The 71,871-nt window shown below is 40.4% G+C and overlaps 4 protein-coding genes across 7 annotated transcripts; 3 read left to right on the top strand and 1 right to left on the bottom strand.

The window, feature by feature from the left end:
- Positions 1–19,238: 19,238 nt before the first annotated feature.
- LOC103182617 lies at positions 19,239–29,493 on the top strand. The gene is made up of 5 exons (XM_007899691.2): positions 19,239–19,456; positions 22,411–22,776; positions 26,283–26,446; positions 27,402–27,442; positions 28,477–29,493. The coding sequence occupies exons 1-5, from the start codon at positions 19,393–19,395 to the stop codon at positions 28,523–28,525; spliced, it is 684 nt and encodes a 227-aa protein (XP_007897882.2). The 5' UTR covers positions 19,239–19,392; the 3' UTR covers positions 28,526–29,493.
- Positions 29,494–37,911: 8,418 nt separating this feature from the next.
- On the bottom strand, positions 37,912–39,627 carry LOC103182662 (receptor-transporting protein 3). The gene is made up of 2 exons (XM_007899751.2): positions 39,310–39,627; positions 37,912–38,619 (listed from the first exon to the last, which is right to left on the bottom strand). Exons 1-2 carry the CDS (start codon positions 39,456–39,458, stop codon positions 38,286–38,288), a joined length of 483 nt encoding a protein of 160 aa, XP_007897942.1. The 5' UTR covers positions 39,459–39,627; the 3' UTR covers positions 37,912–38,285.
- Positions 39,628–42,462: 2,835 nt separating this feature from the next.
- On the top strand, positions 42,463–49,596 carry mul1a (mitochondrial E3 ubiquitin protein ligase 1a). 4 transcript variants are annotated; one of them, XM_007899886.2, is made up of 5 exons: positions 42,463–42,503; positions 43,535–43,697; positions 44,043–44,130; positions 46,309–46,429; positions 47,812–49,596. In XM_007899886.2, the coding sequence occupies exons 2-5, from the start codon at positions 43,581–43,583 to the stop codon at positions 48,548–48,550; spliced, it is 1,065 nt and encodes a 354-aa protein (XP_007898077.2). In that variant the 5' UTR covers positions 42,463–42,503; positions 43,535–43,580; the 3' UTR covers positions 48,551–49,596. The 4 variants fall into 4 exon arrangements, with proteins under 4 accessions (XP_007898077.2, XP_007898155.2, XP_007898010.2 ...); XM_007899964.2 differs by lacking the exon at positions 42,463–42,503 and adding an exon at positions 42,573–42,592; XM_007899819.2 differs by lacking the exon at positions 42,463–42,503 and adding an exon at positions 42,608–42,753.
- Positions 49,597–58,300: 8,704 nt separating this feature from the next.
- On the top strand, positions 58,301–60,784 carry LOC103182846 (calcium/calmodulin-dependent protein kinase II inhibitor 2-like). Its single transcript, XM_042339296.1, has 2 exons — positions 58,301–58,674; positions 60,250–60,784. Exons 1-2 carry the CDS (start codon positions 58,506–58,508, stop codon positions 60,318–60,320), a joined length of 240 nt encoding a protein of 79 aa, XP_042195230.1. The 5' UTR covers positions 58,301–58,505; the 3' UTR covers positions 60,321–60,784.
- The last annotated feature ends 11,087 nt before the right edge of the window (positions 60,785–71,871 follow it).

Raw genomic sequence — 71,871 nt, forward strand, 5'->3', positions numbered from 1 at the left:
ACTTCTCTCCAGCATTTAACTGCAGTCAACAGTAAAACTAATGCAAAGTTATACGCTGAATTATTTTTAAAATACGCTAAGGTCGTAGAACTGTTTGTTTCCGTTGGATGTGAAACTGCAAGTATTTTATTGCACTGACGTCTTGAGTGCAATAAAATACATAGCATCTAAATGTGCTTATAAGTGTCAGCTTGGCTCAGTTGATAGCACGTTTGCTTCTGAATAAGAAAGCTTGGGGATTCAAGTCCCACGTCGGGATTTCAAACTCACAATCTAGGCTGACATTCCATTGCACTTTATTATCGAGAAATGCCGTCCTTCAGATGAGTCATTAAACTGAGGACCTGTCTGCCTGTTCAGGTGGTCATTAAAGAACCCATGACATGAGTTGAAAAGTGAAGGGAGTTTCTCCTGGCCACGAAATATCAAATTAAATTGAACAATTTTCTCATAACTGTTTTTAGGTCATTGCTGTGTGTAAATTGGATGCAGTGTTCACCTACAAAATACACAGTCTCTAGATTTAACAGAAAATCCTGTTAAGCACTTTGAGACGTCTTCCTAACATAGAACCATAGAAATTTACAGCACCGAAGAAGACCTTTCTGCCTATCATGTTTGCACTGATCCTTTTAAAAAGCAGTCCTTTCAGTCCCATTTACCCATTTTTCCACAGTATCCCTTTTGTTTATTCCTTTTTAAGTGTCTATCTAGTTCTATTTTGAAAGCTAATATTGACGCCACCTCAATCATAACTCCCGGAAGGGCATTCTATATCCTAACAACTCGGTGTAAAAAAAATTCTCCTGACTTCCTGATTTACTTACTATCTTAAATTCAGACACTCTACAGTCACTGAAAGCAGGCACTCGAATATAATAATAATACTTACATTTGGTACAGCACTTTATGATGTCCTTGGCCAGGACACCTGGAGAGAGGAACATCCTTCTCCTTTCGACTATATCAAATGCAACGATTATTATTATTGCATATATTGTTTCCACATTCTAAATAAAATATTGAATTTCTTTAATTGAGAAAATTGGCTGAAGGGTTAAAGACCACCAAACAATATATTACCAGGTTGAAAAAAAGAAGATAAATCAAGAACGTAGTTGGGGTCATTGGTTAGGTGACATCAAGACTGCGTTTTAAGAGAGTCTTTCCTTACTTAGAGAGTATTTATAAATCCTTCAGCAAAAGAGCTATTGCCAAACTGTAATTCAGTGACCTTCAGAATGGCAACAGGTCCAGGGAGTCTCTGGTCTCTGTTAGCCGACTGATTTTGCAAGTTCCCATCTCTCGCAAGGACCCTAAAGCAAGCAGCGAATTGATTACTCAGTGGCAAGTGCAGTTGAGTTATTGTAATGTTAGTTCTCAACATGGAAACTAAATACCGGGATAGAATACTCAAAAGTAAAAGAATCAACTCAACGCGTAGCTCTTTGACTGTGCTTTCAGTCATCTTTTCTCTCCCCTCCCCTTCAGCTCCTACCTCCAGCTCGGGTGTCAAGCACTTTGAGACGTCCTCCCAATGTGAAAGATGCTACATGAATTTAAATCGTATTGCATTGTAATGCTGCTCATCCGGTCATTCATTTTCTCCCCATTCTCACTGTCCTATTACTGTATTTTTAATATAGCCTTTAATCTAACGCTTACTTCAATTGATATTTCTATTCCATAACATTCTATCACTTTTGACTTCCTCTTGGTTCCCACCCTCCACTTTATTTTGGCAAAAAATGGGTTTGGGCTGAAAGTTGATTCAGCCATTTCAAACCCAGAGAAGTACTGTGATGGATGTGGAAGCAATCTTTAACATTTTTTCGTATAATGTTTGGTTTCAGAAGCTGAAATGCTGAGCTCTGTTTTTTTAACAGTTTTTACAGATTCTCAGCCTAATGTGCTCACTAACATACTGAGTAGATTTTCTCTGGACGCCTACACCACATGCTGCTTTATCACCTTCAGCGATGGTTTTCATAACTGTACGGTTTGTGGGGGATTTTTTGCCCGCAGCATGCTCATGAATAGGCCAATTGAAGAGACAGGAAACCAAGCTCAGTGGGAGAATAGCATGCACAGCTTACACTTTTAACATGGTAGCGTGTTGCTTACATGGTACCAAACACCAAAGTGTCCAAAACCCAGCACTGCTCCATGTCTGGGCACTATCCTCCACCTGTGGAGTCCTGTAGGGTATTCGTGGAGTCCTCTAGCGGATTGGTTAGAGCACTCGCCTCGTAAGCGAGAGGACCTGATTTTGATTACTGGACAGGGTTAAAACGTTAGGCTAGTTACCTTACTCCACACGCCTCTGTTTACCTAACAGCAAGTAGGAACCCGGATTTGAGTCGATTGGCGGATTGCTTTTCCAGGGGTAATAAATCCCTTAAAAAAACATTTTTTAGAATTTGGTCACTCAATCCATGACTGTTTGCGGGACACTGCTTTGCACAATTGGCTGCCGCTTTTCACCCAAAGAATATACTTCCATATATTCAATGTTAATTCACTTTACAGTATATTCTGTGAAGTGCTTTGAGACATATCGAAGACGTAATAAGGATGCAAGGATTTTTATTACCTTTCTAAAACTCTGGAACAAGATACAAGAAAAAGGTTACTATTCAATGGTGAGGACCTTTTTGCTTCCAGCCTCCTTCCACTTTCTTCTCTCCACTGCCCTACACCCCCCCCCACCATCACAACCTTCCACTGAACTTTCCCTTTGCTCCCCAAGCTTCAAATGCCCTCCGCTCTGCTCTTTTCCCCCTTTCACAAACGCTGCGCCACACATCCAACTCCAGTTTGTTCTATCCGTACCACAAAACTATGCAGATCCTTCCCTCAACAGGTCAAAATGATTGTGATCCATTTATCAGGCTGATAGTTTGTTGGTTAAGATCAAAGAACTCTCAGGAGATAAGGTTTAGTGTGACCTCTGCGACAAATTAATAATTGATGAATTGAATAGCGGAATTATCATTGAATCTGTAGTCTGGTTCACATGGAGCTGTTTCATTCGTGCTGAATTATGTTCATGAGCTCGACAAGATATTCAGTCTGACAGGATATGATACTGAAACCAGGATTGGAATACTAAAACCAGAAAAACTGTAGTTATAAAACAAAGACCTATTTTCAAAGAGGAAGTCTTTGTGCTGCTCGTATCTAGTTTTGCTCTAGAATATCAGCTTGGCTGGAAAGAAGTAAAAGGAGATTTTGTATACTACATGTAAAAAAGAAATGGTTCTCATGTCAGTCTGATTCAGTGGGTAACTCTCTTCCTTTGAGTCAGGTTGCAGGATCAAACTGTACTTTGGGCCTTTGATCTTATCGTCTCGACTCCTGTGCAGTGCTGAGGGAGTTGTTAGAGGTGCCAAGGTCCCGTCTGTCTGACATTAAAGATCCTATGGTACTATTCGAAAAGAGAAAGGGTTTTCTTCTGCTGTGTCAGACAATAATCCTCTTGGCAAATTAGATTGACTTCATGAGTGGTTATGGGACACTGCTTTGTGCAAATTGGCTGTTGCGTTCGCCTAGAAATACATGGTCATTACAGGCTACAGTAAAATCCTGTGAAGTGCTTTGAGATGTTGAGTAAAGTAAACCTGCTTCCAAAGTGGAAAGCAATATAAAAAAAACAGCAGTTCGTAATACGATCTACTAAGACATTATTACTAAAACCCCTGAAATTTGGACAATTGGTCACAGTATGAAAGGTTGTCAAATACAAACAGCATACCTTAAATAATCAACTATTTAGGGCATAAACAATAATGTTGATGCAAATTGGATAGATTAAACTGGTAAAAATAGCGAGACAGTGGTCAATGCCAGCAGGAGGGAGGCAGGTGAAAATGACAGGTGAATGGAAGCCAGCACCAGGCTGAGGCCAGCTTGTGGCACCTGGAGATTGAAGAAAGGAGTAATTTGCATGGAGTAAAAAAAACATTATTCAACCGCACTGACCTAGCCTCTCTCTTCATTCATCGGGCACCAGAGTCTTCATGTCCTCTCCCCACCATCATTAGTCAGCATTCAGCCTATTTGTCCCACTCTTCCTCAGAGAGCTTTTGACTCGAACCCTCCCTCTTTCAAGACCTACCTCTTTGACTGTGTTTTTGATTATCTCCCCAGCCCCCTCAGCTCCGCTCCCACTCCCAGGATTGTTAAGGGCTTTGGGACTTTCTTTCAACATGAAAGGCACTATATACATTTGTGTTTTTATTGTATTGAGTAAGTGTTAGCCTCTTAAAGGTTAATGTTAATCTCTTAAAGATGGCATGAACTTACAAACGCATGAAGAAAAATGGGCAAAAGTGAGCAAATGCCCACAGTTTCAGTTCAAGATCTGGTAAAACAGGGCATAATAAAGCCCTATTTGCCATTGTAAAGAATCCAGCAGCATATTTTATTAGACAGTAAATGAAACAAACAGTATGAACAGGAAATCAATCAAACATAAGAACATAAGAAATGCCAGACAAAAAAAGATCAAGGTCCATCTAGCTGCCTATTCCAGAGAGGATCGATTTCAAGATTCTCACCCTTGTATGCAAGACCCTGCACTCTTCTGCATCCCCCTACCTCTCTGACCTCCTCTCTCCTCAAAACAGTACCCGTTGCCTTCGTTCCTCCGGATCTGGCCTCCTCCTCGTCCCCCAAGTCCTCCGCTCCACCCTCGGCGGCCGTGCCTTCAGCCACTACGCCCCGAGGCTCTGGAACTGCCTTCCTCACTCCCTTCGTCTTGCTCCCTCCCTTCCCATTTGCAGGTCTCTGCAGAAGACATTTCTTTTCGACCGTGCCTTTGGTCATTTTCCTCCCCCTCCCCCTGGCTCGGGCCCGGGATCCGTGAGTGTAAAGCGCTCTGAGACGCCTTCTGGCATGGAGGGCACTATATAAATCCAAGTTGTTGTTGTTATTGTTGCCTTCCACCTTCCTGGCGGTCGCATGTACATATGTCCCAAACTACCTATGTACCACATCCATAATGTTATTTCCGAAAAGAAAGCTACCTAATCTGTTTGAAAGAATCAACACTTCCTGTTCAACCTTCTCCCTACGGAGTCTGTTCTACACATTCACTATTCGCTCACTGAAATAGTGTTTGCGTAGATTCGTTCTGAATTTACCCTAAATTTTACCTGAATTTACTAAATATTTTCTCGCGTAAATGTTTTGGCAACCATAGCTATTAAATGATCAAATGCAATTCTAATATTTTATCTCCTGATTAAACACCTGAGGCTCCAAATGATTAAGCAGAAATGAAGAGGAATTAGTTTTATTTGGAAATCAGTTTCCCCAGTTCTTTAAACAAACATTTTTTTATGTTCTTAGTCAGGCCTTTTGCAAGTTTCATCATCAAGTTTGCCAATAATAACACCTTTTACCATGTACAACTATAATAATATTGTAATATATTTTCAGCCCAGACTAGAAACAGTCAGCAGCTCAAACAGTGGCCTTAAAATTACACATTCTCTGATCTATTGCAAACCGCTGTATTTTATGGCTTCTCTACTTGACTAGTACTTTAACACACAAAACTAGATTTAAACGCCGGCCTTATATATTCTGCCACATAGCAGATAGATTATTGGCCTATTAGTCACTTAACACAGAGCACCACATCTTTCCCTGTAGACATTTACACAGAAATATACTCACCACAAGTCTCTGGCATGGAAGCATTGGAGTGTAGACCTCAGGATTCTCAAACTGATTAGAGCCTTTATCTTTTTAACAGCGAAGATGCTAATTAAGAAGAAAATAACATTGAGAAACTGATTAGCATCTCTACTTGGGAAGAAGATATCTGCCAGAGTAGATCTTGTGACTGACATTTTACGATGAAAAATAGGTGTAGTTATTTGCAGGAATAGACACTTAGAGGCCCATTTAAAACTAAATGACTTTCTCCATTATGGATTTTCCACTTATGACTAGTGACAGAGGGCAGTTCATTTTTCTTCTCTCCCCTCTCACTCTCCATAATGAATTAATCCACAGTTCAACTGAAGATAAATGCAGGTAATGATAATAATAATAATCCTTGCATTTGATATAGCGCCTTTTCGCATCTTTGAGGCGTCTCAAAGAGTTTCACAGAATACTGTAGTGTAGTGACTGCATATTTTTGTGGGCAAAGGTAGCACACAGGATGAAAGGCTGTGCTTGTTTTTACAAAGTATATTGCACAGATCTACATTGGAAAAGGGTGTCGGCCTGATTCAGTTCACAATGCTCTTGCCTCTGAGTCAGAAGCTTGTGGTCTGAAGCTCCACGTTAGGAGTTTAACCTCATAGATCAAGCTGAACCTCCAAAGCAGCGATGGTGGAGTGCTGCACTTTGCATTGTGCTGCATTGATTGAATCCTTAAGCCACGGTCTTGTCTGCCTTTTCAGTTGGATTTATTTGAAAAGAGAAGGCAGTTTCTCCTGTTGTCCTGGCGAACAATCCTCCAGATAAATTTGCTCATGCACTTTATGGCAGTTTGTGAGACATTACTTTATGCAAATTGGCTTCTATGTTTGCCTACAAATACACAGTCACTGCACTTTACAGTAAAATTCTGGGAAGCGTTTCGATGACGTGATTACATGTTATGCCAAATGCAAAGTTTATTATTATTGATCTATCCACAAACTCTGAGATTGAGAAAGAAGGAGATTGATTGATATCTTGAGTTACTTAAAGTCATATAAATCATATGTCTTTAAGAAACCTAAGATTATCACTGTCAGAGCAGGGGGAGTGAGTAGTATTGGAAATTCATCTCAAATATGCTCGGCCTCCACGTGAAGAAACAGAAACGCAAAAGGTGAAATTAAATATGGGGACTGGGAACGGTGGCACAACATTTCAGTACTGCCCGTTTACCTCTGGTGCCTGGGTTTGTATTGAGTCCAGCTTTGTGGTCTTTAATTAATCTGTATGTTAGATATGAGATGATTGTTTTCATACATAGTCTTCTCTTCAGTTAGAGTGTGATAAACATGTACCGCGCGGCTCCCTGATATAGACGCGCACACACAGATACACACACATAGCAAGGTGCTTCCCCAGAGACACCAGGGATTGGGTTTACCAGCACGCCTCCGCTTCACACACTGAACGTAACCACCTTGTCCATACAGCGTATGGAACATAAAAGAATCACAATGATTGCTCCACGATTGAGTAAGGGCTAATTGAATTAACTCTGAAAAGCGGAGGAGTGCTGGCAAACATTAGCTCTGAGTTTCGCTGGGGAAACACCCTGCTCTCTGATCTTTTTCTTTGACATTTCAATCAAATTATTACGACAAAGGACAAAAAGCCTATTTGTTTGAAGTGGTTATCGTGGAACCCAGTGACAAGTCTTTACCAATTCGAATAGTTGCTGAATCCATGAAATGTACTTGTAGTGCCGTTCCCAGGAAGGAAGATTACAATTTATTTTCGCTCATTCAATGAATCCCATGTGCTTATTAATATCTCGTTGTAAGTTATTTTCATCTCATTTGATTAGAAATTGATAGAGTTCCTCGAATGGTGAAGTCATTGCTGGTGTAAAATAGACTAGGAAAGTACCTGATTTGATCTTGAATTAGCTGCTCACCTCGGGAAGCAATGGGGATAAGATCGGGCTTGGCTGTGAGATACAGTAAATTCCTAATAACTTGACCCTTGCTTAACTTGTCACTACCACTTAAGTTATCGTACTATCAATATCCCGGCACATTTATTTATGCATATGCCTAACTCGCCACTCCTGATAACTCGTCACTGAGCCCTTTGACGCTGGAGTGACGGGTTATCAGGAGTTTACTCCTCCCTGCTTGTTATCTAAAAAAAAACCAATAAACAGAAAGAAATAGACAAAATGTAATATTAGGATCTGGGAATGTACATAGCAATATTTAGAGCATCTCAACCAGACACTGGAGAGTGGGTGTCTTTGCCCAACCACCAAGGTGAATTCCTTGTGATCATTTTGAAACCTTAACGTTATTAGAGTCAGTGGTTACATTACAATATATAATTATATTGCAATGTCAGTAAAACAGAGTTTGATTAAAGTTGCAACTGATTTAAAAGTTGCCATCCCAAACAGTTGCCCACAAAATATACAGTCAATTCAAAATATACAGTCAATTCACCTGACAAAATGTTCTGTGATGTTCTTCAAGAAATCTCAACAATGTGATAAGGTGCTATATCAAATTCAAGGATTATTATCATTATCTTCAGCTTTCATACCATGGCAATGTAATAGAAGTTCTCTGACATGATGGTAAATCAGCTCAGTAAATTGTCCTGATTTGCAGCCACTAACCCAGGTCAGGGAACAATCAGGTTTTGAAGCTTTACACTGCTGTTGCTTGCTACAGGTTTAGTTTTTAATTTAGGAAATTAAAACATTTAAAGTGCATAAATATGTAAAGCAGTGGTGGCCAACTTGTGGCTCGCAGGCCATCAAAAAGTGCCCCCCCTCCCCTGAACATTTGCACGCATCTAGGTAAGACCATGTTCGATTGGTTGTGTGTTTTCAGTTTTTTTCTTGATTGAATATTTTTTGATTTGTGCCATAAATCAAGAAATATTCAATCAAGAAAATTGATTTTGTCAGACAACCATAAAGGTTGGCCACCACTGATGTAGAGGATTGATCAGGAGAATTCACCTATAGGGTAATCTCTAGTTTTTTTATTTACTGTTTCCATGTTGAGATGTATTTTTTTTCCAAATGATGTCCTCTCGTGACTTTTGCAGAGACAGGTGCCAGCCATTTTCCAGCACTGGAATTCTTCATGTGTCAGTTGAAACAGGTTATTTGATCGTACGAGGGAGTACTACAGTCAAGCACAATGCTGTCTTCACTCGACCTCCATACACGTGCACTTTCGAGCAAAGGTCACTTGATAGATTAGCTGATTTTTGCCCTTTCTAGCACAAAGGTTGCTAAAGTCGTTTTTCTTTAAAAAAATATTTCTCTTTTGTGCGCAGAGACAGTGGAGCCCTCGCAGCAACCTCTATTTCCACCCCCGCTGAGAGCAACTAAATTAGGAAAGACCAGGGAACAGACCTGTTTCTCTTCCCACTCTGCATGGCTGAATAACACACCACGTTATAATAATAATAATAATAATCCTTGCATTTGATATAGCGCTTTTCACATCTTCTAGACGTCCCAAAGCGCTTCACAGAATATACTGTGAAATGAATTGACTGTATATTTGTGGGCGAACGCGGCAGCCAATCGCGCACAGCAGTGTCCCACAAACAGTCATGGATTGAAAATGACCAATTTATTATTGTTTTGTTTTTTTGGAGGGATTATTATTAGGCTCTGTGTGGAGTAACGAAACTTGCCCAAGGTTTCACCCTGACCTGGAATTGAACTCAGGTCTCTCACTTGCAAAGCGAGTGCTCTAACCACTGAGCTACAGGACTCCACGTTGCATTTACCCAACAAATAACTTTAAATCGCAATAATGAGCAAATTAATCTCTTCCTGCTCTGCTTGGTAATTTATTTCAATTGGAAATCCACGAGGGTTAACAAGTAATACTCATTTCTCTGGACAGCTCTATGTAACTGCATATACCCCGAGGTCCATTTCCTTTAGCCTTCTTAATCTAATGTTCAATCTTTCAGTTGTTTATTGATCATTCCTGACATCAAAGCATTTACAACATCTATGGTCTGACTAAAGCATTGGAAAAATGAGGTGATTTGTGTCGATAAATCCAACAGATAATTTACGTCACCAATGTTCCACTTCAACAATAAAATGAATCACCTATTTTTTGTGAATTTGGATGAACGAGGAATATTCCTCCCTGTTCCTCTTTATGCTCCAGAACAGATAGACAGGGCCTCAGTTGAATATATGGGAAGGATATTCTCTTTGATCAAAATATGAAACGTGACAAAATTGCCCCTGATATGCATTTAGTAAAGGTACTCAGTATCTTCACCACATCATCAAATGTCTGTCATTAATTGTCTGGGTTACCTCTGTTATATAATTTTCTAATTATCAAAGTAAGGCTTATTTTTATTTATATCTCCCTTATAGTTCAGAATCCCTGCAAACTAGACTCCTGAATATTTAAGGGAAAAGAGACAGATAAAGTCAATTTGGACTCATCAGATTCATTTGTCCTGTAAAAGTGCAGACAGAGCCTGTGGACAGATCCAGTTTCCTTCCCTCCTTTTACAACGACGACAACAAGATTTAATTTATAGAGCGCCTTTCACGTCAGGAGGATGTCCCAAGGCTCTGGACAGTTGGGTCAGGACCCGAGCAGGGGGGAAATGGTCAGGGTGAGGGGAGGGAAGGGAGGGGAGGGAGGAAGGAGGGGGTAGAGAGTCGAGAGGGGAGCTGAAGGCACGGTTGAAGAGAAAGGTCTTGAGACCAGCCTTGAAGGAGGAAAGGGAGGAGGCGGCGAAGGCACTGGAGGATGGAGTTCCAGAGCCTCGGGGCTGAGAGGCTGAAGGCCCGGCCACCGATGGTAGGGCGGTTAGGGCGGGGGATGTGGAGCAGACCGGAGCCAGAGGAACGGAGGGTACGGGCAGGTAAGTAGGGGGATAGTAGGTCGGAGAGGTAGGAGGGATTCATTACTGGTAGATTCAAGATTTAGCGTGAGTCAACCCCAGAGCACATAATAATAATAATCCTTGCATTTGATATAGCGCTTTTCACGTCGGGAGGACGTCCCAAAGCGCTTCACAGAACACACTGTAAAGTGAATTGACTGTATATTTGTGGGCGAACGCGGCAGCCAATTGCACACAGCAATGTCCCACAAACAGTCGTAGATTGAAAATGACCAATTTATTATTGTTTTTGGTTTTGGAGGGATTATTATTAGGCGTGTGGAGTCAGGAAACTTGCCCAAGGTTTCGCCCTGCCTGGAATTGAACTCAGGTCTCTCGCTTGCAAAGTGAGTGCTCTAACCACTGAGCTACAGGACTCCACATATATTGTATAAGCAACAACCAGATCATCAAAAAAACATTATGCCATGACTTCCGAGACTGAATTTGAAAGCAAACAAGAAAGACAGGCTAAAAATAGCCCTTTTCTCGTCAAACACTTGAGTTTGCAAATAAAAGCACCAATTGTTTAAATGTCACATACCTTAAATGGAAGTTCACAAATACCACAAAATTAACAGATTCTGTAAGATATTTTATTTACACAACCGAGCCAGGCATGCAAGTGTCTCAGGAAACATTTTATCATTATGACAGTCTCACAATCTGTTCAACTTCACAGGTTTAAACTTCAGCTTACCATCCATACATTCAACCGTGGTGATGAAAATAATGAAAATAATAATCCTTACTTTTGATATGCATCTTATTAAATATCAAAATGTCTCAAAGTGCTTCACATGCTTTCTCTGTAAGGTGTCATGACTGTGTACTTGTTGGCGAATTTCATATAGTAATGTCCCACAAACAGCGATGAAGTGTATGATGAATTTTATTTGGCCAGGACATTGGGATAAACTCCCTTCTCTTTGTTTTTCAAATAGAGAGATGGCACCTTTAACAACAACAACAAAATTACATTTGTACAGTGCCTTTCACATCAGGAAGATGTCCCAAGGTGATGGACAGTCTGTATTTTGGATCCGAGATGAGGGTCAGGATTGGAAAGGATGGAGGGCACGGAGGAAAGCAGTGTGATCGAAAGCACGGTCGAAGAGGAAGGTCTTGAGATGGGTCTTGAAAGAGGCAAGGGAGGGGTTGAGGCGGAGGGACTGTGGGATGGAGTTCCAGAGAGTGGGGGCAGAGTGACAGAAGGCCCACCCACCATTGGTGGGCGGGTAAGGTGGGGGACGTGAAGCAAGCTGAAGCCCGCTGAGCGGAGGAAGCAGGAAGAAAGGGGTTAGGAGGTCGCAGAGAAAGGGGGGAGCAAGGCCATGGAGGGCTTTGAAGGTGAGGAATAGGATCTTGAACTGTATCCTCTGTGTGATGGGAAGCCGGTGGAATTGGGCGAGGAAGGGGCGATAGGGTCATGGAGCCTGGAGTGGGAGAGGACATGGGCTGCAGAGTTCTGGATGATCTGCAGCCTATGGAGGGAGGAGTTGGGGAGGCCAATAAGCAAGGAGTTATCCTGGATGTTACAAATTTGTGTACAAGGGTTTTGACGGCTTGCAGTGTGAGACAGTGGCTGTTTAACATGGGGTCAACTTCCATATCTACCTTTCTGCCTCCACCCTCAACTCCAGGACCACTGCTGTCCTGACAGACTCTCTGTCGGACACCAAGTCTTGGATGAGGGCAAATTTCCTACAGTTGAATGTAAACAAGACTGAAGCCCTCCTGACTGGCTCGCGCCAGCGCCTCAGCCACTCAGCCTCTGGCAGCATCAACCTCCATGTTTGCTCACTAGAACTCACCAAAGCAGTCAGGAACCTAGGTGTCTTGTTCGACCCTCAACTGTCTTTTCTTCCCCACATCCAAGCCATGACTCACTCTGCCTTCCCTCACCTCCGTAACATCGCCCAACTCTGCCACTACCTCACCCCTCAGGCCGCTGAAACTCTTGTTCATGCCTTCATCACCTCCAGGCTTCACAATGCAAACGTCCTGCTTGTCGGCCTTCCCAACTCCTCCTTCCTCAGGCTGAAGATAATCCAGAACTCTGCAGCCCATGTCCTCTCCCGCACCAAACTCCGTGACCCCATCTCGCCCATTCTCGCCCGACTCCATTGGCTCCCTATCCTTCAGAGGATCCAGGTCAAGATCCTGGTCCTCATCTACAAAGCCCTCCATGGCCTCTCCTTACTCTACCTCTGTGACCTCCTAACACCCCTACCAACTGGCCCGCTCCCTCCTCTCAGCCGGCTCTGGCTGGCTTCACGTCCCCCGATCCACCTGCCCCACCATTGGTGGGAGAGCCTTCAGCCACGCTGCCCCCAACCTCTGGAATTCCATCCTCCAATCACTCCGCCTCACCCCCTCCTTAGCCTCCTTCAAGTCCCACCTCAAGACCCTCCTCCTTGACCATGCCATCGGTCACCCCCCTTCCCCTCCCCTCCCTTCTACCTCCTTGACTCCAGCTCGAGACTGAAATGCTGTCCAGCGCCTTGGGATGTCCACCTGACATGAAAGGCGCTATACAAATGTAATCTTATTGTTGTTTAACCTCTTTAACATCCACCTGAACATGCTGACATAACCTTAGGTTAACATCTTGTTTAAAAGACAATACTTCCTGCCCTTCCTCTGTTTGTCACCTTCTGAAACCTGTCTGTAAGTCAACTCGTGAACAAAATTCATCTCAGTTGCTACGATAATGGTACAGTACTGTCCAGCAAACTTTTTTGTGCTCATTTTTATTAGAAAATATTATTGTAAATATTATTTGATCTGATGATACAGCACATCATCATGTTCAAATATCTCAACACTTAATAATAATAATAATAATCCTTGCATTTGATATAGCGCTTTTCACGTCTTCTAGACGTCCCAAAACGCTTCACAGAATATACTGTAAAGTGAATTGACTGTATATTTGTGGGCGAACGCGGCAGCCAATTGCACACAGCAATGTCCCACAAAAAGTCATGGATTGAAAATGACCAATTTATTATTGTTTTTTGTTTTGGAGGATTATTAGGCGTGTGGAGTAAGGAAACTTGACCAAGGTTTCGCCCTTCACTTCACGCAGTGATGTTTGTTATTAAAGAGGAAGAGGAGATTCCTGCGTTTAGCTGCTAGGATCTAGTTTAATGCTTTGGTTAGTGCAGGATCAGGTTAAACTCTGCAGCCTCTGTCCTCTCCTGTGCCAGGCTCTGTGAGCCCAGTGCCCACAACCACATTCAATGCCAGCGTCTCCCCAGCCCATAACAGATCAAATTCAATATTATAGTCCTCACTTTTAGATGACTCCGGCCATGGGGTCTAATCAGTGATATTTACAAAAGCGCCGCACTTGTGAATCTGGTCTCACAGCACGAGTGGGTTTTCAGAATAGGAGAGGAAAAAATTGGAGGAACAAACAAAGAGAAATAAAAAATATCATAGATAAACAACTCTTCCCACTGAACTCCTGTTATGAGATACACAGGCTGTTCCAAGAAACACCCCAATGTTTGCTTATTAACCAAGCTTATTTCCTATTAATCACATGTCCCTATGCAGACAGAGGAGGGATTGTTTTCTGTTGCAAACAGCTTCATGAATATTTAATTATTATTTGGGTATCTCACGAGCAGTTTAACCCTTTGAGAGCTCTTGATCTGTGAAAACTCTATTTCTTTTATTGAGAAACCTAGGGGAAGAGTGGGACATCATCACCAATGTTTAAAAGATTGAATCCAAGATAAGTTAAGAAATTGCGCTTGGGTGAAATCAGGTTAGGATTTTAACAGCCTGTGGAATGTAGGAAGCAGAAAATGCGATGCAACAAATTGCACACTCAAATATTATCGGCTTATTAGCACATCTTAGGGATTGTCGTGTAGGCCACTGCCTTTAGCCTTCTATGCCAAGAGTATGCAGAGTAGAGGGACATGACCTTTAATAATGGCGGATTATAGCATCATAAAGGTTACCGGTAGTTGCTGTGTCATTTCTGTGGTTCATTATCATTTATATTATAGTGAATCTGTCTGGGACTTAACATCTGGCTGGACTGAAACACACTGGAAGATTAAACAGTTTAGAAGCACCAACACAGCCTTTAATCACTTTTCATAAATTTACTTACAATTTACAGATTCCAGAGGTGAAAGGTGAAACCTGGGTTCAAATTCCATCTGGAATGATGGAATGAAATGAGTTTGTATAGTCTCAACCCAGTTACTGATGGATATGAGCTCACAGTTCAAACCTGTTCTGAATTTGGCAGTAAATCTCCCTCAGAGAGACCACAAAACAATTTGTGAAGTGAATGGAAAACATCACCTTGATGCAACACATTTTCAGCTCATTCACAAAAATACCTAAATGACCGTAATAAAGTTACTCAGAGCTTACAGTAATACCGATCCTAGCCCACTTATATAACTATAAAACAATTCACAAAAAACTGTAAATATTGTGTTGATTCTAATGATGATCTCTTAATTCCTTGAAATTCAGCTTTATTTGCTATTCCCTTGCTGACCTTTTAATTTTACCATTTTTCTATGTATTCTAACTTGTCTCTAGCGAGTCCCACTATCCAACTTGGAAAGTGGAAACACATTCTATTAAAATTGATTGTCAATGGCTGAGAACTAGACCATCAGATGGCGTCTGAGGCCAATGCAGAGCAGAAAGTCTGAACGTTGATGGGTCTGTGCAACATCCTGCAATCTGATCTCAATGCCATACTCGCATGTGTTCCTCACAATGTGTTCCTTGCCCTCACATAAATACTTGTCAACAGCCCATGGATTAATATTATACTGAAAAACAGGTGATTTTTATGAAGCTGCTTCTTGCTGACATTCCATTGTAAATTGAGAAAACTAGGTGAACAGCTAATTGTAAAAAGAGGAGGGAGGATGAGACTAATTAAGTTGTGTTTAGGCCACACTAAACTTGAATTTTAAAATTGTAAAGGGGACGCGAGATAAGGAGCAAGAGAGGGCAGCTTAGAATAGCAATGCACTAACATCTCTAATAGTTATCAAAGTGCTATGACACTCTACAGGGAAATTTACTCTGCACAAATCTATATCAGCTCTAAGTGGGCTGGCTTGGACAGTTTAGAGGGTGTGTAAGCCGATACTCTTGTACAATCTCACAAGTAGCCAATGCCCTAAAGAGGGAAGATGAATGAGTCAGCCTCCCCTCACTTTTTCCTCAGGTGTTGGGGTTCCCCAAGTCTTCGAATGATTTATTTTACTGATTTTTTTTCCTCTCTCACGGTTGTGTTTCTGGTTCATCATGTTTCCCCTTCTTTGCTGTTTCAGAAGCAGCAGCAGACATTGATGTCAACTGTAATTTGGTGAACTTGGGGCTGGGAAATGGAAAGCTCTCCCATTTCAGGTATTCAGTGTCAGTGTCATGCACTCCCAGGGCAGAATAGATGGAGAATAAATCGCCCTTGACTCTCCCTTCAAATACTTAAAGAACTGGTACAGAACAGGGTAGAAACAGATTAAAGCTCCCTGAACTCTGTTCAATCAAATGCTCTCAGTAGATGCAGAATAGATGTAGTAAAGATATAACCTCAGAGAAACATCCTGAAATATGCTAGTGTAATATTTTCCACTTCCACACGCCAGTCCTTCATTCTTTCCTTTCCCCCAAAATCGAAAGCACCCAAGCAAGTGTGCCAACGTAGTGCGAGATTAAGAACTATTTTGTGCTGCAAATTGGATTGAAAACCAATTCACACGAGGTGGAGGAGAAATCAGCCCAACCAGCTATCTGAATTGAATTTGAACTCAAAGCTGAGCACTGTATTAGACGACAGCTAACGCATTGGTCACTTGGTCCCGTATTTTGTTTAGCGCTCCGAGATGCTATCTTGTGTGACGGGTGTTAGACAAAAGCAAGCGGATGTTGTTTACATTTAGTGATCGGTAAAATTAGATGTGATCCAGGAATTTTCCATTAGCTGCGACAAATGTAAACGAGTCAGAAGCAAAATCCAGGGGCAAGAGGTGTAATGGAAACAGTTTCACCTTAAATAGGGATAATCATCGCCTACAGAAAGTATTACAAGTATTAGTTGATTCATGTCCTAGATGACTCGTGAGGAGGATGGGGGGAGGAAAAAAAGGTTCAAGGTTAAGTATAAAGATGTAAGATTAGAATAGTGTTTGTGCACTGCAGGAAACATACAAGAATTATTCAAACAGCGCAACAAATTGGGGTGGGGGGAGGAGGGGTTGGGTAGGTTGGGGGCGGGGAGAGAGAAAAGTATAACTGCGGTGAGTGAATACTCAGCAGAACGCCCACTGAATAGTTTGATTACAGTATATTTCAAGCAGTAACTGGTAGATAGGAAATCATTTAATCATTTGCTGTGATGCAGACAGTGTGTGGGTGGGCGGGAGGATTGTAGGCTGACTAGCTGGCGAAGAAAGTAGAATAAACAGTTTATGTAAATAATTCCAGTGTATGTCAGCCTCAAATTGTTTTTATTGTTTTACCAGTACTTTTAAAGCTTGTTAACCCTTGGACTGGTGAATGTACAGAAAATCGCCCATCCTACTGAGCAGACCGCTTCGGTCCGTTTTCAGCACAAAGTACTATTGTTGGTGACAGAATGATAGAATGGCAGTATTTACAATAAACAAGCTAGTCAAGATCAGATAATATCATTACCATGATATAAAACCCATATAAAATATGGTTTCAGGCAATAAATAAATAAATAAATCCTGTCTGTGCTCGGCCTAGGCCCCATTCTCCCTTCTGTCATTCTCCTAATGTTTTATTTTAACCCTTGAAGAATGATTTTACAATTTATTTTATTGAGTGTGTTTGTGTGTGGTGGGGTGGGGGGGTGGGGGCGGAAGGGGTGGCTAGGGCGGGAAGGGTAGGTGGCTACATTACTGGAACATTAGAAATTTTTCTTAGCATCCCTTTGAAGTGCCTGGTGAGTCAAGGGAGTTCCTGTGTGCCTGCAAACTTTCAAAACTTTTACTGAAAAGAGTTTGACCTGAACCTTTTCCATTTCTCGTTCCGCTGTGATGTGTGGTGCATTTCCAAGCATTTTATGTTTTACATCATGGGAATCTGTAGTAGTTTATACTGTAAAGACAGAATTGTGGAATAAAAATTGGGGTAAAAAAATCTGCTCCAAGTAAAAGAAACAAAAAGAAAATTCTGAACAACAACAAATTATATTTGTATAGCGCCTTTCATGTCCGGAGGATGTCCCAAGGTGCTGGACAGTCAGGGATTTGGACCCATACTGGGGGTTGGGATCAGGTGGGGTGGTGGGCAGGGAGAGTAGAGGTGAGAGGGTGACTGAAGGCACGGTGGAAGTGAAGGGTCTTGAGACCGCCTTGAAGGAGGTTATGGAGGGAGCAACGCGAAGGGACTGTGGGACGGATTTCCAAAAGGTGGGGACAGAAACCTACATAAGTAGAGAAAAAAAGTGGCTGAAAGCAACAGCATTTCACTTAACCCAATAGTCAATCATTGCAGTGGAATTGAACATGGATGAGATACCTAAACATGGACTAGACAATACAGTTCACAGACAGTTCTCCTGCCTGTGTACTGTAACGCTCAACTTGCGCACCTGCAATTAAAAGGCTTTTCCCGAATTCTAATCTGAATTTTTCAAGATACAATCTATTCTTGCTCCATCAGGTTAAAAGTAAAATTCTCTCCAATTCATTTTGGTATCAGCCAATCTTTGTATCTAAAGAAAAGGGCTACTTTAGTTTATTTCAATTATACATCTACCGTGTCCAGATCTATAACTTTTACAAGAAGCCTGTTTTAAGTAAACATCTCTTGTCTAAAAATCTAATGAATCTATCGGTTTATTACTGAAGGCATACAGAGATGTGGGAGCACAGGGTTAGTTTTCCTGCTCTGTGCTGGATTAGGGTCAGGATTCCCACTCCAATCCAATTATCGCAACTTAAAATTATTTGTGTATGAACGCGTCAAGTGAAGATAGGATAGCTTCGACTTTGATGCTCTTCTGAGCTCAAGCATGAAGAATGTAAAAAAGTAATAATAATCCTTTCATTTGTGATAGAGTCTTTCACATCAGAAGAATGTCTCAAAGTCCTTCACATGATACACTTTATTTTGTATGCTAGCATGGCAGCCAAGTTACACAGTAATGTCCCACAGCCATGAAATGAATGACCAATTTTATTTGGGGGATTATTGGCCAGGACGGGAGAAACACATTTCACTAATAATATTAGCCTGTTCTTAAAAAAATCGTAACTTCTGAAGGACCATTTAAATACATGGATACTAGTAATAAATTCACTGCATCTCAATGTGTACTTCAGAAAATAAACCACGGAAAATAAAGCCTCAATTGTTAGACGCGTTGTGAGGGTGTTGTTGTTTATTGCACAATGGAGAAAATTCACAGGGGTTTAACCTTCTGGGAACTCAGAGTCTGGTTGCAGTAAGTAAGTGTTGTAATGGGTACCCTCTGAACGGGAGGACCATGTCATATCAGAGGCCGCCCCCAGTTACATTTACCACAGAGAAAGTGCAATGTCTGCATTCTTGACAGTGGAGGGGAGCTCCTCTCTCAGTACCAATGAGAACAGCATTGGCTGAGGCTTACTGAGGGGGCTGCTGGTATATGCAGGCGTGATTCTCTTTCAATTGCATAGTAGACGTAGTTTGTCAAACAGTGCAGAGGGAAGCTGGATTTATTCAGTGTTCATTCATCTTGACATATCAATGGCAGTCTTTTCCTCAGAGATCTGAAAGACCTAATTAATCATGATACTGTTCATCTATCAAGCACTCTCAATCTTTACAGTTTCTCTGTGCAGCAATGTTCAGGGTAAGTGCATTTTTTAAAAAAAAGCCATTTTCTGGAGGGTGTTTAAACTTAGCAATAAGTCCTGGTTGAGATTACTAAATACACAGTGATTTCTGTTCTACTGAGGCTACGTGAAGAGAAGAAAGGGGGGAAATGTCTTGTTTGGAAGGTGGGAATGCATGAATATTCTGCAGTTTTTAACTTCGCTCCCATTAATGTATATAGAACTTTCCTAGGAGATCGACAGGGTAATGCAACCAGTGATCTTGATAGGTCGAATAGCCTTTATCAGCGACTTGGGATATCCTCCCAACGTGAAAGGCCCTTTACAAATGTAATGTGTTGTCATTTTCTCAATCAGTGCTTTCTGATGTTTCTGATGTAATCCCCCAAATAAAATTGGTCATTCATTTCATGGCTGATAACTGCTTGAGTTCCCTCGGTAATGTTTTTTAAAGGGCAGAACTACAGCCAGTTGTTTACTCTGTGTGTCTGTGATTGCAGTGAAATACACGATAAACAGTCTAAATCAATACAAATCTTTTGATACCTAATGTTGTTTTTTTACCAAGTTGTTCAAAAATGATCTTGGTGATATATATTTAAACAGATTTCAGTCTGATGTGGTACAAAAACTGAGCAGATAATTTTTTTCAATACTTCTGAAGAAGTTTAGATATCGGGATACTTATAAAACACAGACAGTAACATTTAGTCAATAATGAGGAGTCCGAAAAGAACTCTTTAGATGAAATTACCTAGATTAGGAACATAGGAGGCTATTCAACCTATCAAGACTGTTCTGCAAAGTAACAGATTAAAGTCTTTATTATATTAGCCTTGGCAAAGGAGAGAATTAGGATTTTTATTCTACTTTTGATAGTGTGATATCCCTAAAACTTAAATAAATCTTACCTTGAACAAAACAAACGGTTAAAATGAGAATGATAATTGCAATTTAAATAGCTTCTTATAATGTCAACATGTCCCAAAGCGCATCACACGCACAGACTTAATTTTGAAGTGCAGTGACTTATGTTAAGTAGGTATACAAACACATCTGACTGCAGAGGAGCTGAGACTTGTGTTAATTCTACATTCTGTATAAAATTTTGACTATGATGTTGTGTCCCGACAAACACCCAGATAGAGAATGGTACAGAGAATTTTGGAGTTATCAGATTGACAAACGAAAACCTAATAGTGGTTCGGAGTCCGCACTGCCCCGCACTGTCAAGGATACTATATAAATGAAAATTGTTGTTGTTGACCTGCCTGTTTTCTGGCCTCAGTTGCACACAATTTAACTTTCAAGAGCATTTTAAAGTAAATGAATTCAATTTGCATCATAGCAAAATTAATTTTAGATTTCTTCAATTATCGTTCCTGACAAGAAAACACTAGCCAAATAAATGTAATCATGCACAGGCCAAGTGTAACAAATTTACGTGAGTTTAATGGACCCGGGACAGAGGGAGTAAGCAGAGGAACAGAAGATTTTTTATACAGTATTTAGACCTCCCTAACTTTAGGGAGTTTGTCTGCTTTCCAGCCAGTGCAACAGAAACTCCACGTTCAGGTGTGTTTGGATTGAACATGTTGTCGTGCAAATCTTAAGTTATTTAACAATATAGGATAGTGCATAAAAACAGCATTTGCAGTTAAAAATGACACTGAATTAGCTGCTCTTATAGGGGGCAAACATTCCACCTAGGTCTGGATTTATGCTATTTATGTAGAATTCCAGAGAGCACAGAATTTTGCTTTTTTTTCAATAAATAGTCTTAATTTGAAGCTGATTTTTCCAAAGTAATTTTAAGAAATCAAAACACAGCTTGAAAGTTAAGACCGAATTCAACAATTTGCCAAATTGCTGCACCCTCTGAAGTGTTAAGAAAATAGAGTAAATCTAGGCCCTGGTAGAATCTTGCTAAGTTCATCTACAAATACACAGTCACTATACTTTAAAGTAAAAATCTTGTAAAGCGTTTTGAGACTTTTCGATGATGTGGTAAGGAGCTATATCAAATGCTAAGGTTATTATTGTGGCAATTTGTCCTCCTCAGTGTGGTAATTTGTGATATATAATAATATAATAATCCTTGCATTTGATATAGCACCTTATCACGTCTTCTAGACGTCTCAAACCACTTCACAAAATATACTGTAAAGTGAATTGACTGTATATTTTGTGATGCTCCAAATCACCTCAATTCCCGAGGGCTAGGAAGGGGAAAACAATAGCTAGAGTTCCTAATATTACCGCAATGTGCCATCTCCTGCTGTAACTCATTCTTTCCCAGGACCTTAAAACTGAAACTCCTTGCCTCCTAATCTCCTCCACTCTTTCCTTCCTCCTACATTCTACTGGTTTTCAGAAGAAGACTTGACCTCACCTAACCACTACTTCTTGACTGCATTATGTTGTCCTTTCTACTACTCCCTTCTACTTTACTGTCATCCTGCTCTGTGGTCACAAGATCACAAAATTGATTTGGATGAAGAAGGCCCTTTGGTCCATCTAATCTCATCAGAACACCCACCAAACTGTCTCCCCATCACAGCATTAAGCTGCTTTTTAAATATCAAACGTTACCTGAAACACCCTATCTGGTAAGCTATTCCATCTGAGCAAATCTGAGCAAAAACAATCCTACTGGTGTCTGTCCTGGAATTACCCTTTGCAACTTATGTCCACTTGTTCTACTGACTTGGTCCACTTTTTACTGTAGTTTTTAGTTGAAAGAAACACAATGTTGTTTTGACTGTGGAGATTAATTAATAAGTAATCCTTATTCTGCCAAAATGTCAAAAACTCCATGGATATTGCCATAGAGGTCTTGTAACATCTCATCTGAAAGATAGCACATCTTACAATACTACTACTTCCTTAGTACTACTGGAGTATCAGCCTAGATTTTGAGCAAACAAGCCATTTCATTCCTCAGTCAACTGACTAGTTCTTCTCTTTACAGACAAGTCTCCATACATCGCAAGACAAGTCAAACAGCACCCTGCAAGCATTGAGAAAAAATGCGGGCAGTCGGCTGTCATCCACTGCATCCTTTCCAACGGGAGCTTCAGTGAAGACTTGCATCTGGTGTGGTACCGATATATTGCTAAACACCAGAGGGAAAAGATTGGAGAAATAAATCTAAAGACACAGAACATGACAGCTGCAAACAATGTCCAGTTACTGTGGAACCCTGACAAACTCTCCGCGGAATTGAGGATTTCACACCTAAAAACAAGCAACTCTGGATCGTATGGGTGTGAACTTGTCAGCTTCAATAACAAAATGAATATAAAAAAAGATCAGCCCACAAACCTCACAGTTACTGGTACGGCTTTAACTCTATCTGGTATTTAAATCAATATTGTCCAGCGTACACGCTATTTAAATATAATAATCTTTATGTTGGGTTTAGTGTGTTTCACTCAAGGACATCCCAAAGCTCTTCACAGGATATCCTGCAAAGTGCAGTAAACCTCTCTCCTCTTTTTCAACAGTGACTCTTAGCAGACTTGCTCTTTGTGCCCTGGACCTACGTTCACAGTGTGTGATGTGGTCCCTGAGCTGGGTTTCAGTGTTGTTTCCTCTTATTTTTCTGTTCTCCTGCAAAAAGATTAGGCGTTGCTAATGAGAGGCAAAGCTAGCGCAGCTTCCATAGAGCAAGTCAAATAATAGAACTACTTTGGCCCTACATTGTCTTCCTCCATCCTTTGGGAAAATGCCTTCTCTACTTGGCTAATATCTAAAGGTGGAATGATTTAAATATTTCCATGTTTAAACTGTCTCCGAGTGATTTTCACTCAATAAGTTACCCAGAATGTATCAATACTTGTGAGAATTGTTTCTTCTCTCTGTGACATGTGACATATGTTCCCCGTTCAAATTGAGAAGATTTTGCAGTTCATTTATTTGTGGTACTGATCTGATATGTTTTTTACCCCCAAAAAACCTTCTGTTATACGTAATGGTGTTTTTTTTTATATACATTACAAATTCTGGAGTGATAAGAACGCGTTATAGAACTGCGGTATTGGCAACGGAGTAAACACTATCACCTTGTTTCAATTCTCCCTCATGTTGGCTTCTTTGGGAGAGGGTTTTGACTACTCAGTGAACATTCATGGTGGAACGGAATCAAAAGCAAGCTATTCTAGGGGCATGGAAAAGAATGAATGATACACATTTTCAGTCTATTAATAAAGTGTTTCTCTCCTTGTGATGCAAAAACATGCTTCACCATAAAATCATATTTAAGGTACATAAAAGCAATTTTCTTTCCCTTTGAAGCCACCACCCTTTCCTGTTGCAATAAGTAGCTTTAGCATATGAATGTAAAAGTGGGGTTAAATACAGTCACTGTTTCATAGAAATAGGCCCAAAAGTGGTGATTTTTCTATAGGAGCTATTTATTCCCACCTCTCCAGAAAGCTTGAAATCCAGTCACTGTTATTGTGTATCGACTTTAGCAATGTTTGATTATAATGGGATTATTTTGTTAGAGGCCTATCATTAATACATAATGGGGGAATAATCCCTCAAAAAAAAATTGGGTCACTCTATTCATGACTGTTTGTGGGACACTGCTGAGCATAATTGGCTGCCGTGTTTGGCCACAAAACACACAGTCAATCCACTTTACAATATATTCTGTGAAGCGCTTTGTGATGGGGAAAAAATTGTTGTTATTGTCTCAACTATGTAACAAGGTGCTATATCAAATGTAAGGACTATTATTATTATTATAACAACCAACTGGAATTTCAGCCCTCAATCTTGTACATATTTAATAGTCTGCATTTTGTGAGCACTCCTAAGAAATATCCGTGTCAGAACTAAAAAAAATTCTTTGTACTAGAACTATGGGACAAGGTTTTGTTAAAGTTATCTATTGTGTTGCTCTGTTTTTGTAAGTTTTTCTTCAAGGTAAGAATATTACACATTTCCTTCGCCTCCAGCACAGGAGGTAAAAAAAATTACAATAGATTGACTCAATGACTAAAATAGCAATAGCAAATAGTTATTAATAATTCCACGCAAACCTGAACTTTGAGTTATGCTGAGTAATGTATTAAAGTGGTATGTATATGTGGAACTTCCAGTTTAGTTTAGATACTCTGAAGCAACTAAATGGATTTCAGCAGCGCGTCAGACACGTAAAAGAGCCTCACCCCTTTAGAGGACAGCCCTAAATGAAATGTATGAAATATGAACCCCAAAAGGTTATGGAACTGATATTGTTCAATTCATTAGATTGGATTAAACAAATTTCTCTACTACATAGGCTCTTGTGAAGATGTTCCCGCTGTAGCTTTTGAGGAGTTTTTCTGTCCAGACTTTGCCTAAGACTTATTGCCATAAAACTACTTTGCCAAATTCCCCACACGTGATCAAAAAGATAAGACAGGTTTAAAAAGACTTAGAAAGACTGGCGGTGTGCGCTGAGAAAAGAAACCCACATTATTTTAAACTTAACATTTCTTAGAAGGGAAGTGCTTCCCTTGCTAGTTTCACAAAATGGAAAATCTGTCTTTCTCGGGCTTTACAAATGTACTAATGTCGGGTACTAATTCATTGTTAAGGTTTTCCTTTTCAATATCAAGGAAGACAGACATCTGACAGAAGAAGCTAAGTAATAAAAGTAACTAAAGTGTAGGTTTCTACAAAGTGTTGATCTGTATCTACAATTTGCAACACTGCTCAATCCGCTTCAAAACATGATAAGAATATTTTTCGCTAAGCCAAACAAGAGAATGAAAATAAAATCTTTAGCAATATCCCTTCAAACTGCTGTGCTGTCCTTTAACAAGGTGTAAACAGCTTTTAAAATACACCGTAAATATCACTGCGTCTTAACCCTCCCTCAGCCAGAATGGTGGAACAGCATCAGAAAGGATTTGCTTGAATAGAAAAAGACAATTTGGGCCCAACAAGCTTGTTGCTTTTTGTCACTTCTCAACCCGAGCTAATTGCTTTGTCACCATATCTCACAATCCCTCCCTCTACAGAAATGCAATGAACAGCTTTACCAATAGTCAGTTGATAAAGGCATTGAGCAGTGTGGAACCGAGCCACGTGCGGCAGGATTGTCCCATGTTCATTCTCCAATCTGCAATGGTGATGGTGGAGACATTCTGGTGACAATCAGCCCCAAAACTCAGCCAGTGCTTTCTTCTCTTATTCACTATTTGATGACCCATTGTGCATTCCCTATAGCTTAGTGGTTATAGCACTCACCTCGCAAGCGAGAGGACCTGGGTTTGATTCCTGAGCAGGGTGAAACGTTGGCCAAATTGTTTTACTCCACATGCTTCTGTTTACCTCGTAGTAAGTAGGAACCCAGTTGTTAGTCGATTGGTGGATCACATTTCTGGGGGTAATAATCCCCTTCAAACAGCAACAAAAAAAATTGGTCACTCAATCCATGACTGTTTGTGGGGACGCTGCTGTGTGCAATTGGCTGCCATGTTTCGTCCATAAAGTATGGTCAATTCACTTCACAGTATATTCTTTGCAGTGCTTTGAGACGTCTCAAAGATATGATAAGGCGCTCTATCAAACGCATGGATTATTATGATTATTATTATTATTGTTGATGTAAGGTGTTCCTGAGTAGAGTTGGGTTCGGCAGGATTGGACTCAGCTCTGATTGGAAGTGGAGAAGATTTCTGGCTTATCGTTAATTTGACCAGTCTTGGTGGTTTGCACTATAAAGGGTAATTGAATGTCAGTTAAAGTGCCAACACAGCCCACAATGCTCAGATTGCCTTAATAACAAGACAAAACCATGAGAAATTTCCTGTTGTGCGCTTGGTGAAATAGTGATGCCTTTTGCAGAAGAACCAGCTCATCCTGGAAGAGAGAATCGAACAAACAGCAATGCAGAGAAACCCACTGGAAATATGATGAGAATTGAGATAATCTTGGCGGCAGTGATTTCAGCCCTGCTCATCGTTGCACTGCTGACTTATATTACAGTCATGTACTGGCCCAAAAAAAGGGTGAGTTGAAGATTTTTTTTGTTGATTAACCAACTGCGATTAAAGTATAAACCAACAAACGATCAAAGTATATGCTTTGTGTGGTGCTCTACAGTTTTCCACGCTTAAAGATTTAGAATGGCTCTGTATAACTCTCCAGATATCTCCCCTTTCCTCTCTCTATGGAAAGGCAGACCAGTTACTGGGGCAGGGAGCTATCCCACTCTGCTCCTATTAACTCTGCAAGCCAAAAACCTAACAGGTAGAGTGGTCCTAGCTGAACAAGCAGCGAGAAAGCTTGCTAAACAGCAATATCAACGACAAGCTATGTGGTTTTAGCTGGTTAGTCTCCAGCAGTTACCCCAATGCACACTCTGGGGATCCCCAAACCTTGGCTCTTGCCAACCTGCGCCTAATATTTCCAGAATTAGGAAAGCAGGATGCATCCCTCCAGGGAGAGGGTCCACATTCCATTCAAACAATCTATCTCTGGGATTTCCACGTGTAGGTGGGATGCGTGGAATTCTCAGTTTGGTTTGAATACTCTTAAGCACAGTGATGAATCATAGAATCATAGAATCGTACAGCACAAAAAGAGGCCATTCGGTCCATTGAGTCTGTGCCGGCTCTTTGAAAAGAGCAATGCAACGTAATGAGTTTCCACATGTGTCAGACTCCCGGCTGAACATAAAACAAATCTACACCAGTGAAGTCGCCTGCACAGCACTGAGATGAGTGATTAATTATTCAGAATTTTGTCTGAGTGCAGATGCGGACTCTGTTCTTCTCTGAAATGCTGCCATGGAATCTTTAATGTGAATACATGTGCAACGTTTCAGTGTGTGACTGTTGACTCACTGTTTTGTGAGTGTGATTGTTCAGACTGTGCAAGGGTTTAGATGATAATAGTTTTGTTCGTCAACTTGTTTCACACTGAATGTGTATGCTTGACTAATTCTCCTCATTCTTCTTAAAGATCCCAATACTAGGCTATCGATACAAGATGCCAGATGTCAGGTAATTACATTCAAAATCATACATTCAAAGACCAGCTTCTACGTAGCTTCCTGCCATGTTTTCAGTTGAGGTGGAGCAAGCTGAACAGGTCGAGGCACCACTCCTGATCTCCTCTGCCATATTCCTGTATTCCCTTCTCCCTCATGTATACATCAAGTTTCTTTTAAAATATTTTCTGTTTTTATCAGATGATGCTTTTTGCTTCAGCCGCAGCTTCCAACAGTGGGTTCCAAATTCTCACTGCAGAAGTTCTTGCTAAATGTTGACAAGAATGGAGTTGGAGCTGGCTAGTTAAAAGGACATCAAACAACAGAATCTCCCTAACGTTTGCTCTGTCTGTTTGGGATATTAATCGTGTATGTGCATTACATAGTATATAGTATGCAATGCAGTATATTAAATCCCCAAATTGAAAATGTGGTTATATCTATCTCCTGCCCTTCCATTGCTAGAGCAGCAATACCATCTAGCAAAGGCCCTTACGCTTTCAGAACAAGTTAAAGGATGAGGCGACAAAACAAATCTTGTTTTATGCAATTTCCTTTCAATGACAGAGTTAAACATTTTGCTTCTGCTTTCCTGCACAAACAATCGGGTGGGTGTTTCAATAAACACTGACTGCGTAAAGCAGGGTGGGTGGAATGAATGTGAAATACTGAATCTCGTGGTGAGCTGTGGCTAGCACATTCCAGAACACTTTCCAACTCAGGAAACCTGAGGCCGAACGTTGCTCTGTGAATCTTCACCCAGGCTCCAGAAAATATCAGTCACAGAGGTGTTCCACAGGTATAAGTAAATGACACAATTACTGAGCAATTTCAGCTGTGGACTGCAGTGGGAGTGTTTGTTGGCAGTTTGCAGGAAGACCAACAAGACCATTGTTTTGAGAACGAGGAAAGGCTTTTGTGGTTATTTTCAAAATGAATAGCTCTGCTGTAAGGTATCACAGTGGCAATTCCTACACTTCTGTAAGTACAATTCAACTTCTCCTTGAAAAATAACCATTTCACTGATGTACATATTCTGCGTTTCAGGGTGAGGATCCCATTTCCACAGTGTATTCCTCAGACTACGCTGTACTGAAGGCTCCCGGAAGGATTGACCCAGAGAATCCCACGCTATCATTTGTTTTAGATGACCCGTGCTATGCTACAGTTGTATTCTCACCTGAACAGCAAGCTGCAAGTGTGCAGAAAATCCCTTCTAACAACTAAAAGAATAAATGTCTTCACTAGCACTATGACTGATTCTTAGCCATCACACCAAACAACTCCATGGTATAATTCATGTATAACTCTTCCATGAATTATACCCGTATGGCTCTTCCATTCACAAGTGAGTAACAAGTAGCTTTAAAGAATGAATATCTTGCCTACATGCATACATTTATAGAATAAGCGAAGATTGTAGAATAATCTCATACTGAGATCAAATATTTCATGTAATCTGAGATTCACTAGGGATAGGTTATAGGGGAAGTCATACAAAGTTACCCCAAATTTCTTTGTTACGTGTAATGTGGCCTCTCTGCAGTAGCGGGTGGGACTGTCCATAGCCAGCACTGAATTTGTTGACCTCAAATTTGTCAGCGGTTTGGGTCACGACAATTAGCTTCAGTTGAATTGCAATATCCAATTTGTGGCACCAGAGGGCAAAATACCATTGTCTGCTTAATAATATCATTGCTTGCTAGCAACTTCCAGTGGCAACCTGCAACTCCTTGGGAAAGAATGAAGTAAAATCTGAGACTGTTCTTGGGTTCACCGTAGCTAGGATTCAATGAGGAAAAATAGTGTCTTTCGCAGAACAACAAAGAATGAACCTATAATTGGAATGGTTTGCATTGCCTTATCCTGAACCTGAAATATCACCAAAAAAACCTGACTCTTACATGTGAAGACAACCTTGATAATAAGTTCATCAGCATTTGCAAGCCTATAGATCTTACCATTACTCAATCATTTTTTTTCCCATTACCCGCTGATCTGGAGATGTGCCAAATGTTCTGAGAAATATTTGTAAATAAATAAAGAATAATCTATTTATTTAAATCTCATTGTGATAATGTAACTTTTTTTCCTACGTGATTGGAAACATAAATTGTGAAGCTTCATGTTGTTTTCATGTATCTCGCTCACTCAATATGTATAGATCTTAATCTGTGTAAGACTCATATAAATGATAATTTGTTCCTTCCGTTAAGAAAGCAGGATGAAAGGTTGAGTCATAGTGCGGGACACCGCTGAGGTTGACAGATGTAAGTGATGGGGGGAGGGTTTAACTTCTATTGTAATTTATTTTGGAATTAAAAGAGAGGGAATATTAATTCCTAAACATTTGAAAATTTGTTCCCCATTATAATTGTCTTTGCAAATATTTGCTTCAAACTTAAAGTTAAAATTGAGCAGTATGCAGTGAGAGATGTGTTGTTTCAAAGGGAAATCTGAATGCTGGTTCATTTGTACAACAAGCAATTGAAGACTGGAGCAGGTTATTAAACTGGGTGGTAGAGACCAGGAGGTTGGACTCAGAAATAGCTTCACATTATAATGGGATGATGAGAGGTTGAGTATTCTGAAAGGATAAGATCAGGGTACCTGAAGGATGTCTCTTGTCAAATGCGAACTAACCTCGAAATAAATATGACTTGAAACAGAAACACGATTTAAAATTCACGACAATAACAACAACTTATAGCTCCCCTCACACATCGTAGTATCCCAGAGAGCTTGATTATGGCGGAGCACAGTGACGAGTCCAGGAGAGGTGACTGTAAGCACGGTCGAAGAGGAAGATCTTCAGGCGCGACCTGAAAATGGGGAAGGAGGCCACAAGGCAGAGTTTTGGGACACAGTCACAAACAAAGTCCTCTCTATCTCCAACCAGGGCTCCCTCCGCCTCTTCATCCTCCTGAATCTCTCTGCTGCGTTCGACACAATCGACCATTCCGTCCTCCTCCACTCGCATGGTTCAAGACCTACTTAACCAACCGCCTCCATTTCATCTCGGCAAATGGTTTCTCTTCCCACCCCCACCCAATCACTTGCGGAGTACCCCAGGGCTCCATCCTCTTCTTTTCCATATCTATAGGCTTCCTCTGGGCGATGTTATCCGCAGACACTGGGTAAACTTCCACATGTATGTGGATGACTCACAAATTTACTTTGCCTCCTCCAGTACCAAATCCAGGTCCACCGATATTCTACCAGCTTGTCTAGCAGACATCAGGGCTTGGGAGAGTGCAAACTTCCTGTAGTTGAATTTAATCAAACTCCGTACCCAGATCTCACCAGTTGTGGCCAGGCTCCACTAGCTCCCCATCACCAAACAGATCGACTTCAAGATCCTCACTCTTGTGTTCAAATCCCTTCACTCTCTGGAACCTCCCTACCTCTCTGACCTCTTCACTCCTCAATCCACTGCTTGGTGCCTCCGCTCAACTGACACTGGCCTTCTGCTCGCCCCTCGCACCCTCTGCCCCACCTTCGGAGGTGGCGCTTTCATCCCCTGCACCCCGAGACTCTGGAACACTTTCCCTCTATACCTCCGCCTTGCCCTCTCTCTTCCCTTTTTCCCACCTGAAAACCTTCTTCTTCAACTGTTATGGCCACCTCACTCCACCACCCTCGGTTCAGAGTCAGGCTCCTCACTGTTAAGCGCTCTGAGATGCTACCCTGCGTGGAGGACGCTATATAAGTGCAAATTGTTGTTGTTATAGTGGCTGAAAGCACAGCCACCGCAAAAGAATGAAGGGCATGTGGGATAAGCAGGAGACCGGAGCCAGTCGAGTGGAGGCAGCAGGTAGTGGGTTGGGGAGTAAGCAGGTCCGAGAAATAGGGAGGTGCCACGGCATGAAGAGATTTGAAGACGAGTGTGAAGATTATGCTGTAAGTCCATAGCATCCAGTGGTGTGACATAGATTTCTATCTTGTCTGTTAGTGTATGAATATACATTCTATGGTTTACTTACACAATTCCTCTGAATATTTGTTTACATGAAGCCTTGTTTCAGTAAGAATCAGCAGATAGAAAGCAAATGGATGCCTCTACTCTGCTAATAGAATAGTCTGTGCAATCATTTTCACAGACAAATGTTTAACCTCCAAGTGCAAAAAGCTCTTACTGGGAAAGTTCACATTTTAACCACAGAAAATGCAGCTGCTGAAAGCAAAGGTTTGTTTCTGAGGCTGGCGTCTTGATGTCTGCAATGCTGAGTTTGTATAAAAATTAAATAATGTTTGTATTTCACATGTCAAAGTGATTCAGTGAGTTGAAGCATATTGGCCGTTGTTATGCAAGCAAAGTCAGCAGCTTAATTTGTGTGAGCAACATCCCATAAACAGGCGTTAGATGAGATGAGTGACCTTTTTGGGAGGTGAATTTAGATCAGAAAATTGACTGGTACCTAGAAGAACTTCCAAATTGTGCCATGAACACTATTGCCCACCTTTAATGTCTAGTTTAACTCGCAGATGGGACCTCAATGTAATGTTTGTCTGCAGGATGGTACCTGCGACAATGCAGCACTCCCAGCAGTTTCAATATAGACTCTGGACTCAAATGTAGGGGTAAAAAAAACACCTCATCCTGGCAGTGCAACCAACTCAACTGAACTAACAAATACATGTAGCCACTGAGAAGAATACTGTCGAGCCACTATGAAAGGCTTGATAACATCATGTTGTGGGTTCATGCAAATTCCATGAAAAGGTCAGTCACATGTGGAAACCCAACACCTTGCTTAAGAATATTCAAAACCAGACTGAGAGTCTTGTAGCTCAGTGGTTAGAGCACTCACCTTACAAGTGAGAGCGCTCACCTGGTTTCAATTCCAGGCAGGGCAAAACTTTGGGCAAGTTTCCTTACTCCACATGCCTAATAATAATCCATCCAAAAAAAAACAAAAAAAAATTGTTCATTTTCAATCCATGACTGTTTGTGAGACACTGCTGTGCGAATTGGCTGCCGCGTTTCACCCACAAATATACGGTCAATTCGCTTTATTGCATATTCTGTGAAGTGCTTTGAGACGTCTAGAAGACGTGAAAAGCACTATATCAAATGCAAGGATTATTATTATTATTCCATATATGTGGAATATCCTGTGTCTCGAATGGAATTCGCAGTCTCTTCCTGGAGGGATGCACCTCTGGAGAGCATCAGGTTGGCACTGATAGTTCAACATAATGTGGTGCTATATCAAATGAATATCAAACTTTTTACACAAGACTATCATCTCAGCGGCTCGGTGCCAATGGAGATATAATCACTTGAATTAATCAAGCAAGTGTTTCTAGGTACATTAATCTAGGTCACCATATTAACCATTCAGTAGCTACATTGCTACATTTAACTGCACTGCTTCTAACATTGCTGAAGTGAATTTGTGTTGAGTATTGCTGTTCAATAATGTGAACAAACATTCCCATTAAAAAACAGGAATTGGGAAGCTCTCTAGTGTTAAACAGCAGCGCACGTTGGAGCCCGAGATAAAAGATATCAGTGGTGTTTGTGGCACGAATCAAGAAATATACAAAAATGTATTTTGTTGGCCGACCATAAAGGTTGGCCATCATTGGAGTAGAGAAAAGCTGGAAATTTAAGGGAGACAGCTTTAACACAGTTGATGGCCCTGTTGTTTTGCCCCTTTCTTGCCTTTATTTAGCGACTTACATAAATTAAATGAGGACCAAGGGAGAAGACAGAACCATCCACTTGTGGAACTGTACCTGGCAATGGAATGAATAAGGAGTTAAACACCATCAGGAGAGGAGAGGGAAGGAGAGGATTAGCAAAGTGGAAAATAAAATTATTTTATACTGCATAACCACTGTGGCGGGTGTTATTCTCAAGTGCTGAATATTTAAAAGAATAATTAGCTTGAGGAAAATTAATCAAGCTTTCCTGTGTTTACAACGTGACAAAAAGATGTGGACACATATTTCTTTTTAAATGTCAGGACAGCGATACATATTGCAACTCTCCCATGGTTTACTGCTGAGCCATCAGGTCCAAATGCTCGGCAAGCGCTTTGCTGACTAATAGGTTTGCGTTTCGGATCTGATGAAAGAGGCATTTCTGATGACTCAGCTGGCCAGACCAGCATCCTGCCATCATTCACCACACGCACCAGCACAGATTGGCACGTTCGAACAATGGGAAAGATGTTCAAATCAGAGAGAACATTTTTCACAGTGAAAAAAACACACCCTGTGCTGACTACACTAGCCGCCAAGTAATTTCTTATTCCACACATGCAGCAAAAACATCAGTGAAATTCAGAACTAATGGTTTCCTAGCTCTAAACGCCATTAATAATTTTGACACAAAGTTTTCATAGTTAATGATTATGTTTCACTGGATTTTATTTTCTTACCTCTAAATTTCTTCCCCCTCCTCCTCTCCTGAAAATGCTGACTCACACAAACTGGGGCATGGATTCAATCACTGGGCGCTGTTCGGTAGCAAGTGCTCCTTCTTCATACAATAGGTTTGCGAAGCTGTGAATGATGGAAATCTGAGAAAGAGGAAATGCCCCACAATCAACATTTTAAAAAGAAAGTCAAGTTTAAATTTGAGATATTACGCTTTATAAGTAGTGATATTTGGAAAACATTTTCAGATCTTGTGTATTTCCACGTCCCTCTGTAAAAAGCCTCAACTGAGACTAGAGGTGACAAGATGTGCTTCCCTTACGGAATCGAACGATAAGTGGACTCTCAGAGGACTTTATGGTATAAAATTAACTCCTTCCAAAAATAAAGGGATAGAGATTGAGAACAGTATCGGTGGATATAGAGATAGATGCTGTCTGAGAGAAACACATACACCACTGGAACCCAACAGTTCCTCTGCTGCGAGGGCCAAAGTTGACGAGGGGAGATGTGGGGATGGCAAATATTGAGCCTTTTTCCCTACATTTGGGGATGCATAACCTTTCCTCAGAAGATGAAACAGATTAGGGAGCGCTGTCATATGATAGATTATGAGATAGGTGTGTGGGAGGACTAAATGTCTTTTCCTGAAGTGTCTTTTTGTGCTTATGTTCTGATATTGCACAGCTCTCCCACACTCCAATCTGAATGCAATCGTGCAAGTTCTGCAAATCTGAAGAGCGCTTGGTTTGCTCTAAACTTTTGTCCAAGTTGCATTGGTGAGAATCATATGAAAATTCAGATATGATTTCATTAAAGGTATGCAAATGAATACATGTGTGTTACATAATGTTCGCTTGTACAGGAAAGTATTGAATGTCTAAGAAAAATTATTAATAGCCAAGATTACATCACATTCTTGCTTTATTCTTGTCAACAGAAGCCCAAACTCCAAAGACCCTTCATCCCTCGGTATCCAGTCATAGCTATTCAAGATATTCAGTTATATTCTTTTCCTTCTCCTTCTCTGCCTTGTACAACAACAACAACTCGCGTTTATATAGTGCCCTTCACACGGTGTCCCGCTTGACAGTGGCAGAGTCTGACAATGAGTCAGATGGAGAGCCAAAGAGTATGGCTTCCGTCTTGCCGACATTCAGCTGCAGGAAATTTGCGCTCATCCAGGCCTTGATGTCCGTCAAACAAACTGCTAGGACATCAGCCGACTGGGAGTCACAGCTGGAGGAGGAGAAGTAGATTTGGGTGTCATCTGCATACATGTGGAAGTTGTAGATAAACAAAACAAGGGGGCCAAGGATGGAGTCTTGGTGTACCCCGCAGATGACTAGGTGGGGGGAGAAAACATTTGCAGTTATAGAAAGGAATACTTCTACTTGCAAGTTTGTCCCAATCTTCATACAGTAAGAGAAAGGGTTTTGGTCAATTTCTAAGTCATCCTGAACTAAAGGCAGAGTCATTCCTATTGTGAAACTGACCTTAACCTTTAATTGCCCCGCCTTTGTTATTTTGCAAGCCAGTATTTTTCTGAAGTGACCTCAATTATGCTAAATAGTACATCATATCTCAATATGTAATGCTAACCACCAGTGTTGACCACAGGATTTAATCTAGTCCAGAATATAGAGTGGTTAAAGCTGACTCTGTCTTAATGTGCACCAAAGATAAGGATGAAGTGACCTCAACAGTGGGTTGAATAGTCACAGTGCAGTAAATTGCTGACCAAGAAACTTTCAATTCTGACTATGCATACTTACTGCAAAACAAAGCTGACCTATTTTTTGTTGGTCAGCCAGATGTCTGGCACGTGCAGAAACGCATCACCATGCTAAACAGCATCCAAACCATAGCCGAGAGATCCATGTATCTCATCTGCACATGGAAATTTCAGAGATAACCATTGATATGGAATGTGCACTCCCTCCCGAGAGGGACACACCCTGCTTACCTAATTCTGGAGAGTGTCAGGTGCAGGTTAACAAGAGCCAAGGCTTGGGTGGTTCTGTGCCTGTATTTCCACACACTCTGAATTATTTCCAATTCAGTTCAAGGGAGAAGATGCAGCAGGACCAATAGTTGCAGACTGTACCACTTTAACTCTTTCGCTAAATGGTAGGATAAGCCTACATCTTTAATAGCATTTCCTTGTCTTCTGTTGTTGAACAGTAGAGGACAGGAACAAGTCTAATCCCACTTCTGGCACTATCTCACAACATTTATATAAGGCCTACCTAGCCAATCCCTTTTGTATTCTTAAACTCCTTGTACCAATCTATCTCACCATAGGCCAATTTGCGTTAACCTTGCAGGGGGCCTTTAATTATCGCATTTCTGCTCTCCTGCACTTACTGATTGCCAAACCCGGTGGAAATATCCTCCCAGCTCGAGGCAAGCAAATGGTGATGATTCAGTGCAGTATTTTTTATTTACTCCAAGAATTACTCACAAACACCAGAGATCGTGGACGTGACTATATACTGCTGTGCGGTTATTAATCAGGTAGAATTTAATCTGGGGCATTTGTTAAGCGGTGGCTGCAGCTTGCTCCCTATCGCCATATTTTCTTGTCATTTCCTTCCTCTCTCTTGTTTGTGATGGCATGTACCAGATATGTGTGCAATCAATAAAGGAAGTTACTGGCAACAAGAGATCCAAAACCACAACAACCGTTACAAACACGACTAGTTTTGATGTGTAAATAGGTTGTTCCACTCGTACCCCCAATCTCTTCAGCACCTCTCAGATTCTTTTGTCAAATTTTTACTTTTTAAAAAAAAATAATGTTTGTACCTGGAAACAAACAGGTCTTTTTAAAAAATGCAGGGGACAGACTTTCCCTGATGGCTCCATGGGTAAACATATTGAGACACACAAACTGAATTAGGTTCCAGATTCCATATATACTGTACTAGATTTCCAATCTCATTTGGTTTCCTAGCTCGGTATTCCACGCTCTGCCTTCTCCCACCTCCGCAACATCGCACGGCTCTCTCGCTGTCTCACACCACAGGCCACCGAGATCCTCATACACGCATTCATAACATCCAGGCCCGACTACGCGAACTCCCCGCTTGTCAGCCTCCCTCCATAGACTGCAGATCTCCCAGTGTCCTGGCCAATAAGGGTCTGCCAATGTTAAGCACTCTCAGACTCTATCCTGCATGAAAAGCGCAATTGTAATACAACAACAACTTGCATTTAATTATTATTTCAACCTTGCACTCTGACCTAGGTCTTGGAATACAAGAGAAGTATTTATTGCAAATCCAAATAAACTTGGTGTAATTTTGCGGCTGCTCTATTCTATGTAAATTTCATTTGTTAATTTCAATGCTGCCATTCCCTGGTGCTGTGAATTGATGCCAAAAAGCTGCGACTTTTAAAAACTACAACGATGTTGCCCTCTACTGGAACTGTGATAGTATGACCTGGAAAGAGCTGAATATTAGGCTTTATTTACAAGTCAATAAATTCCTGTCATTGTAGCACAACATTGTGTCAAAACCTCCATCTGAATGTATAAAAGGTACCTCTATATACGGAAAACTCAGAGCAAAATGTAAATCGAAAGAGGCTTGCAGGTTTATTCAGTGTACAATTGAGTAACTACTACTAATAATCTTCGTATTTGATATAGTGCCTTATCACGTCATTGAGACGATTCAAAGTGCTTCATAGAATGTACTGCAAAGTGGATGGTCTGTGTATTTTGTGGGTGAAATGCACACGCTTTTTCTTTCTCACTCACTCTTTCCCTCTCTCTCGCTCCATTGCCGAAACGCCCTCAAAATTCTGACCAGGAATACGTTTATTCTGACCAGAAACAGGTTTCAATAACTAGCTGTAGTAACCGTAGTAACCTAACTCCCCAGTGTGGGTCCTGAGCCACAAAGATAGGGAAGCAGCGAGTGATTATAAATAGTAGAAGCTATCAGGGAGGCAGTGACCAGTGGAATTCTGTGTGGCTCTGCACTGAGCCTGTGTGCACCTTTTGTAATGTAATGAAATGTGCTTATTATACCAAGCTATGAGGCCAGGTAAGTAAAAAGACAACAAGTAACACTCAAGACGACCCAGGCCAGAAAAGTCAATGATTTTATTGTTGATAAAGCCCAGGTAATGGATGTTGGATAAAGAAACAATAATGTGCGTTTATATATACACCCTTCACAGATTCTCAGAACAGTAAGTATATGCACAAATTGAAACTGAGGGGAAAAAAAGGATTGCGTGAGATTAGGATCAGCCACTGAAAGAAAGTGGGATTTTAAAGAAAATAAGCTAAAATAGTATCGGGAATTTGAGAGATAATCATTGAAGTATAGCATTCATAAGTAGTTAAAGATCAAACTTTATGCTTTAAAATGAATTGGAAAAGATTTTGTAGCAAATTATCCAGCATATTTACAAGATTCTAATTGTGTGGCGTTTAAATGGGATAAGGCTCCAGGTTACATTCCTTGGCTGCAGATTCCCATCAAACAGCCTTGACAATGCTTTGACTCATGTGGACCATTCATGTCTGTATGGCTGACGTGCTTGTCAAGTTTGATATTTTCATTATAACACTTTTTGCGAATCCTGATCATCAGCCGGTCAAGTACTGGGGAGATGTTATCTGTCTCGAAAGTGGGCTCCTCGTATTCTGCTCCAGTATGGTCCTTCCGACATCTCTGTTTGAAGAATCGCACCTTCACTCTTCCTGTGTATCCACTTCGCTGCATATGGAATAGGATTGAAACCTTTGCTGACGCCCAGGATTTGGAACAGATCGAACAACGAAATCTGAGAACAGAAATATAAGACTGTTGTCCTATTCACCAACTCCCACCAAAGAAAATGTAAGTAAACTCACTCATGTTCTCTGGCACTGCACATACACTGCAATTTCTCGGCTACAGTAAAACTCGCATAGGTCTTATCTTTATAAATCGTATAATCACTTAAGTCGTACATTCTCCTGAGTCCCATTCAGTTTCTTATCAAAACCATTTAGATTTCTTTCTACTACTTATATTAATCTCTTCCTAACTCGTAACGCCACTCCCCTACCCTCCATTACTCTTGCACTTACCGGCTGCATTGAAACACAGGAAACATTGTATTGATCCGTCGACGCTTGCGCAGAAAAGCTTCATTTCCTGCGACTCAATGCTTGATTTAGTGCACATGCGGCGATGAGTTAAGATTGAATCGTGGTAAATATAGTCTTGACCGGTCACCACATTTGCACTTACCATCTGCAGTGATGAACTACTGCAAACGCACTTACCGGCTGCATTGAATTCCACATGTTAGGGTTAGATTATTGATTAAATTGCAATTTTATATGATTTACACAGTTTGCCTGCAACTCAGACTTTGTGTAAGTCATATTAAATGTTATGATACCGACTGATACGACTTATGTGAGTTTTATTGTACAATCGACAACCCTGTAGATTGCAACTTGCTTCAATCAGACGTACTCCCTACCTTCCAAATGCAGATGTTATGTAGCAGCTCCATCCACTTGGTGCTCCATCTGCTATTAGTTCATTGTCTTCCTCAATAGTCCATTTGTCATGTACAGGCAAATCCAGTACCTTATCGTTAAAAAGTCGAGTCCAATCTGTGTTCAGCATCACTATTTGTCTTGTATCTCCTTTCAGTGTAAGTGCACTGAGAGACTTTGTTAATTCAGATCTGCTATTTGTTTTTCAACCAGTTAGCTCTAATCCAATTTAGAGACTGGTCACAACATCAGTGGGATATCCAGAGTGTTTACCTTTAAGAAAATCCTTAACAGATGACACGCCTACTATGGGAGTGTTTATACAAAATATGAATGCAAAGGAAATGGAAAGTGAAACTCTCAATTTCTCTGGGATCATTTTAATAATAATAATAATCCTTGATTTGATATAGCGCCTTTTCACATCGTTGATATACTGTAAAGTGGATTGACTGTATTTTCCTCATTTTTATCTTTCAATGAAATTCTCAATTTTTATATGTTAAAAAAAAATTAACATAGAGTCACTCTTTCTGCTCAGTGGAAGATACATTTCCAAAAGGTGACAATTGGTCTTCTAAGCCTTTTGGGTGGAAGGACAAAAAACAGTCAGTTTCCTGCTTTCCAGTGACTAATAATGAAAAGTAATAATAATAATAATCCTTGCATTTGACATAGCACCTTATCACATCTTCGAGATGTCTTAAAGCACTTCACAGAATATACTGTAAAGTGAATTTACAGTAAAACTTGCATAAGTCTGATCTGAATCAATCATATAATCGCCAAATTCGTACATCTGCCCAAATCTTGTTCAATTTCCTATTAAATCCACTTAAAATGATATGGAGTAGTCATATTAACAACCAGGCAATTTGTATTGTTGCTACCACATTTGTCATATATGATGCAACTTATGCAAGTTTCCCATAACTCATACTTTGCATAAATCATCCTAAATGTTATTTAACATTACCCGCCTCCACCACTGCCTCTCACAGCAGGCCACTGAGACCCTGATCCATGCTTTCATCACGTCCAGGCTTGACCACGTCAACTGCCTGCTCTCTGGACTTCTCAACTCTTGTTAGGCTTCAATGGCTCCCCATCCCCCAGAAAATTGAGTACAAAACCCTTGTTCTCACCTTCAAAGGCCTCCACGGTCTTGCTTCCCCTCTACGTCTCCGGCTTCCTAACTCCATAGCAGCCTGTCTGCTCTTTCCGCTTAGCGGACACGAGCCTGTTTCAGGTCCCCTGCACTTCCCGCCCCACCATTGGCTGTCAGGCATTCAGCATCTCTGCCCCCACACTCTGGCAATCCCTCTGCCTCACCCCCTCTCTTGCCTCCTTCAAGTACCGTCTAAAGACCTTCTCTTTGACCGAGTCTTCGGCCACCCTCCCACCCCCATCTCTCCTGCCCTCAACCCCTCCTGATCCCAACTTCCAGCTCGGATCCAAAAAAAATCTCTGACTGTACAGCCCCTGAGACGTCTTTCCAATGTGATGGGTGCTATACAAGTGTAATTTGTTATTGTTGTTATGGTTCCAACTGATACAACTTACGTGAGCTTTACTGTACACATTTCTGGATTTCAAGTGAGGACGGAATCAGTCATTTTTATGTTCCTCTCGTTTAATGAAATAGCCTGCAGGCACTCACTATCTGCACTCACACATTAATAATGGCCATTTGGATGAGGTACCTGATGTTGGCTTGCGCGTTTATTGCAGGATTCCTGCAAAATATCACTTCAAAAGTGAGATATTCAGAAAGGACAGTCAATTTGGGGAAATGCTAAGATGATCATGTGCCCTGCCCTCGCAACTAAAGAACAACTAATACATAAGCAATGATTTTGTGATGCATTTCATGGCCAATTACATCACTGAGTCATGTAGTATGTAGAGAAAACAAACACACTTTGCCAAGGAGATCTCAATGTTGTTGTTGCCTTAGCTTTGAACGTACTTTCGTTTGGTCAAAGTCCACTGGTTACTTATTGAAGAAACAGAAACAGAAACTGCCAGTACTGTAGCAATCACTCCAAAAATGACTGCAATATATTGAAACGAAACTTGGAAGCTTGATTGCAAATCTCCAGTTCTTTGCTGGACTTCAGCCAGGCATTTCATATGCTTTAGTCTCATGTGAAGTATGTTGGAAACTATTTATTAGTCATATCAAATCCAAGGATAATTATTAATACAAATCTACGTGGCCGACTACCAGAATCCAATATCCAGTACTTACTATGACCCTTTATCAGTGCCACCCCTCCCTCACCCTAACCCCCGTCACTATTATCTTCTAAACTGTCATAAGGGCATAAGAATTGCGAGACGAAAGAATCTCAAGGTCCATCCAGTCCACCGTCCACCATCCTGGCAATCGCATGCGCATGTCATGTCCCAAACTATAGACCGTCGCTCCTTCCTCTGAGAGGAGGTTTTTAGTCACTTTTTATAAATTCATCATTTTTCTTTCTGCGCGCAAGCGTCCCGCGGGTTCCACATTTCGCCAATTTAGTTAGCTCGGGCGACTCTTATTTGCCACAATAGCTCAGGGTTTTGGCAGAGATTCAAATAGGTTTGTAGTCCAATATCAACCCAAAAAGTAGCCCCGAAGTAGCCCAAGAGTATGGCTCGCCTCCTATGGGGGGGCGTGAGGGAGAGAGTGTGGCCGATCTTAAGTGAAGTGCTTTTGAACCTGTGTAAGAAAAGGTCTTCAAAAGGGCAGACCAAAAAAAAAAATGTTGCAGGGTTAAATTGAACTTTCTTTTTAAAAAAAATTAGCCAACCCGCCCAAAGCCGTTTTTTTTTCACGCACAAAACCCGCCCCAATCTGGCAGCCTGGCTGGCACTGCGCCACTTCATGGCACCGCGGAGGACTACATGTCCCAGCAGGCCAAGCGCGGTCAGCTGGCGAGCGAGCGCGTGCGTGACTGCGGAGGGGAAGGGGGCGATGCATTGTGGGGATTGTAGTCGTGTGTGTGCGTGTGCGCGCGTGTGTGTGTGTGTGTGTGTGTTTTCAAAAAAAAAGGTCTCGGGCGACCTCGGTTCCCGAGCTCCTCCTCCGGCGGCAGAACCGCGCGTGCGCAGGAAACGCCGTGCGGGTCACGGTGACGTGTGTTTGTCGGGTGGGGTGGGGGGTGGGCAACTGCCACGGCCGTTGAAGGTGCGCACCGCCAATGCCCGGCTCGTGACTGACTGACTGACTGACTGAGTTGCAGGAGGGCCGCCCGCCCGCCCGCCCCCCGTCACCTGGTTTGGAGTGGGGTTTTTTTTGGGGGGGAGGGAGGGAGTGCGGCGGCGGGAAACATCAGAATAAATGTGGTTCTTGTACATGACAAGGAAATAAATAACCTTTAATGGTGGTGGAGGTGGAGGGGGGGGAGACCGAGTCCAGACAGAGGCAGCTATGGCAGGTTTGTGGGTTTGACCCTCGAGCCGCTGCTGCGTGAGCTGATGGTCTCAGGGGGTGGAGGAGGGGGTCACTGATAGGCCTCAGATCCTCAAGTTAGGGACTGGCATATCAGTTGTGGGGGGGTTCTCCCTCCTGGTCCTCTGACCCCCCCTCACCTCACCTCACCTGCCAGGAAGTAGACCTCTCACAGGGATGTCTCCCCTCCTGACCTGAAAGGTGTTATCTTATGCAATTGTAATGTGTTGTGGTTCTTGTTGTTGTTGTTGTTGTCGTGGTGGTGGTGCTGGTGCTGGTGGTGGTGGTGCTACAAACAGGATCCTATTTGGCTGCGATTCCACTCAAAATAGCCCACTTGTTGCTCACCGTCCGAGCTCAGCTCATGAACCGTGGTCACCGGAGCAGGGCCACCACCCCTGGCATGTGCCCAGGTGGCTGTGCCCTTGGCACAAGTCCTTCCCTTTAGGAGGGAAGGTATTTATTGGGAAAAACACAAATATCCCCTTCGTCTTTCAGTGTCGAGGTTGCCGTTTTGCCTTTTTACCTGATGTTCCATTTGTTTCAGATTTGTTTGATGTCTTTCCCTGACTGAAATTTCTGACAAAGCGTTTGGATGTAGAGTAGATACATTTGCTAATGTAATCGAACATTCACATATTAATAATCATTGATTATTATACTGTCAAGCATTTATAACTGTTCCCGGTTAAATGTACAGTAAGGTGACTAACAACGTGATGTGTGTGCTAGATTTGGAGCAATGTTGTTTATTTTTATTTCTTTAGTTTGGAATTCCATATTGATGGAAATTGAATCTGAATACAGAGTCTGATGGATAAGATTCCAGTTTCGACTCTGGAGCTGATCTGTCTAGGATCGAGCTTTGCGTTTTCTGGATTGTTTTACTACCTATACAGGAAGAAAAAGGCCACTGTGAATATACTAAAGGTGAGCCTCAGTTTTTGATTTACTATCTTTCCCCTGCCAAGAAACAAAGCCTCTCTTGTTCCTTTTTCTTTCCTCAGCTGGGAGAGTAAAAGCCACTCATGTCCCATATTGTTACTCCCAGTTGGGAGTGTGGGCATTCTGTGCTCTGCATGGTGGGTTGCACAACAGTACGACATCAAATAGTACAGATACTTACCAAAGCATTGTTATGCTATTTAGTAGTAGAAAAAAGCTGCCTTTGTTATGAGCTAATGATCAACAGTGGGTTATAATCAACTCTACTTGGTTGAAGCAAGAACGTGATATAATTCTAGAATACAATTTGCTTGTGTGTATGTTTGCCAGGGTGCCTCACAATTGCAGATCAATGATCAGTTGGTGGAATTTCTGAACGATACACCAGGAAAATGCGTGCAGTACGCTGTTGTGGAAGGTGAGACTTCAGTTCAGATTTCTTCTCGTTCTATTGTACACCAAACACTTAATTCTTCTCCATTCATCTCTCTTTTCAACCTTGACTTGAGTCTTGGCCCTTGACTGGTGTCTTGGCCTTTGCCCTTCTCAGTAAAATAACTAAATATACGTTGTTTGCCTCACATTTATTTTTATAATTGTCTCTCTTAGATGGGACATTTTTAATAAATTTACAGACTTTTCTGGGGTGACAAACTTGACTTTAAATGTGTGCATGGTTACATCTTTGGAACTTGTGGAGTCCTGTAGTTTAGTGGTTAGAGAACTCATCTCAAAACAAAGATTGGGTTTGTTTCCCTGGCAGGGCGAAACATTAGGCAAGTTTACAACAACAACAACAACAAGATTCCATTTATAGAGCGCCTTTCACGTCAGGAGGACGTCCCAAGGCGCTGCACAGTTGGGTCATGACCCGAGCATTGGGGGGAAATGGTCAGGGTGAGGGGAGGGAAGGGAGGGAGCGAGGAGGGGGGAAATGGTCAGGGTGAGGGGAGGGAAGGGAGGGAGAGAGGAGGGGGGAAATGGTCAGGGTGAGGGGAGGGAAGGGAGGGAGCGAGGAGGAGGAAGAGAGTCGAGAGGGGAGCTGAAGGCACGGTCAAAGAGAAAGGTTTTGAGACCGGCCTTGAAGGAGGAAAGGGAGGAAGCAAGGCGAAGGCACTGGGGGATGGAGTTCCAGAGCCTCGGGGCTGAGAGGCTGAAGGCCCGACCACCGATAGTAGGGCGGTTGGGGCGGGGGACGTGGAGCAGACCGGAGCCAGAGGAACGAAGTTTACTTACTTACTAAGCTGTAAATAGGAACCTGGTTATTAATCAATTGGTTCATCAATTTTCCGGGGATAATAATCTTTTCAATAAATAAATACGTAAAAATACTATTAATTTGGTCACTCAATCCACGACTGTTTGTGGGACACTGCAGTGAGCAATTGGCTGCCACGTTTCGCCTACAAAATATAGTCAATTCACATTACAGTATATTCTGTGAAGCGCTTTGAGAATTTCAAAGATGAGTTAAGGCGCTTTTAAATGCAAGGATTATTATTATTATGATTAACTTCTGCACCTGGTAATGTCTTTCCTGTCAATGACTGAGCACGAGTGAATCCAACCCTCTCTCCCCAAACCTGTGAACATAGATGGACTTGAAGTCGCTTATAGCGGTAATGAAGTCCACCACTTCATGGGCTGGAGCATTTCAGTGTTGGTTCACACACCAGCTCAACTTTGAAAAACTGAAAGAGTATATTTGCCTCTAAACCACTTCTGGATTTTTGCTACAGTAAATTATCAGCTAGTTAAACCTGGTGGAATATTCAACAATTTAAAATAAGGCATTCTCCGAAGCTTTGAGGCGTTTTGCTGCGTAAGATGCTATATGAAATAATTATTATTTATGCATACATATTTGAGGAATGTTGCAGTACTGGATTACTGCCACTGGTTTGCACCCGTATGCTTTGTAAATCTTCTTGAGGTCTGCAATATAACCGATAACTACTGTCTAATATATTTGTGCCTTAGCTAGTGCTCCCAGTAAAGTAGTTCCTCCTAAGCTGGTATTGTCATTAATTATGTTCCTGTCTCTTGAAACTGGGATTGTTTCCTGACGTGAGTTTAGGCCAATAATAATGTTCATCAGATAAGATGGGTCTGCGTAAGAATCAGGTCGTGAAATAATGTCAAACCTCACATCACTGGTGTTATCATGTTCCAGTTTAGAAATAGTAATAATAATAATCTTTGCATTTAATATAGCACCTTTCACATTGGGAAGACGTCTCACAGTGCTTCACACTATTTACAGTATTGTGTGTTTTGTGGGCAAATGGCAGCAGCAAATTTACGCACAGCAATATCCCACAAACAGCGAAGAAATTAACAAATTATGTTTGGGGGATTGTTGACCAGGACACTGGGAGAAACCCCCTTTTCGAATAGTGCCATGGGGATTCTTAATGTCTACCTGAACAGGCAGACGGCATCTTGGTTTAAAGTCATTTGAACAACGGTGTTTCAACCAATGCAGCAATCCCCAACTGCATCGGAACGCTAGTGTAAACTATAGGAGTTCAAAGTTTTTAATGAAAGGTACTGACCTCTTCGCTGATGCAGTTCTAATTGAAACTTGTTTTTTCAGGAGTTACCCGGCCGGTGAAGGAGGTCCTGCACAGTCATTATCAGGACAAGTGCAATGGGGTGATCCAACGGCTTATTCTGAAAGAGCACAAGCTCATATGGAACCACTTGGCCAGGAGTTGGTATGTCACAACAACAGAACAAATGACCTTGCTTAAAACGCAGTGTTTTGTTGAGGAAGATCTTCAAACAGAAAAAAAAAATCATTATTATTCACCTGTAAAATATTATTTAATTGATATGATTCAACAATTGTTTTATTCAGAATCTGAGCTACAAAGAATGGGAGGTCCATTGGCATTCAGTGCTAGCTGATCTCAGTTAACTGAATTGCAAGTGATCTGAGCACTTCAGGTTGCAGAGGGTAGTGCCAGTCAGGATTTCCATTGCTGATAAACTATCCATTGCCCTCTCTTGGACTATGTGACAGTGGTGGTCAAGTGAGAATAGGATCAGACTGGGTATTTTGCTCCCCACAGTCAAACAACCTACTGACAAGTAAGGTATTGGAGGGTGAGCGCAAGAGAAATTAAACATCCTGATAATATCCATAAAATATACCAAACACCCCACTGACTGACTATTATATTGTTTTACTGTCCTGAAGTTTTTTACATTCCCTTGCACTCAAAGGACGGAGGTCTGAATAATAAGTATAATAACATGCAGTTGCTTGTGTGATTACCCATGTTTAGCTTTGTTGATAAGCTGACAGACAGTGGAATTTAAATATCAAATCTTATATAACCAAAAACTCTGTCTATGATGATTCAACCCAGGTTCAGGACACTGAGATTTACTCGATGCAGCAAATGATTTACTGAATAATAAGTATGGTAACATACTTCATTCAGTAGGTTATGCCATGGTCTAGTGTGGAACTGAATCACATACAGTGAAAACTCTTGATCAACCCACTAATGTGGTCAATTTACTAAAGTGTAAACCTCAATCGAGTAAACCTCAATTATTGTTGTGATCAAAATTCCTCAGTCTGTTTGCTGATTGGATTAGTACGTTTCCACTAGGTTACAAAAAATAGTTGATTTGATTGTTGAAAGCGGATCTCAGCTGGGGTGGTAGGAGTTACAATTGACCTACCTACCCCTAGTGGCTGTTATTCATATATAAGATTAAATGGTGTGGCAGGCTACAAGAGGCAATGCGATCAGTCTTATCTTATCGTCATCCGCAGTACACATTTACACATCTACACTTACAGCAGTAGTCACTAGAGCAGCAGGAATCGTGTCTTAACTTCCCACCCTAGGTCACTAGGGGCAATTGTAGCTGTCTTTAGCCAAGACAGCTAACTTAGCATAGACTAGGAATCAAACCAAAATGCCTCAGGTACTGGATGTTGCACCTCAGGAGAGCAAAATGGACAGTTTAAAAATTCAGAGAATATAAATTATTTAAAAAATAAAACAATGTTCATCAACTCTCCGGAAGCGAGAGAAGAAATTGCCAATTGTTCAATGTGAGCTTTGTTTTCCCTTTGCAGGAATGAGAGTGAACGGATTATACATCAACGAGTGAACACTGTGCCCTTTGACCTGGTATCCTCCTATGGAGGAAGAAGGTCAGTCCGAGTGATCAGTCCACTGGAAGCTTCGGGACTGGAATTTGACACAGTGTATGAACGGTTTCATCAGGCAGCGCAAGGCTTGACTGACCTCATTGGCCACTATCTGAGCGGCGAGAAGCCGAAAGGTTTTCTTGAAACTGAAGAGATGATCCGTGTTGGAGCCACACTAACAGGAATTGGAGAGCTAGTTTTGGATTCCGATAAGATTGTCAAACTGCAGCCTCCCAGAGATGGGCTGGAGTATTTCTTAAGTACTTTGGATTTCTCAAGCATCCTGAAACAGCAGGAGTCAAGCATTAGACTTTGGAAAGTCTTTATGGCTGTCAGTAGTCTGGCAGGCATTGTGGTGGTTGCAGTTGTCCTGCGCAGAATGTACTGTCAGTTCAATGAGAAAACAGAGCAGGAGGAAATGAGGAGGAAATACGAGTCGCTGAGGGTTGGTGAGAGCGGAGATGTTGCTGGTGGGGCAGCAGGGGGCACCAATGAAACCCCAGAGAATGCCTGCGTGATCTGTCTGTCGAACCCGCGGGAGTGTGTCTTCCTCTCCTGCGGACACGTTTGTTGCTGTTACGACTGTTTCCGGGCACTTCTGACACCCAGCTGTCCCATGTGTCGAAGTCTTATCGTCAGAGTGGTGCCTCTTTACCAGGCGTGAGTGTGTTCTGAAAACAAATCAAGTGCCTTTTAATTAGTTGTGTCAGTTGTTGTAATTACACACTGAATCTATGGAACCCTTGAGTCATGTTACATTCTGGCCTTTGTAGCATGCCTGGTGATGGGCTTTACTGAACCTCTGCTCCTACCTATAGTATTCATGGTTTAGTTGTGGCCTGTTCGAAATACAGGTTGCTTGAATTGACGATATGCTGTTTGAAGCTCCATCGAGGACAATAAAGATCTGATCAAGGCAGTGAGCTGAATCGTCTTTAATTGGTGTCTCTGTAAAAGACATGACAAAACTCACAAGATCAATATAAAGATTCTGTTGTCAGCCCTGCAGCCATCCTCTCTGCTCAGAATTCACTAGTACAAAGAGTTGCCCATCGTGCAATGTTTTGACATTTTCAAAGGACATTCTGTAATTTAAGAAAAAAACACATTAAAACAAAGAACGAGTCTCAGTGAATGTATCCAGCGATTAGCTGTACAGCCATACAGACCAGCCTTGGCTGTGATGCTCATCAAATAACTTGCTGACAGTTGCTGTCTAGGCTCATGCTTGAAGCATTACCACTTAAGTGAGGTACGTGAGGGCAACTGATGCTCACGGAACCGAAACACAGCAAGAGGCAGTTTCAGGAACAGAGCCGAGAAAATTGGAGAGAAAATTTGGTGCCAACTTTTGAAAGGAATAAAATTATAACACTTGTGTGAAGAGGATTTCAGCAATATGTCCATGTCTTCAAATCTATATGTAACACAAGAGAAGAGTAGGAGTGCATCACAGAAACTGTAAATACAACCTCTTTAAGCTTGATTTTTACAGATATCTTAACGTTGTAAAATAGTGATTCCTTGCAATAGACTCGTAAGTGAAAGCGACAGTTTTCACAAGTAAAATTCTTCGCTGTCTCAGAAGATATTCACTTGAACAAACAAATGGTGGTTTTATTACGTCATGAATTTGAACCCGAAAGCTCACAGGTGGCAGGGTGCAGAGAAATAGAACGAGAAGTCTCAATAAAAGCAGTTTGGGAAATATTACTGGTTCAAACTTGAGTATTTGGTGGGTTGCCGCTTTTATCTACCCAATATAGTAAAATATTCCAAACGTTTCTCATTCTTTGAGTAAATGCATTTTTCCTGATAACTGTTGTCCTGTGCTCTTAATTTCTCGGCTTACTCCAAAGTAATGGTCTAATTTCATCTTGGCTGTACTCTTAATGTAATTATATACTTGATATTCTTAATAGCTTTTTTTTTAGACTGGCAAGGTCAAATTTCTAATTGTGTGCACCAGCGCCGGTTGTCGGGGTGAAAGAAATTACATCAAAATGCTGCTGCACTCCTGTGACCTGTCAACCACCATTAATTACTCCTGGTAGTCTGGGCAGCCAGTCATAACATGGAGATATGCCTTCTGAAAATGTAGGGGGTATTGCATTATTAATGTTATTTTGAATGTTTTTTTCCTGTTTATGGAAGCTTTGTTATCTTGGTTACACTGTACAGTTGGGTAACTGAAAGTAGCCGACCAAACTTGTGTACATGATGAGAGTTCATAATCCTGCCTTTATTCGGAGAGGTAAAATATTATCAACTTTGAGGAGTGGTCTGTGCTGGGTTAGCTGCTTGGCATCAATGGCTAAAGGCTGAGAAGGATATATAAAAAAAATTAGTCAGTGACCAAGCTGGAAAAAGTGTGCGTGTGAACATCAAGAAAGAACAGGAGCAATCTTGACTCACAATTGAATATTCTGTCAGCACTGGCCATCTTCACAAGAAAAATAACTTGGTCACGCTATTGAGGGATTGACCCACAGCAAGACTGTGTCTGCAGAAGTTTAACAAATCTTAGGATTTTCAATATGAGGAGTTTGCCTACAAAGTACACACAGTCACACAACTTCACAGTACTCACAAAATACATTCAGTCCACTTTACAGTATATCCCTTGAAGCACTTTGAGATGTCTCAATGATGTGATAAGGTGCTAAATCAAATGCAAGGATTATTATATCATGCTGTGAAGCATTTTAAGATGTCCCGACAATGTGATAAAGTACTACATCAAATGCAAGGATTATTATTAAGTTTTGGAAGGAACATTTCACAGTCTACCTAGTCCCAGCCGGGTTCATAACATCTCTCGGTTTAGAAACTTTTTTAAATAAAAAAAATCCCTGGTTGAAAACTGCTCAAGAAGTAACTGGTGGGAGCAGATGGAGACAGGCAGGAAGCAGGGAGGTACAGTATAGTGTGAAGGAAATTAAAAGCCGGGAGCGGAGAGACAGAAGTAGATCAAACTGCGATTGGTTTACATCTAGGTTCCAGAGATGAAAGAACGTTGCTGTAATATCCTGTGGCTCTGTCTATTTCAACTCGTGCAATCTTAAGTTTAAAAAGAAAGAGAATTCATGGTAGTTAACTCTCTTGTCATGTTTTGTTTTTGGTAGACTTCCTAGTTTTCATCTCTAATACAATAATAATAATAATAATCCTTGCATTTGATATAGCGCTTTATCACATCATTGAGACGCTTCAAAGCACGTCACAGGATACACCGTAAAGTGAACTGACTATTTTGTGGGTGAAACACGGTAGCCAATTGTACACAGCAATGTCCCACAAACAGTCGTGGATTGAGTTTTTTTTGGAGGGATTATTACCACCAGAAAGCGATCCGCCAATCGACTAACAACCGGGTTCCTACTTGCTGCTAGGTAAACAGGCGTGTGGGTAAGGAAACTTGGCTGAGGTTTCATCCCTCATGGGAATCAAACCTGGGTCCTCTCTTTTGCGCGGCAAGCGAGCTAACTACTACGTTATGGGACTCCATACTGTGTCTTGTTGATATACCTCTAATGTTGTCTAATCCTGCTGATTTGACGGACCCAAATTGCATTATTTATTTCCAGGTTTTTATGGTTCATGAATACTGAGAGAATTGAGTACTTTAAGATTTTAAATCAGGTCAGTGCCCACAGGCTGCAAAATCTAATCATCAAGGCATGCTTCAATAAGATAGGATAACAAGGACCCACAGCTTAAGTAGTGAGCAGCATTATGTATTATGGTCTACTTTTTGGAAAGAGTTCAGCATTAAGGTTTGAAAGAAAAAAACATCCATCTTAGGATCACCAACCACAGTATACACAAACCTTTTTATGTGTCTTTTTTTTCTTGCAGTGTGACACAAAGCAAATAATACACGCGTTGAGTTGGTCTTATGGGGAAAAAAAGTTCTGCTTGAAGAAAGATGTCTCAGTTTTATAGGAGACCTGAATTGATTTGTTTTAGGCTAAAAATTGATAACTGCACAGTGAAACACTAGTAAAAAAACATGAGACCTGGAAGAGAATTTTTGTGTTTTAGCCACTGAGCATTAAGAGCATATACGAGAATGACATGCAATCAGGCGATGAATGATTTCATGATATCCTGTGATATTATGAAATGCTATTATAGAAAGATGAGGGCCTTGGTTCAGAATTGCGAAGAACAATTTCAGGACAGACGTTTGGAAGTATTAGCAGGTTAACAGGAATGGAGTCTGCAGTAATCAGAATATGCACTAATACTTTGAACATTTTCACAAATTGTGTTAGATGTGGGATCTGGACTTGTACCATTGAGGTGCTTTCAAATAAGTTCTTTGACAGGCTTTCCAATTTGAATATCCTCGAAGGTAGTTCACAGGTTAAGGAAAAAAAATCCCTTTCTGATCAACTCTAAAGCTGCAACGAATTGGATATAGTTATTGAGATCACATCTTAAGTAAGAGCGCTTAAACTGTGATCTCAATAACTATATCCAATTATTTGTAGCTTCAGAGCTCTGCCCTCCTGTCTCAAGGACATGAACGTGCAGGCAGGAAGACTGAAAGTGGAGTTAAATGGAGAAGAGTCTGAAATCCTAGTTTGCAGTAAATCCAGTTACCTGCAGATGGTGCTATTAAATGCACTGAAGGAAAAAAAGGCAATTCTGATTGCTGGAACCTGGCCTGTTCTCAGAGTGGGAAGGAACATATGACCTGTAGTACAAGACTTAGCAAGTTAAATCATCTAATCAGTTGTCTTCATTCAACCAAAACCAATATATTTTTCCTTCTTTTAGAGGACAGTAGGAATATAGCATGCAGTGACTGGATTCATTAACCACAAAACAAGGCACCTTAATAATAAACCAATCGAAAAAGTAAGATTATCCTGGATGAGACCAGGACAAAACTAGACTAGGGTTAACCAGAGAGGAACCAAATAAATTCAAGTTGGGATATCCAAGTTTGGGTTAAATATATCTTGAAGGGTTATTCAGGTTTAGATAAATATACATGACAAAGTTATGGAGATGTGACATAATAATTCTGACAATCTCATTGATTGAACAACATTTTGGCACAATCATAAATATAATACAATGGGAGACGATTTCAACAATTTAGAAAAGGCAAAATACTGCAGATTCTGAAAATCTGAAATAAAAACAGAAGTTGTTGGGAACACTCAGCAGATTCATGTCCTCGAGACAGGAGAGCAGAGCTCTGACCATTTTGAGGTCAGGCAGCATCTACAGAAAGCAGAAAGTGGGTTAACATTTCAAGTCGATGACCTTTCGTCAGAACAATCTGACATCAGGCTATTCAAATAAATGAATTAAAAAAATGAAACAAAATGAGATTTTCAAGAGAATTTATTTTGTGGCCACTGTTAATAACATTAAAATTGATTTTGGTATTCTGAGCATGTACAGAACAGCAATACGGTGTCAATTTTCTTATGTTGAAGAAAAACCCTCAACTTGTCCTCTTTTCCTTCAATACTAATGAGCTATTGCTTTTTTGGATAGGATTAGAAAACTAGAATTCGACCTGATGAGGCAGAGAAAAATGATCAATAAGCAGGGGAAAATGGCTAATTTCACAAATAAATTGTTCCATCTCAGTAATATGCAGCAGTTGATGTCAGAAGCACAGAAGATGATTTTTTTTACACACACATTTTGTGTTTTGCCTTTGAAGACGAGCTATTGCTAATAATTCAAATGTTTTGGTAGCTAGCTCATCATTTATCATAGGCAGACGATTAATTCAATGATGCAGCAAAACATGTGAGAAAGCCTTGCAAGTGCAGTGTGACAGATGGTGCATTAATGCATTAACAGCAGTTACAGTATTGAATGTTAATGCACTTGGTTTCTGCAGTGGAAGGACAGTGTCGGATGATTCCAAGCACAAATCCTGATGCTGAAAAAACTAATCAGTATTAAAGCTTGGGGAAAGCCACAGGGATGCCCAGGCAGGCCCAATTCAGCTGTCACTGTAATACCAATCTCATTATCAGTTTGTTTGTTATCAATACATTAAAACCTCATTACAATAAGCATTAAATCACCTGTTAACTAACTCCATAGCAGAGAGTGTCAGACCTTGACAAGATTATGCCCCTTCCAGGTAAGAGCTATTTTTTGAGATCAACAAGAGATGAACAACAGAAGGGTATATTAATGCTTTCTTGGATCATTTCTAAGACTTGTGTTCTTTACGATTAAGAGAACGACTACATGATAAATTCATAGACTGCTTTAATTGTTTAATGTGATCTGGGTTTCAAACACGGCACTATTAAGGCTAGTATTGGACTCAACATTATCATTATATTTTGTCCACATGAATATTTTGACATTGTATTTTCTTTTTTGCATAGAAAGTACATTCCCTGTTGTCTTCCTATCTTAGGCCATGATTTCTTTAACACATAACTCATCATTTATTACACTGGAATCCTTTCAATTTCCAGGAACTACTCAAGTTATTTTATGAAATCATTTATAAATCTTGGTACCACTGTCTGTGGTGATTGTTCCACATGCCTGTCAACCTTTTATATCAAGCTAAGCCAAGTGTCATCCTGGCTCAGTTGGTAGAACTCTCACTTCTGTATCAGAAGGAGGTTGGATCAAACCCCATGATGGAATTTTGATCTCACACAGTCAAGGTTGACATTTCAGTACAGTGCTGTGAATTTGCTGCATTGTCTTCCTTCAGATGAGACGTTGAAGTGAGGTCCCATTTACCCGTTCAGGCTAACGATAAAGATAACATGGCAACATTCAAAAAGAGAAGGGAATTTCTCCCTGTGTCCTGGCCAACAAATTTCTAGATAAAAGTAGTCATTCGCTTAGTGTCTGTTTGTAAGTTATTGATATGTGCAAATTGGCTGGCACATTCACCTACAAATGTACATTCATCACCACAATTTACAGTAAATCCTGTTTAGTGCTTTGAGACATGTCAACAATGGTCTCACACCACAGGCATCCGAAACCCTCATACGAGCATTCATAACATCCAGGCTTGGCTATGCAAACTCATCACTTATCGGCCTCCCTAACTCCTCCCTCCCCAGGCTGCAGATCATCCAGACCTCTATAGCCCATGTCCTCTCCCGCACTAGGCTCTGTGACCCTATCACCCCTATCCTTGCCTGACTCCACTGGCTTCCCATCACACAAAGGCTCAGTTCAAGATCCTGGTCCTCACCTTCAAAACCCTCCATGGCCTCGCTCCGCCCTACCTCTGTGACCTCCTAACGCCCTACCTTGGGACGTCCTCCCGACGTGAAAGGCACTATAGAAATGTAATTTTGTTGTTGTTGTAATAAGGTGCTATATAAGTATTGTTATTACTATCATTGCTAAAATAATTCTTCAGCTCCTCTAATTTGCTTTTATTTTCCTTGTGTAGCTAAAACCCCTTGATGTTATTTTGTACAAGGCAGAAAAATTAATCTGCACCCAAAATTTCTAAAACCTTTAATTGTAATTTTCTAATTTAAATTCTAACATACGATCATTTGTCAAGGTATACATTACATTATATCTGATGACGCAGAGAAAAATGATCAGTAGTCCAGGAAAAATGGCCAATTTCTTTCAAGATAAATTGGTCCATCTCAGTAATATGCAGTAGTTGATGTCAGAAGCACCGAAAGTGATTTTTTAAAAAAAGGATATTTTGTGTTTTGTTTTTGAAGACAACTGCTAATAATACAGGCCTTTTAATAGCTATCTCATCTTTCATCATGGGCAGACAATGAATACAATAATGAAATACAGCAAACATGCGAGAGAGCCTTGTGAGTGCAGTGTGGCAGATGGTGCATTAATGCATTAACAACAGTTACTGTGTTGAATGTTAATGCACTTGGTTTCTGCAGGGGAGGACAGTGTCAGATGATTCCAAGCACAAATCCTGATGCTGAAAAAACTAATCGGTATTAAAGCTTGGGGAAAGCCACGGGGATGCCCAGGCAGGCCCAATCCAGCCAACACTATAATACCAATCTCATTGTCTGTTTGTTTGTCATCAATACATCAAAACCTCATTATAATAAGCATTAAACCTGCTGTTAAATGACCTTTACCACTGTTCCCAGTAGAGACTCCATAGCAGAGAACGTCAGAACTTGATAACGTGATACCCTTTCAGGCAAAAAGAGCTATTTTTTGAGATGAACAAGATTGAACAGAAAGATATAATAATGTTTTGTTTGATCCTTTCTTGGCTTGTATTGTTTGAATATTAAGAGAAAAAACTCCATAATAAGTTCATAGATTTTGCTTTAATTGTTTAATTTTCTGGGTTTCTAACAGGCACTACTAAATCTCGTATTAGAATAAAAATTAACATTATATTTTGTCCACATGAATATTTTGACAGTTACAGTATTTTCTTTTTGCTTAGGAAATACATTCCCTGTTGTCTTCCTGTCTTAGCCCATGGAATACTATTTGCAATATAGTGATGGTTTCAAGCAGGAGTACTGGTCCATCGAGCCAACCTGTCCAATTTCCCAATACATTCCTTTGACACTTCTATCTCATCATTTAATACACCTGAATTCTTTCAATTTCTAAAAGGTTCTCTTGTTTCTTTATGAAATCATTTACAGGATTTTTGTACCACTGCCTGTGTTATTTACTCCACATGCCTGTCAACCTTTTACATCAAGCTAAGACAAGTTGGTAGAACTCTCACCTCTGAGTCAGAAGGGTGTTGGATCAAACCCCACTACAGTGCAGTGCTGGGGGTGTGCTGCATTGTCCGAGGTGCCATCCTTCGGACAAAATGATAAAAGGAGGTCCTATCTGCCAGCTCAGGTGAACGTTAAAGATAACATTCAAAACTGGAAGAGCATTTATCTCTGTATTCTGGCCAACAATTTTCCAGGCAAAATTGGTCGTTTGCTCAGCAGTTGTTTGTGGGTGTTGTTTACAAATTGACTGCTGTATTCACCTATATCAGTGTATCATCATCACCACACTTTGTAGTAAATCCGGTTTGGTGCTTTGAGACATTTCAGCAGTGTAATAAGGTGCCTCATCTAATGTAAGTATTATTATTACTATCATTGCTAAAATAATTCTTCAGCACCTCCAGTTTGCTTTAATTTTATTTTTGTGGCTATGACTCCTTGTTCTTATTTTGTACAAGGCAGAAAAACAAAACTTTATGCCAAATTTCTAAAATCTTTAATTGTAATTTGACTGATTTCAATACGACCATATGATCATTTCATAAGACATAAATTGCATTATATCTGATTTATTTTTCTGGGAGCCTTTGTTCCTCACTCCCACCCAATAATGCCTTCAGGTGGACTAACTACTAAGTAAAGACCTAGAAAAATAGCCAAAGTCAGAAACATTTAAATTACAACCCTTCGCTCACATCATTTGGTTTTCTGGCAGGACATGAAAGTACTCCATTACCACAGTAAGCGACCATTGATTAACGAGCACTGATTGAATAGAAATTCTTTGAAGATTGGTGCAGTGTATAGTCAATCACTCAATTTTACTAAATTAATATGAACCCAATCCTCATCTTCTCAATCCACATAAATAGTAATAAACTGGCTGCCACGTTTCACCCACAAAATATAGTCAATGCATTTTACAGTAAATTCTGTGAAGCGCTTTGAGACATCTCAATGACGTGATAAGGTGCTATATCAAATGTAAGGATTATTATTATTATTATAAACATACATTATTAATACCCTTAAGAAAGGGATCCGTTTAAAAAGTTTAAAAACATTTTCTCGGGACAGAAAGAAGGAACGGTTACGGTAGTGCGAAGATGGCCGAACGCTTGGAAGAATCTACAAATGTTAATATTCTACCTTGTAATTGTCATGTACTTTACTGTTCCAAAATCCAGTCGGGACCAATTTTTTTTGGATTTTCTGGGGCCATATTTTTAAATAGGACGAAAAAAAAACTGCTTTGCAGGGCCATTTCTCCCTTGAAGTTCTTCGATTGCCTCTGGTTATTGTGGAATGTAATTGCTATTCAAGTGTTACCAGTTGATGTCACTCTCTCTCTCTTCTCTCCCAGCCCTGAGGAGGAAGAGGAGGAGGGGAGGAGATTGATGTTAATCAGGTTGCCCTACATCACTCCATCCCCGGATGGATGACTTCATTCTTCCGCCCTGGGTTTCCTTTATTGTTGGCGGTGGGGTCCCCGACTCTCTCCAGAGCTCTCCAAACCAAGTCAGAACAACATCTCCAGCCACAGCAGCAGGGCAACAGCAAAGCCTTCTGCTCCCAGCCCAACCCAACCCTCCAGCCACCCCACCAGCCAACCCAACCCTCCAGCCACCCCAACCCTCCAGCCACCCCAACCACCCCACCAGCCACCCCACCAGCCACCCCAACCCTCCAGCCACCCCAACCCACCAGCCTCCCCAACCCACCAGCCACCCCACCAGCCTCCCCAGCCCCAGCCCTAGGATTACCCGCAGAAGAGGCACCTCCTGAAACTGATGCACATCAATTTCACCAGGTGATTTCAGAGAGGGAGTGCTTTTTTTTCCTCCTATTTTTCTCTCTCTCCCTCTCCCTCCTTCCCCCTTTTTTTTTAAATCTGGTTTCCTTCTTGGAGGTACCATGTCGGAGATCCTGCCCTACAGCGAGGAGAAGATGGCTCATTTCGGCAGCGACAGTGAAGTCAGCCAACTCTCCTTCAGCTGTCGCCTCCAGGACACCAACACCTTCTTCGGGGGCTCCCAGCCCAAGAGACCCCCCAAACTGGGGCAGATTGGAAGAGCCAAACGAGGTAAGAACGAAACAACATCCCCCCACCCCCACCCCCCCCCCCCCCCCACCCTCCAAAAAACAAAACCCACAACAAAATAATTCTTTTAACTCGAGATTTAACGTATCATTTCACCCCAGTTTCATTCCTTTTGTTTTTCGAAACCACTTGAATATAAAAATCCTGTTAATTTTATTTGCAATGCAACACCTTTTAATTTCTCTTTTTTTTTTGCTGGACAGTAACCATTGGTGTATGTGTGGATGTGTGTGTGTGTGTGTGTGTGTGTGTGTGTTTTGCTTGATTTGAATATTAAAAAACATGTAAGAATATGGAAATCTACTTTGCTTAATACCCAAATTCTGGGTTTATTCATAATGCAGCCAAATTTCTTTCGCTGAAAGCAGCTCAATTCTAATTTTCTGACTGATGGAATCACATTTAGTTGCCACATAGCCCGCGAGAGTCCATCAGTCTTATATTTTCAAATCACCCATTTCTTTTTCAATTCATTTTTAATGAGGGTCATTACATTTTGGGGGCATTTTTGTACAGTTGATTAATCTACCAGTTAATTAAAATCGTCGCCTAAATCTTGTTCAGAAATCTTTTTCTTGGTCTGTCCCTATATATGTGTGTGTGTGTATATATATATGTGTGTGTGTGTGTATTATATATATATGTGTGTATATATATATATATGTGTGTGTATATTGACATATATATGTGTGTGTATGTATATATATGAACCGATTTCTTGCATTCATGCCATTTGGATTAAACTCAAATTTGTGAAATACTCTCAGCATCTTTTTGTTGTATTGTATTACTTCATTCAGAAGGGTAAAAGGAAACTGTATCCATTTGACGTTTTAATGGATCGCTTTCTAACTTTTTTAAATTGTTAATTCATTCGTATGTTTACTGCGGCAGATCTCTAAATTAGATACAAACAACCTACAACCTATTATAGTGTATATTGATTATATGTTTTTCATTTTTGTTATTGGTAGATTTATCCGCTGATGTGTTTTTTTTTGGTACCCAAACATTCTTGGCTCTTGTTTCATGCACTGTGTTGACTGCAACCTGTTCCGCTCAATTTGTCTTTGGCAGCAGTCAATGTGCCCATCACATACCCTGACTGATCCCTGGGACAGAATCTCACAGCGAGAAACCAAGGGACACCAGGTTTACACATTTTTTTGGTGAAATTTCGTCTTATATATTTTTCTTATCATTGGAAAAACTGCATTTAACCCCTTAAACTGCATCTTTGCAGCACAAACAAGTGAACTTCGACTGAGACGTAACGCCACAAAAAAAATAGCATTTTTTTTTTACCTTCTATTGATATTTTAAACAGATTAATTTGTGAAATCACTTTGAGTGTTTGCATTTTATTCGTGGCCATTGGTTTCTGGTTGTGATAGGAGTTATGCAATGTATGTGTGTGGACCACCCCCCCCCCCTCCACACACCGCGGGCTTTGCTATCATTGCTTTCCACTCTGATCCTATTTATATTCCATTCTTTGCACATATTTTACAGGGCTGTTTCCGGAGGCTAAATTATTTTTTTTTCTTAATTTCACAGTTGTTATCGAAGACGACAGAATAGATGACGTTCTGAAGGGAATGGCAGATAAAAATTCCTCTGGAGTGTAATCTGGAAGGGTGGTTTCCCTGATTTTCAAACTATTTAACTGTTTTTTTTTAAAAAAAAGCACTTTTGGCTGTGCATGCGTTTGTGGATTGTGCAGAGAGATTCCGGTGGCTTACTGACCAATCTCCAATCCAAACCAATGCACACAAATTGAGGAGCTGTCCATTTCAGCACCATTCGGTCCAACCAAGGCACACAGGTTAAGCTGTGTCCATTTCAGTTCCAATCAAAGCCAAGCCACTCAAAACAGGGAGCTGTTCCTTTCAGAACCTCAATCCAAATAAATGCACAGAGGTGTTTTTGACCTGGCCCACCCTAGCACCGTCTGCCCAAAACTAATGCAATAGGGTTTGAGGCACTGTGCATTTTAGGACCTAACCACCCACCACAGCGGCTGATCGGAGACAGTAACGGCCAGCAAAAGCGACACCATGGTGGAAAGAAAGAAAGAATGAAAGAAAGAGAAGACAAGGGATGGAGAGAAGAGGTTTTTTTTGCATCAAAATAGACGCATTTAATTCCATCTTGTTGCATGAGCTTCCGGTCATGGTGCCAATGTTGGTGCCATCAGTCATTAACAGTTTGGCACGCTTCTTTCTAACGGAAGTCTTGGTACTTGTATTTTTATATCTAAATCTTTGTAAAAACAAATGCTAGTCCATGTATTGTATTGCATTAAAGAATGTTTGTATTTTTTGTAAGGTTGCATAGACCAGACCTATTCACGTGCAGGGCTGATTGACTGTCCTTGGTCTGTTCTGTATCAGTATTGGAAGGAGACTTATTGAATGTTTGTTATTTATGAACCACTTGGTCTTTCAAGTTTTTTTTAATTTATTTGATTTGTTTTTGCACATATCAATGTTCAAATCTGTATTTAAAAATCTATATTGTGAATAAACATTGCTAATGAATTTGTGAAACATGGAGAGTTAGAAAATGAATGAACTGTTTAAAAGGTTATATAATGCGCTGTTAACACTGACTATTCTCTTTTTGGACTCTTGAAGCTGTGTTTTTTTAATTTTTGTAATATTCTTTTATGAAGCTTAATATTGTTACATGTGCATGTTAACATGAGGCATAATTTTCAATAATGAAAAATCATTCCAAGGATATATAAAAGCAAAAAAATTGTAATGACATTCTGAGAATGATTCATTGTACATTTTATGACCATTTTCACTGTATTTGGTGAATAAATAAATGGTTGAAGGCTATGTCTGCCAGTAATTGATTCCTTTTTTTGACATATAATCACACTTTGCAAGAAAGAGTGAAATAAAATGATAAAATTTTTAACATGTTGAACATTTTGGTATATATTAGTCAGATTTAATCACTAATTTGCAATTTCCAACTCCAGATAATGATCAGACGATTGTAATTTTTTTTAACTAGAATTGACTCGAGTGCAAGTTACCTCATTGTGTTTTACAGTTTATTTTCTAAAAGGAATAGAAGAATCATAAATTTTATAATTAGTTTTTTGCTACTGCATTTAATTCTCCAGCAGAGACATGTCATTCTCTTTCAGATCTCTCACTAATAGTAAGTGGTATTCTACATTTGTTGGATTGTAAATACTGTATATTGATGGGGCCAAGCTCCAGTCCCAGCTGAATGTGAAATGTAGGTCCTCTGGCTCAGAATCTAATACTCTTTTACAATATTACTAACTCTTAGAACTCAAATACTTTCCTTCACTTTGTAAAATTGGCACTAAGTCAGATGATATACACAGGTAAAACGACTGGAGCTGGATGCAAACATCAGAAAAAAAAATCCATCTTAAATGTAAAAGTCAACAACTGTGAAACATGGGAATAAGTGGTCGTTATCACCCAGGATCCTGGTTAAATGGACCGCCAACATTTAAAAGGGGAAGACTTATCATTCGAAACCACACTACTTGTACTTTCCCATGGGAGAAAAATCTGAAGAGGATTTTAGTACCAAGTGAATAGATCAGATTGGATACATATAGAAATCACATTCACAGTAGGAAAATATAAAAATCTTAAACCAATTAAAGAGATAATTTAGCATGAGGACAGATAAAGTCTGGTTTTACCCCTTTTCCAATTGAAATGACTATCACAGAATGGAAAAGATTATCTATTATTTTGCCATATTTATTCTGAAAATCAATTTAATTTGGCGTAACTTTCATTTTTTCCCAAATAGCATGAGTTAATAAGTGTTTGACAGTAATATACAGTGACATTGATTTTAACTGAGTGATTTATATTTAAGCCTAATTGAATTTAAAATAATTGCTTTCTAGATAGTTTTATGCAACAAAACCCAAGAGATTCCAATGGTGGCTGATAGAGCCTCATTATGATTCCATTTCTTTACTGTAGGTTAGACCAGAGGATAAAAAGTGGATTCATTAGGATGGGTTATCAACGTTTTGTCATATGGTTCATCAAGACGTTGAAACTGAATTAACTGCAAACTTGAATGCCATAGATCTGAGATGCAGGTCTGTTCACCACACAAACTTTATTTCAGTTGATTGAGATTAATTAGTTATTACCCATGTAAGAAGGTAAGGGATTGCTTAACATTTACCATTTAATAAGAACATTTTGGGGGGGAAGAGGAGCCAACTAATCTGATTCAGCTAAACTCTGATTCAGCTAAACTTCTCTTCTAAACTAAACCTGCGAGTTAATCACAGAATGATCAAGGTGTATTTTTGTAAATTCATGACCATAGCCATGTTAGGTGGTTGAAATAGAATCCATAATAACTTTTAAAGGGGAATTAACAAAGTATTTTTGGTGAGCCATTAGTTCTGGTGAAGCGGCATACTCAAAAATATTATCTAATGTTTCTGTTTCAGGTGTTGGTTGCTCTGCTGTGCATTTCCAGTATTTTCTCCCTTTAAAGATGAAATGGCTTATTTCCCGTCTAGCAAAATACAACCCTCGAGCACGCAAGTCACAACTAACTTCATTCGATCATTATGTGCAATTGGTGACATTCTTGACAGTCTTTCTTGTTTTAAAAAAATTAGAAATCTAGATGGACTAAAGCTCACAGCAAATGACACAGCCAAAATGTCATACTTTCTGGTCAAACAAGATTCTGCAGCAATGGACAAAGAAGGTAGAAAGTAGGAGAGGGTGGTGGACATGTGGAAAATCTAAGTGTAAGGCAAGAACAATAAAAGGTTTCAAATGGAAGTAGTAAAGTTTCTGGAAATTAAAAGGATTCAGGGCTATTAAATAAAGAGACTGATAAATCGATCAATTCTATTGGGAAATTGGATAGGTTGGACAGTAGGCCTACTCCTGTCTGAAACAGTTACTATGTTACTGAAGAAATTGGTCCAAGGGGTGTTACAGTTCAATGAAGCGCAATTCCACATGGAGTTTCCAGGCATTGAAATCACTTACACCACCATCAAAATGAGCAGAGCTTCTCATCCAGTGCTAAGATATTTGATTTTCAGATAAATCCACAATAAGTCCCTTCACACTCTTTACTCTGACTTCTTGCTTTTGAAGTGACAGAGGAGATTTAATTACTTGAAACAAGGCTGCTGCAGCAATGAAACTGGAGCTTAATGGATTTAATGCCAACGAGCCCTGGAGACACAAGACGTTTCTGGCATCTAAGTAACTGGTAAGCGATGGAAGTGTCTGTGATGCGGGGATTTCTTTTCTAATAAACCATTAAAAGGCAAATACAATTAGCAGGGGGATCATTCAGAGGATAATGAAGAAATGGCAATACAACTTTCAAATATAAGGAACATAAACTGTTCCTTTTCTATCTGTAGATCTCTACGGAATTTACCTGCAAGGCAGTCGGATTTACTCTGTGCGCGCATGTTTTCAGAAAAACCCTTTTGAGAGCAACACATACACACGCACCAAAACAAAATATGCCATTTTCATCTGTTGCAGTGAATCATTGTACAATAGCTGGAGATCAAGAAAAATAACAATTGCATTCCTTCTCTGGAATAAGCATATTGATAAATAAAGTTTTGATGAAAAAGAATCATGGCACAAATGGAAATCTGCATAGAGCAGATGTGCTCAGAGCAGTCCCCTTGCTTGATTTTACTCAAATATGCTTTCTAAAATATTTTCAGGATTTCAAGGAGACAATAACCTTCATTTAACGTATATCAATCATTTCACATTCATAATGTTTTCTTTAATTATTAGATCTCAACACGTTATGAATAAGCACAGATTATTAAGAATGCTTCCAAATTACAGCCAGCCTGAGCCCATTTACATGAAGTTACTGGATAATAATGTGTATTATCAATGTATTGGTAGTTTCGTTTGTCAGGATGATCCACTTAGGGCATAAAAGAGGGCATTTCGAGCATTTAATTGGTTTACTGGGAGATAAAAATGTCAAGAAACCTCCTGTGGCAGGTTTAATGAATATTAATAAACTCCAAAAAATGGATTGTAAAAGGTTATTTATTTTGGAACAAAGGGAACTGAATGGAATGGTGGGGAAACGAATTAAGAAAATATATCTATGGGATCTGTGTGAAGATGTAAACCAACAAAGAAGGAAAAGGACCTGTAACCGGTCTAAAAATCTCGAAGGTCTTTAAAAATACATTTATTCTGTGATTTACTGGTTTGTTATTCTGTGATTTTAATTCCACATCTGCAAAACTGCATCCATCTTTCTGGCTGTTTTTTGCTCATCTTCTTTATGTGATGTTATTGGTCACTGAAGTCTGCATAATTACGCTGGGCAGCTGTGATATTTCATTGTGACACTCTTCTGTTTTCCCGTTTTCATATAACAAAGTTATTTGTCCAGCTCTTTGAGATGTTTCGTAATTTCTTACCAAATTAATGGTATAGTGTAGTGCCATTTGTGGAAGAATTCTCTGGATGGACCTCAGCTGAATCAAATATTGGCATGACAGGTTGAACCTCCTCCATTCCATTGCTTGGCTAAAGACAATGAGCTTTTGCTGACTTTAAGGAAAGCTGGTTTTATATGGGTACTGAAGCTACAGTGAGTAAATTAAGACTATGACCTTTAGAACAATTGGCTGCTGATACCAACAAATGTCAGTGGGAGCTATGTGTATGGTATTTTGCATCAGCCTGGTGCAGTGGTAGCACTCTCACCTCTGAGTCAGAAGGTTATGGGTTCAAGACCCACATCAGGACTTGGAATCACACAGTCTAAGCTGACACTCCAATGCAGTGCATTGTCGGAGATGCTGTCCTTCACACAAGATGTTAAATCAAGGTCTTGTTTGCCTGTTCAGGTGGCTGTTAAAGATCCCATGGGACTATTCAAAAGAGAAGGGAGTTTCTCCCAGTGCCCTGAACAACAATCCCCCCCCAAAATAAAGTGAGTTTGTGATTTCTGGGTTTGGAGTGGCTGTTGTATCAGGAGGAGCAGTTTGGTTGAGAGATGGTTCCAGATTTCCAAGAGGGGTGGGGAACACATATGTTCACTGTAGGCAAAAGAACAAGACTCTACAGGTTATAAATTCTTTCCTCAGTATTTCTTGCAAGATTTAATGAGATTTATAATGTGTGCATTCCACATCAAGAAGTAAAATATTGTATCAAAATCCACTGTAAATTTTAAAAACAATTATTCCCATTGATTCCAGGTCTGTATACTAATAGTATATAACGACACTATGTCTTAATTTCACTTTTGAGATGCGCTTCTGTCCAAAGCTATAAAGATAACAATGACATTACCTTAAGGAGATAGCAATACCTTGTGTCTCTTGGGTGGAATATTTCAGACTGGATTCCCCACACATTCAGGAGCAAGGTCAAATTCTCCTGAAATAAAAATGTTTAGTAATAGATGATTTTGCAAAAAGGGATTTACCAGCACAACCTTAGCAATTTTTTTTAAAGCTTCATTTAAGACACACTGAATTAACAAAAGGCTTATTTTTCTGTGCATCTTCTTTGCATTGTTTTACCATAGTACTGGAGTTAGTATGTCAAAATCCTGAGAGAAAACCTGGAACACAGTTGGGCGAAAGGTAACAGTCTCTCTGGCCCTTTCATAGACATCAGATCTGTTTTTATATATTTTCAGTATTTTCTCGGTGCCTTGACATGAGCCGTTGGCTTCATCTCTAGATTTCCAAACAGCTCTGTATTTTCACGAGAAGTCATAAAGCCTGGGCAATTCTTAAAGGGTTAATGGTACGAAAGAAATCCCTTGTAGTAAAGGGACTGAGGTTATTAGCATGCAAAGACACACATTTTGATGATGAATGAGCTTCTCGCTGCTTACTGCAGTCTTACTGTATTCCTGGGCTGAGTTCACATAGAGAAATGGGTTGGCCCCATCTTTAAGATTTATTTAGCTGCTGCAGTGTTTACTCACTGCAGGCTCTCAGACCCTCCTCTCTCCCATCCCCTCTTCCCAGAGGTGCCGCAGTACGACAGTTGATAAATAGACATCCTTTGATGCCAAAATCTCTGTGTCATCCCCGGAGCCCCGGTCCTCCTACGCTGCTGTCAGAGTCAATCCCTGAACTCCTTATGCATGACCTTCATCAGGATGACAGAATTACCTAATTTCTTCGACGCACTGTTGGCACAATTCACAAAAGCAAACAACTCTGCCTTGTAGTGCGAGCGGGACAGAGATGTTTCCCCTATCAGCTAGTCATGGCTTCCTTTTCCAGGGCAGACCTGTTGGGAGTAAACCTATATAAATCCTAGGCTCTCATTTCGAGGGAGTTCTCTGCTATTGTGCCTCAAACCATCCTTGGTGTAGGATTCAAGGCAAAATTTGACACACAAAAGCTCATCCCAGCAGTAAGCCAATCTCCTGCCAGCCAATTGTTAAGTTGATAGTCCTACAGAAATCCATGGTCTAAACTGTTGCACTCCCAGATATCACACAGGGCAAACCACAAACATTAATGTAAGTGAAAGATACATGACTCAGATAACAGGTTTACAATTTCTTATATCAGAGAATTGGTCCTTATTATGTTGACACACTCTTTCCCACACACTCTGTTTTACCATTGTATTATTTATATTATTTCTCACACACCCTATATTGGTGTTTGACACAAAAAAATATCCAAATACATCAGAAGGCAGCCTCCGTAATAACACCTGCAGATCTGAATACCATGAAACCGCTTCAATGCTGCCTACAGGCCTGAAACGTTGTGGTTCAATGCTATACTGCCGACATACTGAGGTATTGTGATAGTCCTCTAAGCTGTCTATTAGCTTGAAAATAGGGAGTTCCCTATTGCTTAAGTGACATAAATGTGAGGAAGTTCAGTACTGCTTATTAACCTCAATGCATTGAGACAGCACTAAATTATTTTCAAGCCTGCATATCCTAGGGGGTAGCTCCTTATATGACTCACATATGACAAGACAGGCTCTATACTCACCCGGGCTTGTATATGAGGCATGGGTTCTACAACAATCCTAGGTCAGTATATATATTTAATCCTTGCATTTGAACATCACAGGACAGCTTGACACTGTGCCTGGGCCTTTGTTATGTCTTTCAAGTTTAAGATACAAGGTTTGCTAATGCTGGCAAACTTTGTGATCCATGGTTATAATGGAAAATTCTATTACAAGGGTCCCTTGGTCTGAATCCCAATTGCTATCCAGTTACAAACTATTTAGAATTACAGGTTGCAGAATGCTGTATGTGATTGCGATTTCAATACAAAAGCTTTGGATCGAGCGCTCTACCAACTGAGCTCCTCCATATGTTTAATTTCCCGTAATATGCTATTTCCTAACAATAATCAATAGTGCATTTCAGCCTCTCATTAAACACAGCAGCGAGTGTAATGCTACCTCTCACACCAATGAAGAATTCCTAGAACCTTCCTGAAGATTTTAAGTGGCTGCCAACTGTGAAGAGCTAATTCATGATTGTGCAGTATTTACTTTTCACTTGTTTATCAGTCCACAAGGTTGGATTCGTTTCCACAGAATAATGTAAATTATGTAAAGCTGCAATGCCTCATATTTATTCATTTCAACCACACCGTGTTTCAGAAGAGCTAACTGAATATGTCTGTGTGAAGAAAATGAGAAAATGTCCTTTTTTTTCTGTGGCCGATTTTTAAAAACATTTTAATATTAATGTAATTAATGGCAATTCAATATGGCAATTTGAAGCATTAATGTTTCTGCAGCATTCAGAGAATATCTAAATTACAACGTGGTTGGGTTGGGAATGAGCATCTTACAGGTAAATGAAGAGAGAAAAGGCGGATTAAGCTTTAACAGTCGACGTAGCGTGAGAGTTACAGTGGAAAGGAGCAGTAATAGGAAGTTATGAATAATGGATAAGCCGTCATTATACAGTGGCAGGTACAGTGGGAAGTTGCTTTAGTTGAGGGCAGAATAATTGACTTCTGAGGCTTCAGACTTCTGCAGCTCCTATTAAATAAATGCTGGCAAGCTGCCAAACTTCTGTGCAGCTGGGACGTGGACTGTGGGTTTTAAAATGGTTTGATCTCTGCGTATTTAATCTTCTGGGTCTTCATTAAGATGAAGACTGACGGGAGGAATACGAACAAATGAAAGACAGACTGTCCCAGTGGAAGCCTCACATGCAAAGAGCCTTCCATATTTTGAATCTTCACGTGTCTCTGTTTTCCTACCAGTTAATAAACAAGGCAATTAAAACGAGGTAGACATAGCTTACAAGTGCTTTTAGAATTAATTTTTAATTCACATAGATTATTAGATTGGTAGTGTTTTTTTGGAGATACAAAATGTATCTCAGGGAAGTTTATTCACTGAAAGCTGCTCTGGGAATGTTGTGTGCTCAGAACAGATCCAAGATGGGATAAACAAGCTCCATATTTAAAATCACTCTAGGAATTCATACACCGTGCGCTGAACAGGTCTGAGGTGTAAAGTCCTGTGTTCTGTTGAGTGATAAAATAAATTCATATTGAAATGGGAAAATTCACATATAATGTGTTAAAAATTTACCTGAATTATCCTGTGAAGATTTTACATTTTACTTCAGTACCATACATTTATACCATATATATATACCTCACTATATCTGAAGTTATATGTCAACATTCACTGCACTTTACAGTACTGTATGTCCTGTGAAGTGTTTTGAGACATCCTCAAAAGAGGTACTATATCAAATGTAAGGATTACTGTTATTATTATTATGGTTGTTATGATGAATAATATAGATCAGGGGAACAATTCATTGAATAAAGTTGGATTGATGGATGGCATTGGCTAAAAAACAAATCACTAAATGGCAGTAAAATATATGGGACACATTCACAATGTTCTCATATTTATACCCATCCACATCTCAGTAGCTATTTTGCTCTTACTGTTTGACTCTGGGTAGTGTCATGCACTTTGGGTTTCAGCCCTTTCCTTGACTTTACCTGAACCATTCTTAGCTGGCAATATCAGAAAAATAATAATGATAATAATCCTTTCATTTGCTGTAGCATGTTCTCACGTCTTCGAGACATCTCAAAGTGCTTCACAGAATATACTGAAAAGTGACTGCAAATTGACCTGTATATTTTGTGGAAGAAGATAAAGAAATTCTGCCCTTATGACTAACAGCTTTAGATCTAGAACTCTGTGACTAGAGTATGTACTTTCACCCCAACTTTAGGAGAGAATTCTTGGAACTTTATGAGAGCAGTTCCCTGTGAAGTACTTTGATGTGTTTCAATGTTATGGATGTTACATCAAATGACAATGATTATTATTATTATTATTGCATTTTTATCCCATCATAGGCCAATCCCAATATCTGATATGAGAACAGATCTGACAGCTCATAGGTCTGCTTCATGAGAGAACATCCTCCAAACTCACTGCACAAATGGAGGCAAATGTTTTCAACTGCTGTTGTGCATTAACAGCACTGCAGTGCACCAGCAACGGAATCTGTTCTAAGTCAATCACAGCCTACTGTTACATTAAAAAAACTGACTGAGCAGAGCTGAGCTCGATTAAGGATTAAAGATGTTCTGGGAATGGCATGACTGTGGGCGGGGAAGGGAAAGATAAAACTGAAATATGCAAATCTTTAAGGCATGATTTCACTGAAAGTGCTCTGTGTTCTTCACTGATATAGTTTATATTCAGTCAGGTAGAAGTACCAGTTAGGCGCTCATTAAGGTAGAACAGAAGTTGTTCTCAAAGTTGGAAAGTGTTAGTTTCATAAGATCGGACCATTGCAGAAGCAAACTCACATTCATCACAAGAAGTGGTTGATTCAAAAGATAATTTGGTTAAACTTTCATTCACTCACATCTGACAGTATTTTACAACATTTTTGTCCAAAGTCAGGAATCAAACCAGCATATCCTTAGGAGTAACGTTTCAAAACCTATGTCCCAGGAAATTGCAGATACAATAAATCCTGTAGCTCAGTGGTTAGAGCACTCACCTCGCAAATGAGAGATTTGGGTTTGATTCCCGGCAGGGCGAAATGTTGAGGAATTTTCCATACTCCACATGCCTCTGTTTACCTAGCAGTAAATAGGAACCCAGTTGTTAGTCAATTGGCAGATCGCTTTTCCGGGGGTAATAATCGCTTGAAAAACAAACAAAAATTGGTCACTACAATCCATGACTGTCTGTTGGACACTGCTGTCTACAATTGGCTGCCACGTTTCACCCACAAATTATAAAGTCAATTCACTTCACAGTATATTCTGTGAAGCGCTTTGAGACATCTCGAAGACGTGATAAGGCACTATATCAAATGCAAATGTGCAGGTATGGTGCCACTCAGGTGCATACATGATAGATAATGGATGACAGAGGAATATAGGGGAAGGCAAGGGAGGGGAAATAAGGATGGGTGCAGTGTCATGTGGAGTAGAAACACTGGCACAGACTAGTTGAGCCTAATGACCTGTGTCGATGCTGTATGCAAAAATATGACATTTTAGAAAGTAGCCTGTGTCACAGTAACTCTATAATCAACCTAAAATCCAGAAACATAATCACTACCCTGTCAAGGCTGGCCTTTCCTTGACATGTAGGAAAGGGAATAAAGTACTTAATGAAGGAAGTGTGCTTCAGCACAAATTGTACATAGTCATTTTTCTGTTTATAATTTTCTACTCTCCACGAGGCAGTGACTCATGATGGCAAAGTTAACAAACGGGAGCAAGAATCTATATTTGGCAAATGCCTACCATGGAACGAGAGAAATCTGGAGTTTGCCATGTAGTGAATCGTGGCACAGACTCACACCCAATCAAAGCAATGAACAGGAGAGTTCCTGAACTCTACCCTTGAACAAAAGAGTAACAGTCCAGTGAAATAGAATTAACCATGTACTAAATCAGATAGAAAATTTAAGCCCTGCAAATGTTTAACTGGATAGGCACACATATATAAAGCTATTTCAATACTCCTATTTAGTAAAAAATAAAGTTCACTGAGCTACTGGGCCATGAATGAGTGGACGAAAAATCTAGGTTATTTAATGTTTTGCAGTGTATGCAAATTGAACTCTTACTTTTGTTTTAAGTACTGGGTTTTCCATCTGCTAATCCAATAATGTATTAGT

This window comes from Callorhinchus milii, unplaced genomic scaffold (assembly GCF_018977255.1).
Source record: "Callorhinchus milii isolate IMCB2004 unplaced genomic scaffold, IMCB_Cmil_1.0 Scaffold11, whole genome shotgun sequence".
NCBI lineage: Eukaryota > Metazoa > Chordata > Chondrichthyes > Chimaeriformes > Callorhinchidae > Callorhinchus > Callorhinchus milii.

Bases quoted from the DNA above. Each gene is read 5' to 3' on its own strand.
- LOC103182617 (XM_007899691.2), top strand. From the start codon at position 19,393: ATGATACTGTTCATCTATCAAGCACTCTCAATCTTTACAGTTTCTCTG. The intron at 26,447-27,401 runs GTGAGTTGAAGA...TTCTTCTTAAAG, and splicing joins TGTACTGGCCCAAAAAAAGG to ATCCCAATACTAGGCTATCG. The intron at 27,443-28,476 runs GTAATTACATTC...TCTGCGTTTCAG, and splicing joins TACAAGATGCCAGATGTCAG to GGTGAGGATCCCATTTCCAC.
- mul1a (XM_007899886.2), top strand. From the start codon at position 43,581: ATGGATAAGATTCCAGTTTCGACTCTGGAGCTGATCTGTCTAGGATCG. The intron at 43,698-44,042 runs GTGAGCCTCAGT...TATGTTTGCCAG, and splicing joins CCACTGTGAATATACTAAAG to GGTGCCTCACAATTGCAGAT. The intron at 44,131-46,308 runs GTGAGACTTCAG...TTGTTTTTTCAG, and splicing joins GCAGTACGCTGTTGTGGAAG to GAGTTACCCGGCCGGTGAAG.
- LOC103182662 (XM_007899751.2), bottom strand. From the start codon at position 39,458: ATGCTGAACACAGATTGGACTCGACTTTTTAACGATAAGGTACTGGAT. The intron at 38,620-39,309 runs GTAGGGAGTACG...TTCTGTTCTCAG, and splicing joins ATAACATCTGCATTTGGAAG to ATTTCGTTGTTCGATCTGTT.
- LOC103182846 (XM_042339296.1), top strand. From the start codon at position 58,506: ATGTCGGAGATCCTGCCCTACAGCGAGGAGAAGATGGCTCATTTCGGC. The intron at 58,675-60,249 runs GTAAGAACGAAA...TTAATTTCACAG, and splicing joins GATTGGAAGAGCCAAACGAG to TTGTTATCGAAGACGACAGA.